The 72,089-nt window shown below is 44.7% G+C and overlaps 1 protein-coding gene across 2 annotated transcripts; it reads right to left on the bottom strand.

Annotated features, from left to right (window-relative positions):
* Positions 1-18,441: 18,441 nt before the first annotated feature.
* On the bottom strand, positions 18,442-58,064 carry CD38 (CD38 molecule). Of its 2 annotated transcripts, XM_075066577.1 has the most exons (8): positions 57,744-58,064; positions 32,297-32,426; positions 31,389-31,524; positions 30,509-30,591; positions 27,124-27,200; positions 25,583-25,675; positions 20,530-20,616; positions 18,442-19,047 (listed from the first exon to the last, which is right to left on the bottom strand). In XM_075066577.1, exons 1-8 carry the CDS (start codon positions 57,977-57,979, stop codon positions 18,972-18,974), a joined length of 918 nt encoding a protein of 305 aa, XP_074922678.1. In that variant the 5' UTR covers positions 57,980-58,064; the 3' UTR covers positions 18,442-18,971. The 2 variants fall into 2 exon arrangements, with proteins under 2 accessions (XP_074922678.1, XP_032629825.1); XM_032773934.2 differs by lacking the exon at positions 25,583-25,675.
* Between the last annotated feature and the right edge of the window lie 14,025 nt (positions 58,065-72,089).

Consider the following 72,089-nt stretch of genomic DNA (forward strand, 5'->3'; position numbering starts at 1 on the left):
AACTCATAGACAGATAGATAGATGAACATATTGAGCTGTGGGTAGGGCTGTTTCTAGGGGTTCCGCTGTTCTAGCCATGCTGACAAATGTCCATTCTTAACTTAGGGTGGCCAGAAGTTCCAATTTTATAGGGACAGTCCCAATATTTGGAGCTTTTTCTTATATAGGCTCCTATTACCCCCCATCCTCCGTCCCTATTTTTCACATTTGCTATCTGGTCACCCTAATTCTTAACTACTTACAGTTACACACCATTCAATGAATGTCTTGTTACCTTAAGCCTATTCTATCTCTGCCTATCTGTGCACAGTATCACTCCTTTTATGGCTGCTTGCCAGGTGAATCTAGCACTAAGCCAGAGTGGCACAACCCAGTGCATGCTCCAGCCTGAGACACACACCCCCCCCCCACCATGTAGCTAAGCTTGGAAGAATTATATTTTTATCAGTAAATGTTGATTTCACTGTGTTCACACACACACAGATGAAAACACATTTCATTGATACTAATCAAAATTTACAGATAGACAAAGTAAGACAAATACTACTTGAAAACTTACTAGAATTTGATGTACGGTTATATACTTTGTATATTTTGGCATGTGATGCTGACAATTTGTGTTTCAATGGTTTATAAAGCTTTTTTTGAACCTCAACATCTACTGTCATTAAATAATTATCTGACACCCCACCTATAATTTGGCACTGTATGATAAATGAGATGAGGTGTGCCCTAAAAAGCTTACCATCTAAAGGGAGAGGTTAATCCCACTGAGTTCTACGGGGCTATTTGCATGAGTAATGATTTGCAGGATTAGGTTCTTAGTCCTCATTCATTTTCAGGCAGTTATTAAGGGCCCACTACTGCAACTCATGCTGAGAAGTGTTTACTTACATAAGTAAATGCAATGGGCCCACTTACATGGGTACTGGCTCAGGATTTATTGCCCCACCAAGATGTGCACATGACTACAGTGACTATCCATACAATGCTTTTGCTCCCTCTATCAATTTTTTCCCTACTGTTAGATAATCCCTCTTCGCTGACTTGTTGCATCATCTAGTTAGGAAGTATTAATATGGTTCTTTTCTCCATAACTGAGCACCTCACAAAGCACTTGTGGATTTTGTCCTCACAACACCCCTGTGAGGAAGGGAAGTAATACCCCCATTTACAATGGGGAAATAAGACACAGGACAGATCAAATGGCTTGGTCCAGGGCACACAGGAAATCTGTGGCTGAACTAGGAATTAAACGTGGGTCTCTTAAATCCCAGATCAAGAGCTGGCTCATATTAGATTATTAACTCTTCAGGGCAGGGACTATTGTAAAAAAAGAAAATACTGATTAGCAATATCTCTGTAAGAACTGTAGTTTCCTTTTCAATGAAATATAGTTTACTGTGTTTTTACTTTTTTAGCTCATGATTTAGAGCTTGCATCTGTTGCTGAGAAAGAGGTGTAGAATTGGCGGACTTGGAAAATTCATTCTAGTTTCAGAGGCAGTGAAGGTTTCAGAGGGATTCCTTTAAAATTCGGAATAGTCTCAGCCTGCAACCTGTGAACATCAATGAACTTCTTAACTATGCCTGTTATATATTAGATGAAAAAATAAAGAAACACCGACAGCCAAGAACCCTCAAGGCTTTGTAGTGAAATATAAAGTGGAATCAGTGCTGCATCCTGTCCAATAGTGTTACATTGTTTAAAATAATTTCCAGTCATCTTGACACACACAAATTTATCCTTATTTTAAGGGAAATTTTGGGACTGATTTTCAAAAACAGCTTCCAATTGTATGAAAAAACTTTCCGCACATTTTTCCACCTGCAATTAATTTTGTGGGCTCAGAAGCTAGTTCATGCACGTCTGTCAGTGCACCCTGTACACCAGGCACGGAGACCACTCTGTGTTTTTATTGGTGCCTGCATTTACCGTGGTGCAACATTGGAGGCCTGAGCTAAGGCTCGTTGAAATGTCAGGCCCTTTTAGCTTTAGTTCCTTTCTAGTTTACATGTTTCAATGTGTTTTTCACTCACTTTCACTACAGGACACATTTTCATTAATAACTTTTCATTCCTTTCATGCCCGGCTTTACTCATTCCTCTCTTTGGCAGCAGTACCGGATACACACCTAATCTCACAACATGTTACTTAATTGCCCTCAAGAAACTAGAATGTGAGTGACTCACCCTTCCTGCTTCCAACATAACCCAACCCTTCCCCTTGCCCTGAGGGAGCCAACGAGTACCTACCACCTGATATCACCTCACCTGCTCCCGGCCAATCAGCGCAGAGGATCAATCTTCAGGCACTACACATTTTACACCATTGCTGTCTGTTCATGTGGACATGACTGAGCTCAGATAACGAACTCTCCTCCCTTTTCCGCCTCTACCTTCTGCTGCTGATGCCCTAGGCAGAGCAGCTTCTTACTTGTTAGTGGCTGCCGCACCTCTCCTGTTCTTGGCACACTTTGCAGTCTGTTTCCATACACTGTTTTGTTTGTTTCCTCCAGGGTATCTCCAAGGGTGGTGTTAATTTGGTTAGCAAATGAAGCTTAGCTCAAACCCTACATGAAAAAAATCCTACTTAAAAAGGAGAGGCAATGTCACAAGTTTCAGCTCACAGTCCCCTTGCAATCATAGCATCAGAGTGGTGTAGTTTTATTCCCCCTTTGGAGCATAGGTAGGCCTTTGCCCTTCACCTCCATGAACAGGCCAGGGAATCCTACTGATCGCAAGGCCATGGCAGGGAGCCAGGGATTCTGTGCAGAGGTCTAGTGTGTCTGCATGGCTCCCCTATGCTATGTCAGCACAGATTCCTTAGGAGCCAGGGGATACCTCAACCCCATCTCCTACCCTAAAGCCCCCTGAAGGGAAAGTAGAATAGGAGAATTCTCAGGTCAGTGCTATGTACACTGACACATCCTTATGGGTTTGAATGGGGATGGTGCTGCAGAATGGCCAAGACCCCCAGCTTGCTCCCTCCAATGCCATGACTCTGCAGACTTGGGCTCTAGATACTTCTGTGTTAAGAAGCACAAAGCCCCCTTCCACTCACCCCCATCCTAGCTCTGCCCTGCTTAGAAAGCCAATACAAGCAGAAAGGAGAAAGAGAATTGGGGCTTAATTTCTTTAATTAACAAGGCTGCATTTGTCACTGGTTTCTTTGGAAGGCTGTTCCTGTCCCAGGTGAGGGATTTATTAGGCTCCTTTAACCGCTGGTACAGTTTGCTTTGGCTTCCTTCCAAGCTTGCTTACTTATTGCCATTGAAAAAGCTACTGCTCAAGCTAGAGCAGTGATAAAGAGCTGGGGAAGAAATGGGGTAGCTTACATGCAAAGACAGTCCATAGGGTTGTTGCCACGTGGCTGGTTTTTAACTGGGTCAGCCTTTGATCATGTCTATCATGGTGCAGTCATGAAACATTTATTTCACTTAAAGTTCCCAGTCCACCATGGAAATCACAAACTGACTTACAGGTAGTAGACACTTCAAAACGACTATGTGAAAGGCTGAAACATGTTCAAAATTGTTTATTTGTACCGCTGCTCTGTGATGTGTTTGCATGTGTCAGGCTGGAAAAAGGTTGCACCAGTGAGCCAGAATGTTTTAAACTAGATATTAAATTAAAACCCAGAAATTCTTTCAATCAAATATTATCTTTTGAAGGTGACATACTCTGTACTTCTATGATATTCAAACAGAGAGAGGGTAATAGGATATTTATATATAAAAACTAAGATCAGTATTTGAGGTATGTGAAGGTAGGGGAGATGCTATCATTCTTTTTTGCTGTGTGATACACTTTTAAATATGAAGATACTTCTTGCCTCTCTGCTGGGTTAGGTAAAACCAATCAAGATGAAGGTTTTTATAGGCTACTTTCTCTTTGGGGTATTCTGGTTGTTTTGTTCTCTGTTGGTTTTTTTCTCCCCTTGATCTGAAGTAAACCACCCCTGTGGAAAGTCACATTTTGGTTGAGAATCGGTGCTGTGCCTACAGGAGAGGCAGCCCAGGGAGAGGAAAGCTAAAGGTGGCTTTAGGCCACCCTTGTGCCTGTTCCATTCTGGCTTGCTATGGGGATGCTGTGCCCCTGGCCAAATTTAGAAGTGCCTTTGGGCTATTCTGCAGGAGCTGAGAATACCCTCAGCTGTGGATGCTATGGGAACTCCCCTTCTGCCCCTTACCCTCTCACAAACCTAAGGACATCCTAGCCAGTGCTTGCACTGGGGGAGTTGTCTCCTGGTCAGCTAAGGGACTTTGTACAGCTGCAGCAGTGTACAATGGCTGTAGTAGGAGGGAGAATCCCACTCTTTGTGTATGGAAAGCATAGCAGTGTTAACACACTGTACTGTGCACTCCAGGAAAGCTTTGAATTCACAAACTTTGCATTCCTTAAACCCTGTACAAATGACACAGAAGCAAGATGATAATGATGATCCCAGTTTACTGACGGGGAAGTAGGAGGTTGACATTAGGATATTGGACTCCATTTTATATCAGATGGAACTCATTCTCTCTTGAATTGATACTGAAACAATTCTCTAGCACAATGTTAAGCGATCACACTGATACAGATGGAGTCTTTTAGATGATGACATATAAAAAGCAAAGTATTGATTAAACTTTGGTCATCAGAGGCCTCATGTTCTGAGCTTTGTAAGAGTAAAGAAGTTATCCTATGATGTCCTGGCTAAAGTCCAACTGGATAATTACAACCAGCTAACTAAATTCTCCTTAGAGTTTTCAGTTGCATTCTTCACTGCCTGTCCTATTTTGTAGTGATGATGTTCTCCAACAACTGACAGTTTTAAGCCCAGATGAGTGCAATTTACCACAGCCCCCCAGTGCTGAGGGAGGCCCCCCTATTTAGAAAGAATGAAAGAAGACAATAAGAGAAAGAAAGGTGTAAAAAGGAAGAAAAAAAAACCCAACCAAGTGTTAGAGGTCTTAAGTATTGTAAGCTAGAGTCACAATGTTGTCAACTTGCAGTTTTCTCTCAAGTCTTGTCCTGTTTGGTGTTTCTCTAAAAGGCCCAACTCCTGGAGTGCTGTGCTTAGTGGAGAATTTCCAAATTCAGCAAAATAACGTAAGATTCTAGCTTATATGATTAAAGAGAAAAGCTGGAAAAGGTGACCAAATGCACCCTGTCGGCTCAAAGAAATAGAAGGCAAATGAAAAGACGTCCAAATCTATTTATTTTTTAAACTGGAATGCTTTGTAAGCCAATCTCATGATTTCTGAACATGTAGAATATGTCCACACTACAGCTGGGAGGGCTGGTTGCAACACATATAAGATGGCTGTTCTAAAATTACAAGGTGAGGGCCACCTTCACCCCAGATAGACAGGGCTTCGAGCCCAAATATAAAAAGAATAAGAGTACTTGTGGCACTTAGAGACTAACAAATGTATTTGAGCAAATTTAAATATGTCCCTGGCTCATGCCCCTCCCCACTCTCCGAAGTCCAGGTCCTGGAGGGACTGTCAAGCTGGCAATTCTGTCACCTCAGACTTCTCCAGAAAAAGTGATTTCTTTCCAGTGAGCAGGGCCAGCTCCAGGCACCAGCCCATCAAGCAGGTGCTTGGGGCAGCCAATGGAGAGGGGTGGCACATCCAGTTCTTCGGTGGCAATTCGGCACCAGGTCCCTCACTCCCTCTCAGAGCAAAGGACCAGCCGCTAAATTGCCACCGAAGACTGGAGCGGTGGTGATAGAGCAGATTGCGATAGTGGCTTTTTTTTGCTGCTTGGGGTGGCAAAAACCCTGGAGCCGGCCCTGCCAATGAGGGCAGGAGGGGCAGATCAAGAGGGCTTGTCTGACCATGGAATTTAACTATGGGGCAGAACCCACCTCCTCCAGTGCTAACAGGCCGCACCATGTTTTTAAGGTAATGACAGTTGTACAAATTAATGGACTGACATAGCAAGCCTTAGTGGATTTGGGCTGGGATAAGGGAAGGCCTGTGAAAAGAGGATGGGGACAGTACGGGGGGCTTCCTTCCAAGGTGGAACAATGGCCTCAGTTCCTGGACAGGGGGTTCTCCTTAAATTGAAACTTCCCCTTCAGCACCGAGTTCAGGTTGGCAGCCTGCAGTGGAGCAATAGCCCTCATGCAGTTGCTGCTAGTACGGAGGTGGCCAAACTGTGGCTTATGAGCCACATGCAGCTCTTTTATCGTTAAACTACGGCTTGCAGAGCCCCCACTTCTACCCCCATTCTCCACCTACCAGAATGGGTGAGGGGAGCTCAGGATCTCTGCCTTGTAGTGGGGTGATGGGATAGGGGCTTCTGCCCAGCAGGGAGGGTGGTTTCAGGGCTTCATCCCTGTGGGATGTACTTGCCAGGGCTCAGGGCTTCAGCAGGAGCAGGGCTGAAGCCCCAAGCCCCGTCAGGTGTGCCCTGGCTCTCGAACTTCTGAAGATTGTCATATGAAATTCAGAGGATCAGTAAATTTGGCCACCCCTGTGCTTGTATATCAAAAAGATCCTTCCTAATTTACATACAGAAGCAGAGTTTATTGTCTGTATCAGGGCTCAAAAAGTTTGCTTCCATTAGACAGGTCTAAACCAGTCTAAATACATCATTTTGAAACAGCAATCAATCTTGTCCAATTGCAAGCTTTCACTGGCTTGTTGCAATCACCTCACATTTCATCTGCCAATTGCAGGAGCACAGGAGATGACAGTTAAATCTCCTGATTGTTAGAAACACCTTGTGACTGCAGCATTTGTTTGATGTATTGTTGCTCAGGTGCTTGGGGTGACGTCCAATTCTGTGATTGGAAAAAGGTGCTTTTATACTTATATAGGGACTGATTCAAAGCCTACATTGATGTCAATGGCCTTTGGATCAGGCGCATAGTGACTATAATATTTAATGAGTCTCTTCAAACAAGTCTAGTTCCAGAGGACATAATCATGGTCTCTAGGATCTGTGAAGGCCATATGAAAAATAAAGGGTATCCTTCTAAAATCCAGGAGACTTTGAGCTTGATCCATCTGCTAGTGTAGTGCCAGTGTTTGAGGTCTGTTGTCTCTGAGAATGCAAGGAGCTCTGTGGAGCAGAGATCATCTGCTTATTTGGTTCAACAGCACCAAGCACACTGATGATGCTCAATAAACAACAAATAATGGGCAGGTTTTGAACGGTGTGTTTTTTCATGCACAAAGCAGGAGTTTTCAGTGCTGAAGCTGGCGATGTGTAAATCCTTTCCCTGGAAAATCAGAGTAAGCAACATATCACTGCACCGTGCTGGGAAAATATTATTAACATATCTTCTCCAAGATTGCTTATCACAAGCAGGGCTTAAATTCAGATGGAGCAGTTCAGAGCAGAGCTCTGGTACATATTTTCAAACTCGTGGGAGCCAAGGCGTGCCCAGAGGGCTGGAGCCTTGAGGTCCCAGGATATATTTGGTGAGAATTTAAGCCCTGATTGCAAGCCAGATGCACCCCCTGTTGCCCATATTTTCAAAAAATGTGCATACAGTAGAACCTTAGAGTTACAAAAACCTTGGGAATGCAGGTTATTCATAACTCTGAAATGTTCAGAACTCTGAACAAAATGTTATGGTAGTTCTTGCAAAAGTTTACAACTGAACTTTGACTTAAACTTTACTATTCAGAAGAAAAAATGCTGATTTTAACTATCTTAATTTAAATGAAACAAGCACAGGAACAGTTTCCTTACCTCATCAGATCTTTTTATAATTTTCCCTTTTTTTAGTAGTTTATGTTTAACACAGTACTGTATTTGTTTTTTTGTGTCTGCTGCTGCCTGACTGTGTACTTCCGGTTCCAAATGAGGTGTGTGATTGACCAGTCAGTTTGTAACTCTGGTGTTCACAACTCTGAGGTTCTACTGTATATTTACTACAGTTGTGTGTGAAATTATTTTTGCATACATAGATTATTGCTGTTACGTAGTTTTGAACATTTGGCCCTGTATGTTATACTGTACTGTCTTTCTTTGGCTCCATCATACAGAGCGGCACCTTCCAGTGAGGTGTACCAAAACACACCTTACTTCAGAGAAACTCCTAGATAGGTAGGGGGAGCATGTCCGCTATCATACTCTTTTTCAAGTTGTGCATAGATTGCTGCTGCAGCAAAGAGGACATGGTTTGCCTGGGTTCAGCTTTAAGATAGTCTGAGTATCAGACATACCATAGTTCATTCTCTACTGAAAATCTTATAATAAGAAATAATGGTGGCAACAGTGTGGTACCTATTGCCAAGTGTTGCATTTTTAGTGGCAACCACTGTTAGTAGAAGTGGGTCTGATTAGGAATTCAAAATTCAAGCATCTAGCACTTTGAGGGAAGTTTAGATTCAAAACCTAAAATTGCAAACCTAGCTCATCTCAAATGACAAAGCAATGGTTTTATTATAGTTATTTACTGTACTGCCAAAGAACCCTAGTCATGGCCCAGAACCCTGTGGGGTTCTGTGGTGCTAAGTACTGTGCAAATAGGTATGTGCTATCATCTGAATTTCCTTTGGGCTATACAAGGATGCACAGCAAACATATAGTGCACTGATGAATTTACAGCCTCGTCAGAACACAGTGACCCAAATTCTCATCCAATTCATGCCACTCACAGTTTGGATTAATGCCATTGCATAGTATGCTTATCTGGTGGAGTTTGTCTTGGTGCCTGCAGATAATAGAATGAAAAGGCCTCATTTCATCCTCACTAACACCTGTGTGAGGCCAATGGCAGGACTAGTCCAAAACATAAAATATTCCTTAGGCTTTACTGCTAATTTTATAGACAGAAACACCCCAAGAATCATTTTTTTCCCCCAGTTGCTAGCAGACACTGGTATTTCTGTTGCTAAGTGTGATGAGGCATTGCGCCCATTACAGGGAAATAAAGTGGCTGTAATAATGTAAGAGTTGTACGTGCTTGCCAAGAAAGGCTGTCACTAAAGCTAATTCTCATGCTAGTAGACTTCATTAAGGCATTTGATTCGGATTTAACTTCTAGACACCCATCAACATGCTGAGTGTCTCATAAATATCTCCAAAAATGCATGAAAAATGCCGAATTGTTACAAAACCCCAAACCAGCCTGACCAGATGAGCTCCTCAATCAGCCAAAAAGCCTGCTGACCTCATTGCAGTGTAGTTGTGGCTGTGGCTGTCATTCCCAGGATATGAGAGAGACAAACTGGGCAGGGCCGCCCAGAGGATTCAGGGGGCCTGGGGCAAAGCAATTTTGGGGGCCCTTTCCATAAAAAAAATTACAATACTGTATTCTCGTGGGGGCCCCTGCGGGGCTCGGGCAAATTGCCCCACTGCCTCCCCACCAGGGGCGACCCTGGCGAAAATAAACCTTCCATATCACGGCACAAACCAGTTTTTGAGAAAACTCTTCAAGATCGCTTGCGTATCTCAGCATCACTAGTTTGCTAAAAGGCACTAAAGCTTCATAAAAAGGGTTAGAGAAATATTTCCGTCAAAACTTTTTTTGCGATCGAAAACTAGGGTTTTTAAAAAGCGGAACAAAACTTGCGGACACTGTTCTGCTTCCTTCAAAATTTGTTGTGTTTTTTTTAATTGAAAGCTGAAATTAGTCGGCCAAACCTGATTGGTTTGGGGTTTCAGAAGCGTGTGCCAAATATTGCTGCTTGCTGTGTTTGATTGTTTAAAGAACACTAAAAATTCTGCTTAAAAAATCCAAACTTCTGAAGCCAACTCAACTTGTGACAACGCCTGAGCCCACCAGTCAGAGATTTTTCCAGGTTTCTGATTCTCTGCTGGCTTTCTTGACTCATATCTGTCTCCATAATTTGGGTTCATTTAGGTTAGAACATAAGAACAGCCCATATGGGTCAACAAAGGTCCTCCAGCCAGTATTCCTGTCTACGGACAATGGCCAATGCAGTGCCCGCAGAGGGAGTGAACCTAAACAGGTATGATCAAGTGATCTCTCCCCTGCCATCCATCTCCCCCTCGACAAACAGAGGCTAGGGACACCATTCGTTAACCCATCCTGGACTAATAGCATTAATGGACTTAAACTTCCATGATTTATCTGTTTTCCTAGAGACGTGATTCCATGGGGTCCCTCACAAACTGGTGGCGGTTACTGGGTTTGTCTTTAGTATAGTTTATGACATGCTCCATGAACTGAGCTTGAGCTCGTTCCAGATCTGGATGAGCTAATGTTGGAAAACTGTACATGCTCAAAATAGCACATGCATGTGAATGAACACAGGGTGCTAAAAATAATTAACCAGGGCTTCTCAAAACTGGGGGTCGGACCCCTGCAGGTAGTCACAAGCGTGTATCTACTGCGGGTTGTTGACTGTCAGCCTCCACCTCACCCCCAATCCACTTTGCCTCCAAGCATTTACAATAGTGTTAAATATATAAAAAAGTGTTTGCAATATTGGGGAGCGGGCGTCACACTCAGGGTTTGCTATGTGAAAGGGTCACCAGACAACAAAAAGTTTGAGAACCACTGACTAACCCCTCTGACGCCTCAGGGAATGCAGGGGAGGGGGAGGGGGGTGTCTCCCTGGCAGGGTCAGGAAGAGGTAGGTTGGTGTGGATATTGCTCTTTCTGTGATCCTCCCCCAGTGGCTTAATTTTAATGAAGCTACTCTCCGTGACTGAATCTCCCTATGGCACTGAAATTGATATAGACTATAACTTTGGCATTTGAGAAGTAAACGGATGGTAGCCCTAATGGAAAAGCTTACAGCTTGGCTCTTCTGCAAGCCTCAAATGCTGATGGCTTTGCGTAGGGAAGGCTGTGCCTCCCAAACAGCCTAAGCCCTGCCCCCTATCGTGACCCCCTACTTTCCTGCCCCCCAACTGCCCACCCCTTGAATCCTGACCCATTCATGTTCCTGGCACCCCGCTCACCCGGAGCCTCAGTGCATCGTATCCAGCGTGTCCCTGAACAGCGTGTGCAGTGTGCTCCCGCGGAAGCTTCCTGAGCTCCGCCCCTTCCAAGCCACGTGGTAAGCTGAGAGCGGTGGCCGCTCAGGAGTCCTGTGGAGCACAGGGCACTGCTACTTCAGGGACGCTGCTTGGATTCTGCTTGAGGCTCCGTGTGAGGGTGGAGGCGGGGTCGGGCTGCGGCGGGAGCCTCGCCCGTTCTCTTGGGGGCCCCTGCGGAGCCCGGGGCAAATTGCCCCACTTGCCCCACCCTCTGGGCGGCCCTGAAACTGGGTGAGGTAATATTTTATTGGACCAACTTCTGTTGGTGAGCCAGGCAAGCTGTGATTCTCTGAGTACCTTTCCCTGACCTGAAATATAGCTCTGTGTGGCACAAAATCTTGTCTTTCTCACCAACAGCAGATATTTCTCACCAATAAAAGATATTACCTCACCCACCTCATCTCTCTACAGACTTCTTGGGCAGTTTTGCCTGATTAAGGTTTGTATGACGAAGCTCTGTGGTTTATAAGGTTGTGCACTTATAAACACCTTCTAATGCTGTATCTAGGATCTCTAAATCCTTATGGATATTGCCATTCCTAGTTTCCAACAATGGTGTATAAATATATATCAAAGGATGGCTGAAAATCCTGGTACAGATTTAATGGGAAAAATACAGTACTACTGCTGCATTTTACTCATCCATTTGCTGTCAGTGTTGCAAACCACAACAGGGCACTCAGGCTTTTCACTGCTGGAAAATAAAGGGCCAGATCCTCAGCTATATTGCTGCACTATAGGACCCGTATGAAGCCACTGGAGGAGTTCTCCTGCATAGGAAAATCCAGGGTGGCTACTATTTTGTCCCTTCTCACCTCAGGACGCCAGCACAGGTGGTGTAACCAGTGAAAAAGGGGTGTGGTGAAGTAGGGTTGCCAACTTTCCTGGAAATGTCCAGGAGTCTCCCAGAATTGGTCTCAATGTCCTGGTTGCTACTGAAAGCAACCCAGAATATTTTAATAGGCCAAAAGTCCAGTCAGTGGCATAGCGAGGCTAAAGCAGGCTCCCTACCTGCCCTGGCTCTGTGCAGCTCCCAGAAGCGGACAGCATGTCCCTGCAACCCCTAGGCACAGTGGCAATCAGGGAAGCTTCAAGCACTGCCCCTGCCCTTAGCACCTGCTCCACAGCTCCCATTGGCTGAGAACCGTGGTCAAGAGGAGCTAAGGGGGTGGTGCCTGCAGGCAGGGGCAGTGCACAGAGCCATCTGACTGCCTAGAAGCTGCAGGGACATGCCGGTCACATCTGGGTGCTGCCTGAGGTAAGCATCGCCTGGCCAGAGCCTGCATCCTGCAGCCCCTCCCACAGCCTAAACCCCAGTCCCAGCCTTAAGCCCCCTCCTGCACCCAAACTCCTTCCCAGAGACTGCATCCCCTCCTGCACCCCAACCCCAGGCTCAGCCTGGAGCCCTTCCCATACTCTGAATCCCTTGGCCCCACCCCTAGCCCAGAGCCTGCACCCCCTACTGCACCCCAACCTCCTTAAGGATCTGAGAGGAGGAAGGGGCAACACATTAATTTTTTGCCTACGGTGGCAGACTGTTCTGAGTGGCCTCTGTCTTAATGCTACCACCTCCATGAAATTTCAGTGCAAATCATTGGCTGGTGAAAATGTTAATGTTATTAAAAGTAAGTCATTTCTCCCATTTCTGACTCACTGGATAAGCATGATAGTGCTAAGATACACCCAGAATAACTTTCCCTAAGCTAATTGAACATAATGTCAGTGAACATATTGGCAATTTTAGGAATGATGAATTTCTGCTATGACTCTGCAATTTTCCAGATGTGGTAATTAGCAATTAAAAAGCACTTACCTTGCAGTCCTGACACATTTTGTGATGCTGGCCATCTGGGGATCAAATTCAACCAGAACCACACAAAAAAAGGCCATTAACTTCTTTAAGTTAAGGTTGTTATACTCTATTTACCACCAGCCCAAACAGTAAAAAGCATGGCAATAAGCAATGAAATCATTCAGCTCCCCATCTAAACTTTGCTGATCCATTCATCAGCTCAACCTCAACTGCTTTCCAGTATCCACAGATCACCTAGCTCCACCCACCACCTGAACTCCCACCGGGCACCCTTGAACTCCAGACTTTGAGGGTGGAGGGGCAAGGGCAAGCAGGAATTTGGTGTGGGCAGGTAGATTAACTGAGGCAAACTCCTCAGGCCAAGTTTTGCCCACTCTTACATCCTTGAAGCCCCAATGAAATCGATGGGGTTGTGTAACTATTGGACCAAAGACCTCCAGAGCTGAAATATGAGTCTCTACAGCAAGAGCTAAAGGACTAAATTCTGTATGTGAGATCTGTAGCAGACTCATATCCTCTGTAGATCAAGCACAGAGAGGGATACATGATACTCACTGAAGAATGGATTACAGGTACTCAGGTGTACCTGAGAAACAAATCTGGCCCCATCTTTAGAGCTAAATCCGATGGTTGAAGTATGTTACACAGGAGGTGCAAGTTGGCCAGAAAACAGGTGGACGATCCTCCTGATGCTGATCCCACTGAAGACAAATGCCCATCAAGTTCAGTGTGAGGCTGTGTCTGTAATCGGATGCCAGCAGGAGAGGGTTGTGAAGGGTGGTAGGCAGAAGGGAATCATACAAAGAACAGAGTACTATTAGGGATAACACTGCTTTCCGCCTTTTCACAAAGTTCCTGGTTCAGTGTTGGAAGAAAATGACACTTTTAGTGATTTTATTACCAGGGATGCCTGACTTTCAGTAGGCACAGGACTGGGCTCTATCATAAATGCTGTAAGTGCTAAAGTAGAGTAACTTGCCGTACACTATAATATGAAGGAGATTACAGTGGCTGCAGAGTTACTCCTGCACTGCTGGAGCCCTCTGTTGATAAATCTACCATCTTTCTCTTGGAGAACAGCTGTGTTCCAGTGGGTGTGTAGTCAGGGGGCCTGGATGCTATTGTCAGCTCTGTCACTGATTTGCAGCATGGCCTTGGGCAAGGCATTTAATCTCCTTGCAGTGGATTTCCTGTCTGTAAAGCAAGATGCTTACTTTAACTGCTTTCCTGAATTGGCAGAGATTTAACAGAAGATGCACAGCTGTGTGGGCGACTGGGACTGAAGGGCATCAATGCACTGAAGCAACAGTTTGTGGAGAGATGCCTCAGAGCAGAGACATTAATCTGCTCCAGTTTTGCTGCATCAGCTGACCAGCACACAGAGGAAGCAGGGTTGATGAACTAAGTATCTCTTCACCAAGGTACTAGCACATCATGGGCTTCCGATGTAACTGCTGCATTGGTACACTGGGGAGGTAAGGCAACAGTGCTGCGGAGCCGTTGAGTCACAAGTTCTCCCCTAACTCATATCACCCACACAGTTCTGTTCCATCAGCTCTACAAAGCACCACCAGCTACCATGCCTCCTTCCCCTCACCCCAGCGCTGCTGAACTCTATAAGAATGTTCAAACAATGTAATAAGAAAGGTCAATCTGTCAGTACATTTCATCTGCATCTCAAACCATATTGTCAAAGAAATTGCTTCTGAGTGCAGCATATTTTCATTGTCTTCCTGGCACAGTTTCCAACAAGAATGGAGCTTGCTGGACTGATCGTCTTACTCCCTCTGCTGAACTTTTTTTGTGAGAGTAAGTGTGAGAGATGATTTTTTTGGAAGCTCAATGGACCTTCTAGGTCTTTGCATGGAGGGCATCCTGTGCCCACTGATCTGGGAGAAGGTTCTGCTTCTGATCCACAGTCCCTGCTGCTGGTAAAGCTATGTGAGGAATCCCATTTATAATCCCCTGTTGTCAGTTGTTCATCGCTATCTGAAAATCTTACAGTTAAAGTTTCTATACCTGGTCTTTGGCCCAGTGGTGAATTATTCTGAGTAACATTCAGTCAGTCATTATAAGTGAATATATATCTATCTATCTCTATCTCTCTGTCTCGCGCTCTCTCTCTCTCTATACACACACACACACACACACGCTTTCCCCATTTTAACTAATTTTACCGTTTTAGTTTCTGCTTGCACACAACTCAAAATAGCTAAGCCCTGACACTCCTACTCTGTGTTCCAACCTGCCCAGTCTGCACCCCATCCCCTTGGCAACATTGAGTGTCATTCTAAATACAAGATGAGACAGTAAGTGAATAGACCAAATCTCTCTGTGCTTCAGTTCCCTAGATGCAAAATGATAATAGCACTTCTGTTTAGCTCAGGACTTTTGTGAGGATAAATGCATTAAAGATGGGGAGGTGCTTAGTTCCTGTGGTACTGGGGGCCATATATGTAGCCTTGATAGATTATATATGCTCCTGGGAGCTCACGATGCATTATACCTCCCTCCTGCATGATCCTCCTAAGGTTTTTTGAACAATGCACCTCTGCACAACTCTCCATATGGGGCTGAGACTTTGTCCCACAATCCAGCCTTGTTAGCTTTTAATATAATCTGTACAAATTACAAGAAGGATTAGTTTCAGTGTATTCAATGCATATTTAATATACTGACTATACTTTGTACATGGTTTGAACTATATAAATATATGCTTTTTTGTTTCAAAGGGGCAGTGGAATTTATGAATTATACTAATAGATGGAACAGAGAAGTCAAGTGTTTAATACGTCCATAATTTTATTTTGTTTTCCTGCCAAGTCTATCTGTAAATAATCCTTCTTAAAGAAATATTGCTGTTAGCACAATGGTATGCCAGACACCTGGGCTCAAAAGTTGTCATTAAAGCACAGTTGTCAGAGTTAATTGTTCACTGTTTCCTTGAAAAGTGTATTTCCTGAGGAGAACAAAACCACCTGTTTGCTTGACATGTTTTATTGTATAATCCATGATAATCACCACAAATCCTCCTCAGATATCATGAATAGTGCTAATTATACAGTCAGATTGTCCATGTGCCATCAAGGCTGGCTCACTGCAATGTACTTCATTCAGAGCAATACAAATGGCTGATCAACTGTCTGCAACAGGTGCAGAATTTGGCAGCAGGAGATTTGTTTGCTGTAGAGAGAGGGGATACGTGATATGGCCTCTCTGCTAAATGCTCAGGTGGGTATAAGTATAGTTTAATATTTTGAGAGGTCATGAGGTGTTGTTTTCTTTTTCCAGATGCTAGACACACAGTCCTGAAGAATGGAATCCTCTATCTATCTACAGGCCAGTAAGCTTCCCCACGCTCTCCCATCACTATGCCTCAACCATGCTATAGAACAGTGGTTCTCAAACATTTGTATTGGTGACCCCTTTCACACAGCAAGCCTTGAGTGCAACTCCCCTTATAAATTAAAAACACATTTTTTAATATATTTAACACAATTATAAATGCTGAAAGCAAAGTTTCTGGGGGTGGAGCTGACAGCTCATGACCCCCCACATAATAACCTCATGACCCCCTGAGGGAGCATGACTCCCCAGTTTAAGAGCCTCTGTTCTAGAAGAACCATCTGTAGGGTTGAGAGGGTAATTCACTCTTCATGGCCCAGTCAGTCCCTGGCTTCTCCACTGATATTCAGTAAAGGTGCCATATGTTGAAACTACTTCTAAGTGTTACAGGTTTATTGGGTTAAAAACTCAACAATGAAATAATGGTCTGAAAAATCTTTCACAATCTATTACTGCCACTTTTTGGGAAGTTTTCCCCAATGGAATAGTATACCCAAGATACACAAATGTTTCAAATATCAAGAATGTGTTGCTATATATAATGTAAATATTATAGTAGAATAGTACAGTGGAGATGTAAGTCTGAGGGCTATATTTCACTTAAAGGGGGCAGCCATTAGGAAGGATGGCATGGTACAGAAATGCACCAGACCCATAGGAATTTTTGGACAGAATATGCCCTAGACTCTTAATATGTAGCAGTGTGTAGGCAAAACTAAAGACCGAGAGAAAAACAATAAAAATCATTTGCTGAAAAAGAAAAGTAATTCTTGGCTCTGCTGACTTCCTTCCTCTTCCTTATTCTCATAATGCAAGTATGTTTTCATAGAGAAACAGTTCTGAAATTATTCCACTTTTCTGACTATTCTAATCCACATGAAAATCTCTTAATAGATGACTCATTTTAAGTATCCAGGCCATGATTAACCAATGTCTGCAATAGAATTAGGAACGTTCACCATCAGTGATTTTATTGTACATTACCATTTTACATTTAACATTTTGTATTATGACAAAATATGTACAAAAGCCAATATTAAACTCTCCAACCCTCTTGTCAGAAATAACTGAATTAAAGTTATTGATATATGTCTGAGTTAATCGCAGTAACCACATATCAGAGTGCAGTTAGAAAGTTAAAAAGAAAGTTGCTCCTTAATGCAAACATTCCCAGTCACAGACCTGGCTAGGAATTACCACTCTGCACCATGAACACCCCCTGTGCCTAAATGAGTGGCAAATTGCTGGCTATACTAGTATTATACCACCTGGGGATTTCCATATTTCAGGAAAGCCCCAGCTCTCTTCCTTTGTGTCATTAGAGTAGCACAAAAGGAAGAGAGTCAAGGCCAGACTCTGGCCCCAAGTCTTCAGTTTCAGCTGAATCTGAGTATCATGACAGCAAAAAAGAAATATAAGAAAACTCCTACGGTTTATGGTACTATGGTATGTGTGCTTGGAAATTAATTGTATGCTACAAAGAAGTCACTGTCAACTTCAGAAGCTAAGCAGAGACTACTTATTTTGGGATCTTCCGTCTGTCTCTCTCTCAGTGGTGTCCCAGCTGTGGCATGGAGGCCACTTTGTAGACTATGAGGGTGCCTGTTTGCTAAGAAGAAAATTATATTTTTGATTCTGAACCGAAAATGTGTTCCCTGAGCTGTGCCCAGTGATTTTTAAATGGAAGAGTTGGAATTGGCCCTGCTGCTGCCTCTTCCCCAGCTGCCTCCCCCTCCTCTCTTGCAGCCTCAGGAGTAGGTCTGGTGTGAGCTGGAAGTGCTCTGAGAGCTGCTTTCTCTTGCCTGCTGCAGCTGCTCAGCAGCTTCCCTGCTGGCCATCTACTGCAATGCTGGGTAGGGAGGTGAGAGTAGTTCTGGCTTTTCTGGTGCAGGCTTCCCTTCCAGGCTCTGGCCGCTCCAGAGAGAACAGGAGAGAAGCTCAGCTGGCTGTGCCAGACCTAAGGGAGTACCTAGCAATGGAAGGCTGCCCCCTCTCACGCAACCAGACAAGGCAGCCTGGGAAAGGGGGGAAAGAGAAGCTGACAACTGTAACTGATTAGGTCTCGTCCTGCCCTGGTACAGAGTAGCTTGTGGGCTCCTGTAACTTGTACCATTTGGCAACAGTCTTCTAAGAAACACATTCCCACTGAGGAGAGCCAAAGCACAGCTATTCCAGCCACTTCCCCCTCTCTCCTCCCACACTCCTCTGTGTGCCGGGAAGGAAGGGAAGAAATGAGTATGGCTCTTTTCAGGGCCAGCTCCAGGGGTTTTGCCGCCCCGAGCAGACAAAAAAAAAAACAACAAACAAAAACGTGATCAGATCTGCCACAATTCAGGAGGAGGTCCTTCACTCCAGCGGGAACGAGAGACCCTCCTCTGAATTGCCGCCAAATACCTGGACGTGCCACCCCTCTTGGGAGTGGCCACCCCAAGCACCTGTTTGCTAAGCTGGCGCCTGGAGCAGGCCCTGGCTCTTCCCTATGTATTCCCTACCCCAGGGAATCCCCAGCCGAGGACTTGCAGATGGCTTCTGTTCCCTTTGCACCACTTGTGCTGTATAAAAGGAGGGGAGCAGGTCTGAGAATCTGACCCAAAACACTTATTGATCTTTCTGAAATAATATTTGTCCCTCAGGCTGAAGAGGTTGGAAGTGTGTGTGGGTACAGCAACCACACCTAAAATATCATCTCCTTTCATTCATCTATGAGTATTGCAGCCACAGCAAGGTTTTCTGGTAACATACAGTGTTTCTATACACATTTATACTGTATAGTACTCTATACAGTATATACATATTCTTGTTCAGTATTACACACAGTTAAGGAATGATTTAAGCAATGTGGAGTATTGTGTGTTTCACTGTACATTATTGGTGCAAAGTCTGCAGTCTGCATGGTCAGGATCACTTGCACACTGAAGCAGCTGAACTGGCCTATGATAAGACAAAAACGAAATCCAAACATTAGTGGCTGTTTTGGATGTATGGTGTCATAACTCTATTGATCACTAAAAGCAGTTATCAAGTGCCACATGGAAGTTAAAGTACAAGTTACATAATTCTGAGTCCATGAGAGCTCCTTTCTTAAGGTGATATAAATTACTGCATAGACACAGCTGGGATGAAGAGTGCTCATGAATCATGCCCAGTAATGCATATTACAAAGAAGAAGAAATGGCTTTGTCTTCCAGAAGGTTAAAATCTGAGTGCCAGATGGTGCATTTGTTCAGTCATCCTCCTTTGCAGGCCAACTTTTCACTTAGTTAAAGATGACTAAAACTAAAATTATAAAACTCCGAATGGTTTATTGAAATGATTGTTTACTCAGGAAATATTCTTCTCAACATATAAATTCTGCTCTACGGAAAGCTGTTCTCAATTAATAAGAATTATTCTTGTTCCTAGTTAACAACTTCACTGCCAGGACAGCAATGTCACTACCAAAACTTATTTCCTCCATTTTGATGACTCTGGATCAGTATTAGAGAGCCTTAGCCTCTCTTCTTCCCCCCACCATTGCCATGAGCCTCTGAAAATGGATACCAGATTACTTCCATATTCTTCATCATGGCAAGTGGAAGCAATGCCCTATAAATGGCATTCCTTGCCAGTAGCCATTTTGATGCATGTCTGACTCTTGCAAGAATTGCCTTTAACGGGTCTTAGGAGAGGATCAGTACAGGTAGAAAAAACTCATATGCATTCCCACCCTAACAGGCACACACTGCAAACATGATGTTGTGTCTGCAAGAGAAGTGATCAGATGGCTCCTGGAAATTCTGCCACCTTCCCTCCATAAAACCATGTAGTTGGTTGCAAGCAGCTGCAATGTTCAGGCAGCAGTAGCTTTGTGTAGTGCCAATGGATCCCCGCCCCAGCATGCAGAGTAAGGGAATGGAGAGGGCAATCATAATAATTAATACTTAGAACTTCTGACTATTGTTTCTCAGGCAAACCCTCACGAAATAGATGGGCTATACAGCAGGCCCAGAAGGTCAACCAGCAATGAAGGAAGCAAATTCCAGAGTCAGAGGCTAGCTACTGAAAATGCAATGCCTCCAGGCATTATGACAAGTGGGAGCAAATATCTTGTTCTCAACTGCCAAGGGAGAGTGTTAGGAGAGGGATTGACTTTAGTAGTGAGGACTGAACCACAGAGGCCTTGAAAGATGAACACCAGCAGCTTGAATTTGCCTAGAAGTGGATAGGAAACTAGGCCAGTCTTTGGAGGAGAGGTGTAAAACAAATACTATTATGACCTCAAACTTATGCCACTGATGTCATTTTCACAATGGCCATTGATATATTAGCATAATAAAACATGATCAATTTCCTTCAAAAAATATTCTGATTAGGAGGGAAACAGCCTTATTTTATACAAGAAGACTCCAACTCAAACCCAGAGCAAATCATTACCTATAATTGTCCTCACAGGAGACACGCAAGTTTCGTTCCTCTAAGATGCTTTTTAACCTTGTTATGGAGCGACCCGTGCAGGACTCACTGAAAAGAAAAACCTCAGGTTGTTACATGTGTCCTGCATGTGTGAAGCTCACAATTGGCAGACATAGGTGGATTTTACACTATGCTGCCTCATGCTGTCTGACCACACAAACTGTTAAATTTACCTAAAGGGCAAAGACACGATTTTAGACCTCACTCCTGCCAGCTAATCCATGCCGGGGGGCCCCAGTGCCTCTGTGAAGTCCAGTGGCTTCCATGAAGCTCTGGGTGGTATTGGGTTCTGACCACATGGATCAGAGCCTGACTGAGTAGAATTCTAGAGTGACCATCACTCTCTCCTGCAAAAAGTTTTTGTATGGGAAGCTAACTGGGTTGTGAGAAATAATTCAGTCTTTTACACATCGGCAGGGCATGGGGTCTGCAGAACTTGCCCATCCACAGCTGCTATTCTAGACCCTGTGCCCTACAGCCTCAGTGGGCCTGATCTAAGGCTCACTGAAGTCAATGGAAAGTCTAGACCCTGTGCCCTACAGCCTCAGTGGGCCTGATCTAAGGCTCACTGAAGTCAATGGAAAGCAATATGATCAGGTCCTGTGTGTGTACAGGGGAGAAGAGGGACTGGTCATATATTCATGGATGTAGGCAGGGTGGCCCAGAAGATTCAGGGGGCCTGGGGCAAAGCGAAGGAGCTGACGCACTTGTGGGCTTGCGGTGCATTTCGGTGGCGGGGGGGCCTTCAGTTGCTCTGCATCTTTGGCAGCACTGAAGGCCCCCCCACCGCTGAAGACCCAAAGCAAATTGCCCCACTTGTCTCCCCTTCCCTCCGGGCAGCCCTGAATGTAGGTCCCTACTCCAGACCCCTCTCCTGCAGTTGGCCATTCCACCTGCAGCTCCCTCTGTGCATCTCTCCCAAAGAGTTTAAGTCGTGTGGAGGGCCCTGTGCTGCTTCTCCTCATCAAGGCAAATTTCTCCCTGTCTGAATAAATTCAGTTGCTAATTGTTAAATTCTATCCAATACCAGGACTGGTGCTAATTTCCAGTGTGATATGTTCAGAGCATACAACACAAGGCCAAACTGAAACAAAAACAAAACAGATGTCTGGGTTGGTCCACAAAATACACAAGTGCAGCTACAAATGAACATTTTTTTCCCATCACAAACCATGGAACCAGCATTTGTCTGCACACCTGTCAATATATGTTTAGCAGGCAGTTTGCACCTGTTTGCACCCGTATGTCTATATTTTGCAGGCATAACTTAGATGTCAGATTCATGAAATTTGGTACATAAGGAATTCAGAATTCATAGATTTTTAAGGCCAGTGAGGACTGTTTTGAACATCTAGCCAGGCATCTTATATAGCACAGGCCATAGAATTTCATTTTGCAATCCGTGCATCTAGTCCATGATCTCAGAGTGAGTTTCCCATTTGTTAAAACTGGAAAACACAGAGAAACCTGGTTTCCTTTTGTGAGTCCTATGTACCATTTGGGAGTTGTCTAGACCAGATGTGGTCAAACTACGGCCTACGGGCCACATTCTGGCCATGGGACCGTCCTGCCCAGCCCCTGAGCTCTCAGCCGGGGAGCCTAGTCCCTGGCCCCTCCCCCACTGTCCTTCCTCCCCTGCAGCCATGCAGGCTGCACTCTGGCCCACTGCTCCCATTGGGCAATGTGGGGAGTGAAGCTGGTTCTGGCCAGGTGTCACAGCTGTGAGCTCCTGCTGCTGGTAAGGGGGTGAGGAGTCAGGGGTTGGAAAGGGAGCAGAAGTTCCTGGGGGGCAGTCGGGGAGGAGCGAGCAGTTGGATGGGGTGGAGGTTCTGGGGGGGCAGTCAGGGGATGGGGAACAGGGAGGGTTGGGAGTGGGAGTCCCAGGGGGCCTATCAGGGGGTGGAGATGTGGATAGGGGTTGGAAGAGCAGTCAGAGGACAGGGAGCGGGAGGGTGTTGGATAAGGGGGTGGGATCCTGGGGGGCAGTTGGGGCGGGGGTGGAAGGAAGTGGTCAGGGGATGAGGAGCAGAGAGTGATTGAATAGGGAGTGGGAGTCCCAGGGGCTGTCAGGGGGCAGGAGTGTGGATAGGGATCATGGCAGTCAGGGGACAGGGAGCAGGGGGCGATTGGATAGGGAGTGGGAGTCCCAGGGGGGCTGTCAAGGGGCGGGGGTATAGATATGGGTCGGGGCAGTCAGGGAACAGGGAACAACGGGGACTGGATAGGGGGCAGGGGTTCTTGGAAGGGGCGGTCAGGGGACAAGGAGCAAGGGGTGTTGGATGGGTTGGGGGTTCTGAGAGGGGCAGATGGAGGAGGCAGGCTTTTTGGGAAGGCACAGCCTCCCCTCCCCAGTCCACCATACAGTTGTGCAACCCCAATGTGGCCCTCAGACCAAAAAGTTTGCCCATCTCTGGTCTAGACCAATGTATTAGTAACTAACATAGCTGTTAGTGCAGCAAAGCACAGTAAGAACTGGGATTAGAGCAGCCAGGAAGGAGAAAGAGAGAAACAAAGTGGTGCTGGATGCCTCACACATTCCCAGTCTGTAGCAGCACGCTCAGTTCTCCTGCTCATTTCAGGTTCCAGTGATGTGGAAGTGAAGAAAGTGTGTGTGTGTGTGGGGAGGGGAGACACAAAAATGCACGTGGCACAGAGCCCCTGCATGGGAAGAGATGCAAACTATAATAAAAAACTAGCAATCCCAGTGGCCCAGTGAGGTAATGGGTCATGGGAGCAAATGCAGGACTGCCCCACGAAACACAGGCCATCTGACAAACAGAATACAATCCTCCTCCTTCATAAGAGTGTCCTGAAGCTGTGGGCTGACACAACATGTGATGTGAATCAAATCAACATTCAGAGTTGACATGTCAGAGATGTTAATTGGAGAGTGAAGGGGAAACTGCTGTGAGTCTAATGGAGGGGCCTCAGCACAGGAGGAAAGTGTGGCTCCAGAGGGGCTGCACAATTTGCCAGAGCATGAGGTAAGAGCTGCCCTGTCTCTGCTGAGGAGGGAAATGTGGGTCATTCTGCTTCTGGGATATTTCTGGAGAAGGGAGCAAGAGCCATGCTAGTGGCACCAGGTAAGTGTGGACAGTGAGCAGTATGATGGTGGGTGGGAGGGGCATTTAAGGAGGCTGTCAAAATGATCATCAAGCAGTGAACTGGGTGACTCCAACCCTATGCTCCACACCCCCTCCTTTACTTCCTGTTTAGTCAGTTGGGAAGTCCCCCGCCTTCTCCCCCTGTTATGACGCTGTTGAGCAAAAGCAACAAGTTTTCAGCCTGCAGTCCTGAGGAGACTTCTTTTTGCTCTACTACTGAGTGGTACCTTTACAAAGGGTAGGTGGGGGAAGAGGCAGCAGCACTGGGAGGGGTGAAGGGTGTGTGTAAGGAGCCTGCATGCCAGCCTCCTGCGCCAGCCATAAACCCCCTCCCACACCCAACTCCCTCCCACAGCTTGCACCCCAAACCTCCTCCTGTACCTGAACCCTTGTCCCAGCCCTGAGTTCAGCCCTGCACCTAAACTCCCTCCCATAGCTTGCACCCTGCCCCTGACCCAGGCTCAGCATGGAGCCCCCTTCCACACTCCAAATCCCTAGGCCCTAGCCCAGAGCCCACATCCCAATCCCATATTCTAGCCTGGTGAAAGTGAGTGAGGGTAGGGGAGAGCGAGCTACGGTGGGATGAGGGATGGAGTGAATGGAGTGGTACCTTGCAGAAGGGGCAGCGGTGGGGCAACAGTGTTTGGGTTTGTGTGATCACACAGTTGGCAACCCTAGGTTTAAGGAATCATTAGCGCTCCTCTATGGAATTTGTTGTCTGTTCTGTGTGACACTTGCCCCTCCTGATTTGATTTTTGAAATCTGGATGTTTGGGGTTCTCTTAAAATAATGTTTATCTTGCTTTGGGGCTGAGCCCTTTGTGACCAGATTAATTCATTTGTTAGAATGCTTCCTGCTTATTCCCAGTCATGTCTGCCAGTTGATGGCCAGACACTCTAGTGGACTTAAGTAATAAGCATAGCTGCTGGTGCAAATCAGGAGTAAGTAAATGGAGTTACTCTGTATTTACACCAGAGCAACTGAGATCAGAGGGCCAAATTTAGACACATTGCAGGCATGCTGCGCCAGTGCATCAGTGCAAAGTGTATACCCAAAGATCCATGTAGACGATCCCCCTTGCCTACAGAGGACCCTCACAGACTGCATCACCTTCCACTCTAAGGGCAAGGTGCATTTCTTTGCCTTCTCTAACATAAACATACAGGTGTGTGTGTGTGTGTGTAATGTAAAATGACAATTCTAAAAACAAAGCACACTGTTGTATGTACTTCTCTCCCTGGGGAGACTGAGGGAGCAGATGTGTGACAGATGTTAGTCATGTCACTTAATGCACTACTGGAAGGGGCTCAGATACTATGGTGATGAGCTCTTTATAAAACCTATATAGAACAGAAATTCTCTTGTGACTTATGGTCACTGTCTGGTATGAATAGTTAAAAATGAAGATTTAAATTGTGGTTCTGTCATTTAAAAATTATTTGGCAAAACATGGCTTCATGGTTACTATGCATTGATTGCCTCTCGTTGACCTGCAAAGCATATTTGCTCAATTTTCATGTAAAAAGATGTTTTCCAACTACACGGATTTGCAAACTCAGACAAGCTGTGTTCTTTATGTCTGAGCACTACACAGATCTGTTGGGCCTCTGTAGGATTGCACAGACATAAAGAGGTACAGAATTTGAAGATAACAGGGTTGTGGAGATAAGTATATCCAATTGCAAAGCTAACAGAAAGGAAACAGTTTTGCAGCAGAGCTGGCAGTAATAATAATAAGATTTTTACCACTTTTTATTAATTATTTCCACTAAAGTAAGCAGCTGATTGCATTCAAGGCGCAAAGCTGATGGGTAAGGCAGTGCTATTTTTAGTCACGTTTCAGAGTTGAACTGCACTTCTAAATTATAGAAACAAAGCGTCATGCACTATTTTGTACTAGCAAACTTTACCTTGCAGGTCCACCGATGTTCTGCATAAGCCAGATCTGCACTGTAGAAACTTTGTCTGGGTCTAAGTTAAAGATCTCAACACTTCCAAAAATGCTGTAAGAATGGGAGCATGAAAAAGCAACACACATCTTAGCTTTAGAACAAGATGAACAAAGTATGTTCTCCAATCACTGCTACATACTCATGAGTTATCATTATTCCCAGTGGAGAGACTGTATAATTTTCCCATGGTATAATTTACCAGTGACTGTGTCATAAACAGATAGTTAAGGGTTAATGTCTCCCTTATCTGTAAAGGGTTAAGAAGCTCATTAAACGTGGCTGACACCTGACCAGAGGACCAATAAGGGGACAAGATACTTTCAAATCTTGGTGGGAAGTCTTTGATTGTGCGCTTTGTTTTCGGGGTTGTTCGCTTTTGGGACTAAGAGGTACCAGACGTCAGTTCAGGCTCTCCAAATCTTTCTGAATCAGTCTCTCATGTTTCAAAATTGTAAGTAACAGCCAGGCAAGGCGGATTAGTTTTATTTTTGTTTTCTCAACTTGTAGATGTCCCTTTTTTGCTGAGAGGATTTTATCTCTGTTTCCTGTAACTTTGAACCTAAGGCTAGAGGGGGTTCCTCTGGGCTGTACAAATTTGATTACCCTGTAAAGTATTTTCCATCCTGATTTTACAGAGATGATTTTTACCTTTCTTCTTTAATTAAAAGCTTTCTTTATAAGAACCTGATTGATTTTTCCTTGTTTTAAGATCCAAGGGGTTTGGATCTGGACTCACTAGGGATTGGTGGGGGAAAGGAGGGGGGATGGTTAATTTCCCCTTGTTTTAAGATCCAAGGGGTTTGGATCTGTGTTCACCAGGGAATTGGTGAAGTCCCTCAAGGCCATCCAGGGAGGGGAGAGTTTTGGGGGGACAGGAAGTGCTCCAGACACTGACTTCTGGATGGTGGCAGTGTACCAGATCTAAGCTAGTAATTAAGCTTAGAAGTGTCCATGCAGGTCCCCACATTTGTACCCTAAAGTTCAGTAGTAGGGAAGGAATCTTGAAGACTGCCACTACTAAAGAAAAAAAAATCTTTCTGCTTGTGCTAACCACAAGTTCCTTCATCCTTCAGAGTTAGCAGAGGCAGCACCTCCTGTCAGTCACTGAAAGTATGTACAATCTCTGGGGGAGCACAACCCAAGAAATCCACTCTGAGGATAGTTATAATGTGTCGGTTATGTGAGTGTAATACAACAGAGGAGTCCATTTTGGGCTTACTGCACAAAGTTCTGTGGATTGTGGCCATTTTCAGAAAAAATCCCAATCAAATGCATCAGAAGATGCATAATGTAATGGAGCAGTTTGTCAGCAAGTGTAAATTAGCATAGCTCCATAGAAGTCAACAGAGCAACACTGATTCAGCAAAGCTGAAGAAGATCTGGCCCTCTAAGGCCCCAGTCTTGCACTGGGATTTACTGTTGCCGACACCTGCACCAGTACACAGTCCCTAAGTGAGTAGTAAGACAGAGCCACAGCCAGTGACAGATTAAGTAGATACCTGTTACTTCTGAATGCTCCAGCTTCTATTGATCCATTGAGCATCACCTGAACCACACCACATGCTGCTTCTGCAAACTAGACAAGCAAACATACATTGTACTTTCTCTTTACATGAAAGAGAGGGTCAGATCCTTAGCTATAGTAAAGCAGCATAGCTCTATTGACTTCAGTAGAGCTGCACCAATATTTACCAGCTTAGGACCTGGGCTCACTATTTTACCAGAAGATTCCAGTGAAAATAAAGAGCCAAATCTTCTCTCACTGGTACAAATTTACCCTAAAGCTACATTGACCAACTGCAACTGGATAACCCCGTGTAGGGAAAGCCTGTGATGGCACAAACCTGACATAATAGCTCCTGTGCCACAGTTTTCCTGGCTGCTGGTGTAGAGGACATTGCTGTGACTTCCCTGAGTCCTGGCTTCTGTGTCAGCCAATGAGTCTACTAGCAGCCAGTGTAAATTAGAGCAGCCTTCAGGCTGCTTAATTTATGCTGGGGAACTAATTGTCACCCTAAGAATCCCTGAATAACAATTGGCAAAGGGTTCACTGTTCTGTAGTAGCAACTTCTATCGGACCTGACAAACTGACTACATGTAACACACTGCTTTCACAGTATTTATCCAAAAAGGATTGTGTAAGGTATCTAATAAAAGTTTAGGGCATAGTGAACCACATAACTCTCGAGAGATGGATGGATGATCTGTAAGCAGTTGTGTATATGTACTGAAAACAGAGTGACCAGACAGCAAGTGTGAAAAATCGAGACAGGGTGGGGGGTAATAGGAGCCTATATAAGAAAAAGACCCAAAAATCGTGACTTGTCCCTATAAAATCGGGACATCTGGTCACCTTAACTAAAAATATATTTTTAGAGTCTGTGTCTCAGGCAGACAAACAGGTTTAAATGTTTATTAGGAAATATTAAAGAAAGGTGATACAAAGAGTTTGATGTGTCAGTCGTTGGTCATCGGGGGAAACACAGAGCATGGGGGGATGCTGGCAATTGGTTATGGTTCAGCATATAATACATACAGCCTGTAGTGTCCCCAATGCGGGGTGTACGGTGGTTGGGGTCAAGATATAGTAGGGGGGCAGTGAGGGTACATCGCTCATATAGTGGGCTACACACAGTCATAGGTATGAGTAAGCGGGCCGGGTAATGGGGACAGGGTGACCCTCACGTGGTGGAATCCAGATTGGTAAGTTCAGGACTCAGGGGATACGGTTTGGTAGGGGGGTAGTAAGGGTTTCCCCCTCCCCCCCGTGGGTGCGTGGAGCCACATCGGCTCACTCCTGGTATTGGCGGTGGCCGGTGATGTGTTCAATGTAAATGTCTCTAGACCACCGGATAGTGTCCGAGACCATCAGGCGTCTCATGAGTCGCGCATAGCGACGGCCCACCCCACAGGCCCTGAGCACACGTTCTTTCCAGGGGTCCCAGGCGCCCAGCGCCCCGACGATCAGAGCGTCGGTGTAGACCTCGTAGCCCTTCGCCCGCAGGGTGTCAGTCAAGGGGGCGTATTTCTCGAGTTTGCGGGCTCGGGCTTCGCGGAACGCCGGGGTCCTGTTCTGCCTAGGTCCCTATGTAGATTAAGCATTATAAGCCAACATAATAGAAGCCTGTTTTGCATATGGAGTTAACACAAGGATCCTGATTCTGGGGACAAAACGAGGAGTTTTGGGAAATATAAGGAGACTTTGGTATCCATCACTGAAAGAGCAAGAAGGACAGTGTCTGTTTTGCATTTGTGAAAGGTGGCTCACAACCATGTTGGTTGGTAATGTTGAGAGATTGCCTTCAGTGAGAAACTACTTTAGACAAGGATTTTAGCCTGTTAAAGGTTAAATATAGTCTCTAAGAAGCGTGTTATACTTCTTGTTTTACATGTAACCATTTCTGTTTTCAATATCCTTACTCAGCATCTCTTAAATCTTCAGATTTGATAATAAATTTAATTGACCTTTGATTTAGCCAGAAGAACTCTAACGGAATAGAGTTAAATAAGCATTCTGTAAGGCCCTGATTCAGGAAGGTAGTGAACACATGCTTAAAGTTATGCATGTGCGAGTCTCATTGAAGTCAATGGGGCTACTCATGTGCTTCAAGTTAGGCACCTACCTGTATGCCTTGCCGAATCAGGGCTTCACAGAGTTCTCATTATGTTAAAAAGGCATAAGGAGGCACGCATTCTCTCAGCCATGCTCTGCAGCAGTTTCCAGCATGCTTTTAGCATTCAGAGGTTTAAAAAGTCATTGGTTTTAGCAATTGTGATCTTGTGTATTTGTCTGAGGGAATGATTCCTATAATTATATATATTATGGTTAATTAATGTTTGTTAAGCACTAATTGTGCTTGGTGCTGTTTGACACCGATATCAAGATGACCACTTATGGAGGGACCCATTCAAGTAAGAATAAGAATGCCTATTGTGACATTAAATGTTGTGTGAAACATGAGACCTTAGTGAAAGTCTTGGGGAAAGCTGTATTTCCAAAAAACACATGGCACAACTTTCAGTTCTTAATAATCTAATCGGTGTCTGAATTTGACCCATTCAACGTCTTTGGTGAAAGCCGAGAGGAAAATGGCATTTTGAGTAATTTGTCGCATGACTCCTAACAATTTGGGAGGAATTCACATCAGACCACTGAGATGATCAGACAGTGTTCCAAGGTTTAACTGTTAGCCACTTTATCCTTTGCTGTATTTCCTTCATTGTTATAAACACGAATATTTTGATTAAAATTATTGTTCCAGGATGCAACTGATCATGATAAAAATATGGAAAGAAGACTACTGGCCATTGAAAAGTGTTTTAAGGGGGAGATTAAGTCGAAGGTGTTTGGAAGACTGAGGCATTTACAGTCCCCTTATGCAAATGATTCCAGCAACATTGTTCCTGGTCAGGCTGAGCAGGGAGAATGTGCACTTATTGACGTGACAAAAAGCGTGTGTGTGGCGGGGGGCCTTAGCGGATGCTCACTGAGCATGCTTAGAATGCTCAGGGAGCCATAGTTAATAGTTAAGGCCCCAAGCCTGCAACTGGATCTGTGCAGGCAGACTTCTATGTCTGCACAGAGTCCCACTGAAGTCAATGCATCTTGCAGGGACTCAGGGTTTCACATGTGTGGATTTGGTTGTAGGATCAAAGCCTTTGTTTTCCAGCCAATGGAACAGACATACCAGACAAATTTGGATGTTCAACATTTTAGCCCCAGATTTCCATGGTCTGAGTGAAACCCTGTTCCACTTAAGTCTATGGGAATTTTGCCATTGACTTGCTTGGGGGCCAAGATTTTACCCTCTTCAACATCCCCAACCCTCAAAGGATAAATTAATTCTAACTGTGATCCTGGAGAAGCTGCTATATAATCCTTACCATCTTGGATGCCATTTTCCAGTACACAGAACTAGGGTTGCTCTCGCATTCACTCCATTTTGGACAAGATTCATAGTTAATTCCTAAAATAAAAATATGATGCAGAATAACTAAGATACTTTAATACTGCCTACAGCGCTGAATAAGAATGGCTAAAATAACCATTGCACCCCATCACAGTAACAGGCTCAGGTGAAAAGTGTTTTAAGGGGGAGATTAAGTCGAAGGTGTTTGGAAGACTGAGGCATTTACAGTCCCCTTATGCAAATGATTCCAGCAACATTGTTCCTGGTCAGGCTGAGCAGGGAGAATGTGCACTTATTGATGTGACAAAAAGCGTGTGTGTGTGTGGGGGGGGCCTTAGCGGATGCTCACTGAGCATGCTCAGAAGTGACTCTTCCCACATAATTTTTATTTTGTTTTTTATAAATTTCCCTCAAATTTGGAAACAGATTCTGACATCCCTACTCATTCTTAGGCCCTTAGCATGAACAAGCAACCCCCTTATATCAACATGTGGTCCCAATGACTTCTGTGCAAGTGCAGGAGTCTGCCTGAATGGAGAATATTGCAGGACTTAGTCTGAAAGTGGTCACACTGGAATCACGATAGATTGCTAATTACTGTCAATAAGTGGGGCAATATGTCACTAGGCTGAGCAATTTCTGTGCTACTGGGAGCTAAAAAGTGTTGATAAAATTAAGCTGAGAATGAGTGTTTTTCACTTTTCCATAACTCAGGCAGGGTCGAAAGGATCAACAGTTGTTGTTTTGAGCTGAAACTAAGAATGGAAAGTATCCTTTCCAAAAGAGATTTTCTTATATTAGAAATTTGTGACTTAAAGAAAACCTGGAGTTAATTTTTTTTTAGGAATCCTTACCTGGACTAGAAGGGTTTCCACACCATGAGACTCCATCAGCCATATAGCCCAGCAAGGTGTCCTCCAAAGTGAGGAAATGGTGATTGGTTTTTGTATAACGATGAACAAGGTCACTTGTCTTGCTCCAGAATAATGACTGTGAGGGAAAGGATAGCGTGTAAGAAATGGCATTAATATGAGAGCTGGTCAGGAAAAGTTTTTTTCCAGAAAAAGTTTTTATGATGATAAATGTTTTTCATTTATATTTGGAGGGGGGGAAGAGAGGGTTGTCAAAAGACCAAAAACTGACTATTAAAAATGTATAAAAATTCCAGTGGGGTTTTTGATGAAAATTTCTATTTTTTGGGGGGGGGGGAACTATTTGGTTGGGGGAGGAAACAATTTTCTATTGAAAAAACATTTTACAGGAAACTTTTTAACCAGCTCTAATTGCTGTCACTCTGCATGCATTTGAACGGCACATGAGCAATAAAAAGCCGTGTGCCTCTAACTGCATGACTGCTCTTACAGAGAGGTTCTCTTCTAATAGCAATAAAGGCCACAATGATTTTCCCATCATGGCCCAAAATTTTGCCCCTAGAAGGAATGTTCTGTACAATGATCTTCATCACTGGCCTGTAATGAACAGGATACTCTTGTTCTAAAAGAAGTAGCTTTGGGAGTAATGTTATCTCAAGCCTGAAGTCAGAGTACCTGTAGGTATTTGAGGGTCACTCCTGATTGCTATCATTACTATTATTTGTGTTACCATAGTGCCTAGCAGCCTTAGTATTGGACCAGGACCCTGTTGTTCTGTGTTTGTAAAGCGCCTCTGCCTCTAGCACAAAACCAAAGGATCTCCGTTGTACTAGGCATATACAGACAAGCAGTCCCTACCCAGACAGCTCATCACACACAAATATTGTTACCTTGTTACAGGGGATAGGATGACTTGCCAAATCCAGTAATGGCTGATAATCTTCTGTTGTAATATTACATGGGTTCTTGTAAATAAACGCCTTTTGCATTGTTTCCCATATGTTTTGGCAATCTTTGTCTCTGTCAAAAGATTAAAATGTTTTAAAAAACAAGTAATCCTCCAAAAATCACAGTTCTATTTCTGTGAGACACTGCTGTGTTGTTACAAGGAGAGAAAATAAATAATGGGGGAGGGGCTTACAAAAGGATCCCCTCCCCTCTGCTGTGTTTAGACAATGTGGGCGAGACTTTCCAAACTGCTTCTCTCTTTTAGGCCCCAGAATAAAGAGCCAGATTTTCAAAAACAAAAAAAACCCTTGGCATGTTGAGTATTTGCTGGATGCTGAGTAATTCTGAAAATCAGACCCTTCTCCCTGTTTTAGGGATTTTATGCTGTGGCCCATCACCGTAGTCACTGAGCACCTTCCATGTTTGGGTGCCTAGAAGGGAGCAGAGCTCTATTTTTTTTTTGAAAGACAAGTGAGTGCTGAGAGTTTCTCTTGTATTGCTAAATGGTAATTCATTGCACTGTGCCAGGCTGAGGTCACTTTTCAATATGTAGGCTTGGAATGAAATTTCTGAGACTTTTGCTGAGCTCCAGTGAAATGGTACTCTGCCCATTTCTAAATCTTCACTATGTGAGTCTTGCTGATGCTCTTGAGACTAATCAGCACCATCTGTTCTGTTGTATTTGAGGTACTGAATTAAGATAATGAATTAAGCTAACACTTGTGTACAAACATCAACTCACAATTGTCTGTCTAGTATATTTTTTCCATGTTGTCCCTGGTGGATGGAATATCCTCCCTTCTCTGCTCTGCCAAGGTACCAGCTCCATGTCATTTAAATTCCTTCTTGAAAAGTCATCTCTTTCCTGTTCATAATAAGTTAGTCAGTAATTGTCACAATGCTGTAGCTGTATGTTCTTCTTTTTATGAAAATTAAACACCTGAAATGAGTCACCCTGAGATGAGGATGTCCAAACTGAGCATCTGCATAACTGTAATGCTGTGATCTTTTTCCTTCCCTGACTCATTCCCTTCCCCATTATTTCTCACCACCACTCAGCGTGTCCCATGCAAAAGCTCTTTTAAGAAGGACTGTTTTGTGTGTGTGTGTGTGTGTGTGTGTGTGTTCCCCCCCCCCCCTTTCTGTGAAGTGCCTAGTACTCCTCTGGGCAGTATGAAATAATAGTGAAGAGGTGACATTTATTTTAAGGAACTTGCACCACAGACAGCTCTACGGCATTGTTACCAGCGGATATCGTGGGAACTATGCAGTTTGGTATTTGGTCATGGTGTGACTGTCAAAAATAGTCCCAAGTGACCTAAGGAATGTAACGCCATGATAATGCTTTACACTTCTCATCCAAGGATTTCAAATCACTTTACACACACTATTGAATTAAGCTATCCAACAGCTCTGTGATGTAGGGAAGAATTATCACTATTTCCCAAGTCAATCTAGGCTTTTATATGGTGCCCATCTGAGTAGTAGACAGGCAAACTGAGAGACGCAGTGTTGATTTTCCTCAAGAACACGCAGTATCTCATTTCTATTCTCTTTACATTAGATAGCACTGCCTCCATACCACTGGAACAATCAGTGTATAGTCAAAAGAACGAGGAGTACTTATGGCACCTTAGAGAATAACAAATGTATCTGAGCATAAGCTTTCGTGGACTAAAGCCCACTTCATCAGATGCATGCAGTGGAAAATACAGTAGGAAGATATACACACATCTAAAATCATTGAAGAGGTAGGATTTAGATTTCCACATCTGTGGAATGTTCCTCCTGCTTTTACTATGAAGCAGCCACTATATTGGATGGCAAATAAAAATGAGACACCAAAATGGGTATTTTAGAAACAAGGTCATGTCAATAGTTCAAAAAAAGGAAGAACCCGGACCCTCAACATGCAAATAAATCCAGCCAGCAATATGTTTCATTTCCACTGTCCCCATATATGCAGAACATTTATGTTCTAGGATAACTCAGTCTATAAAACTGAGCAAAAAATTTTTCATTGGTTTGCTTTGAGAAGGACTATCTTACTTTGAATCAACTCTCTTGTGGAACACAGATTCTACCTCAAATACTAAAAGAAACCCTGTACGTTACATAGGGTTGTATTTATAGTTGGCACATAAAAATGAAGTAGTTAAAAATTCAAAACTTTCAAAGATAATCTAGATAAGCACCAACTCCTAGAATATCTAGAATTCATAAGAGTCCTGCTGTTGACCTTGAAGTTCTGAACTACACAGGAGTTCTGAAGCCTCCTTTTACATTACACAGAAGGTAACTGCTATCTAGTGTGTAGTGCTCATTGACTACAATTAGAGAAGACAGAACTAGAAACTTGAGACATGATATAGATGAAATGGTGATAACACGCACAAAAAGAAAACTGTAAAATCTGCTAAAGACTTAAAACTTGGGTCCTGATTCTGCAGGCCTGTCTCTCTCTTTTAAAGGTTGTAGAATCGTACAGAGTACAACGTCAAAAAAGAGCTAGCTAGAAATTGGTAACTGTCCAGTTAAATGGAATAGGTACTGTAAATATATTTTCAGATTGTCCTCATGTCTGTGCACTTTGGGGGAAAGCATTAGCTTATATTTGGTCATGACTTTGCATATTTCTAGTCATCCACCTTTTTAAAGGAAGATTTTATTAATATACCATGGCTAAATTAGAGCCAAGAACATTTCCAGTAGGAGCTATGTGAGTGGCCAGATGTTAATATGCACTTTAGTAAAATGGAAGGCCTCTGGAACATTGTATATTGCAGATCTGTATGAGAGTCTGATTGAACTGGCTAACAGGGAAAGGGTATCTGTTCATCTGAAGTATCAGAGGGGTAGCCGTGTTAGTCTGGATCTGTAAAAGCAGCAAAAAGTCCTGTGGCATCTTATAGACTAACAGACGAATTGGAGCATAAGCTTTCGTGGGTCAATATATGCATCCGATGAAGTGGATATTCACCCACGGAAGCTCATGCTCCAATATGTCTGTTAGTCTATAAGGTCCACAGGACTCTTTGCTGTCCATTTGAAGAAAAGCAAGGGCAATTTTAGGAGGTGGTGTTCTGGAGGCTTATGATTAATATAGTTCTTGGTATTTTTTTCACTTTGCAATTTTTTTCCCCTCTTAAACTGAACATACAGAACCAAATTCATCCCTAATGTAATTAAATTGATTGATTGATTTAAAAGTAGTTAACCAAGGATGAATTTGGCCTCTTAGGGTTTCATTTACTTCATGAAAAGTACACCATTTTAAACTCCGCTTTGGAAAATGCATTTTTAGGGCATCATGCTGTCAGGTGCAGAGTGCCCCATGTGAGGCAGAGAGCATCGTGTGCTCCTGCTGACTGCAGTTTTGCTGATTACACTATGAAAATGTGGCAATGGAACAGAGTTTAAATTCATGACAAACAGTGAAAGTGCTCCTGTGCCTAGTATGTCTGGTTTCATTATGAGGATTTCACTCCCCTCTGATGGGGTGGCTGCAATGACTCAACATAGCATAAGGACCTTCTTAACTGGGGGGCCTGTGACTTTGGACTGCTCTCCTCCATGCTCAGCAGAGACTTCCAGCAAGGCTAACAGCTTCTTTCCATTGTCATACTCCCTGATAGCAAAAGGCCAAATTTTATTTTAATTATGATCCCTGGGAGAGGGCTACAAAGTAACAGCCATAAACAATCCCCTCTGTCAATGGGTGGTTTACCAAAATGTCAAAGGTAGAATATGGACCTTTTGTAGTTACATGAGGATCTGGCCCTGAATGTTTAGTGATTTAAGCTGGTGAAAGACCATTGTAGAGGATCTGGTCCTTGGTTAGTAGAGTTTCTGTTGCATTTGATATCACTTGTGGGGGAAGGAGGAAGAATAATGCTTGATGCTTTTGGGGCACTTATTTATGTTCTTTGTTTGTTTGGTCCTTTGTGCATGCACTTACCCGACTTGCCTTCTTAACCACTGTCATTGATCACCAAAATTAGAAATGCAATTGTGCATCTCGGTTTGGAAATCTGGCCCATAAAGAGCCATCATTAGGCTTCAGAATAAATCATGATTTTGATGAATGGGAGCAGTTCACACCTCTCTAAGAACTTTGGTTTGCTGTCAGAGTTATTTGCACAGCCAGAAGAGCTAGAACCATATTTTTTTAAGGAGAGATTGTACTCTAAAAGGTCTTAATCCATCATGAGCTAGATTTGTACATCAAATGGACCCCGTCTGGTCCAGGGGCTCAGTTTGTCAACCTTCTATTAATTATTGTTTGTTATGGTAATCCCTAAGGGCTATCCAGCCATACAAAGAGAGTAGTAGATGGTTCATGCCCTGAAGGGCTTACACTCTAAATAGACAGGACAGACACATGGCGGAAGACTAGAGGTGACCCATAAGCAGAGGGAACAATGTGATGGGAGCACATACCATGTTAGCACCACAGTAATTTTTTGTGAAGAGGGGTATTTAGGTGAGGATCAGCTGAAAGGAAGAGAGTCTGAGGGACAAGGCAGAGGAGAAGAGGGTAAGGGGGCAGGTGAGATGAAGGTAAGGTGGCAGGGGAGTGTCAGAGCAAACAGCCAATCAGCCCAAGGGAGAGAAAGTCCAGTCAAAACTCTAGAAAATTCTCTGAATGCCCAGAGACCTCTGCTTTCTGCTGGAGTCTCTGGCTGGCTCCTCTCTGCCCCCAAGACCACAGGGGAGAGGGAAGGAAGGCACCACCTCGATCCCAGTGCCCCTAGAGTGTTTGAGGGGTTCCCCTACACAGTTCCAAACATCATCCAGGAGGATGCTGGGGGAGAGGTGGCCCCGGCTGGACCCCAATTTACCCCTGCTCCCCAGTGCAGCAGTCCTTGCTTTGACTGCTTCTGGTCTTACTGGCTGAAGTCTCACCCTGCTGTAGATGCTTGTACTCAGGGCCGGCTCTAGCCATTTTGCCGCCCCAAGCACGGCGGCACGCCACAGGGAGCTCTCTGCCGCTCGCCAGTCCCGCGGCTCTGGTGGACCTCCTGCAGGCGTGCCTGCGGATGCTCCACCGGAGCTGCGGGACCAGCGGACCCTCTGCAGGCACGCCTGCGGGAGGTCCACCGGAGCCACCTGCTGCCCTCCTGGCAACCAGCAGAGCGCCCCCCGCGGCATGTCACCCCAAGCACGCGCTTGGCGCGCTGGGGCCTGGGTCCGGCCCTGCTTGTACTGCTGTGGTTGTGGGTTAATAGTGGACTTTTATACCAGATGTGTTATTTTTAAACTTTTGGCCTGATGAGTTGGTGTGTCTTGGTGTGGGGTGCTCAAACTACAAAATGCATTTGTAAGTACTATTAGTCTTGCATCTTACACTGGAACACTAGTCTGCACAGTAACTGCTGCTTTTTTCCTATACATTTTTTAAACTTTTTATTTTCTTTCACCATTCCTTCCCTCATCAGGACCTGCTCTGTCTCATCATTACTCTGGATCAATCCCCAAACCCAGCCACAGTAGGTGTATTTTAGGGCTGGTCTACACTACGGGATAAAATCGATTTTAGATACGCACTTTCAGCTACGTTATTCACGTAGCTGAAGTCGAATATCTAAAATCGATTTACTCACCCGTCTTCACCGCGTGGGATCGATGTCCGCGGCTCGCCATGTCGATTCCGGAACTCCGTTGGGGTTGGTGGAGTTCCGGAATCGATATAAGCGCGCTCAGGGATCGATATGTCCCGTCTAGATTAGATGCGATATATCGATCCCAGAGCAATCGATTTTAACGCGCCGATACGGCGCGTAGTCTAGACGTGGCCTTAGTCTTTCTAGTCTCTATTTCAAAGGTTTACAGACATTAGAGCTGAATTTAAGGTGAACACTGCCACCTTGTGGAAGAAGTGAGGGATCAGAAGGAGGTCAAGTACAGAAGGGACAATTAAGTTGTAATACAAGTGTTTGAAAAGTTCTATGGAAATCAAAAGAAGAAAAGTTCTCTGTGTTTATCGTCATTGACACTATATCAGAAAAATGGGTAAGTGAACACAACAGTTTATTTATTGATTATTCATTCTATATGTGTATGAATGGAGCACCTAAAAGCCTCTGTCAGGAGTGGGATGTCCGTCATTGTGCTAGGCCCCCTACAAATGGATATAAAGAGTGGCTAGCCAATACTTTTCATCACTGAATATACAAGGAGGCTTATATCCCTTAGGGCACATCTACACTAGCAAATTTACAGCGCCGCTCAGAGAGCGCTGAAGGGAAACTGCTGTTGTGTGTTCACACTGTCAGCTGCCTGTGCAATAGCGTGTTCACACTTGCAGCAGTATTTGGAGCGGTGCACTCTAGGCAGCTATCCCACAGAGCACCTCTTTCTCTTCTACTGCTAAGACTTGTGGGAAGGCAGAGGGGGTTGCGGGGCATCCTGGGTCCTGTCCCAATGATCCATGAGGCATTGCTTTGCATCCCAGAAATCCCTGCACTTCCGTCCGCACTTGGTGCCATCTTTCAAACATTTGTGTACTGTGCACTCTGCCTCTTCAGGCTGCAGGAATAGATCCCGAACTGTTGACCAGTATGCTGCTCGCTCTGACTAACATGAGTGGCAGTGGGAGTTATTCCTTAAACTACAAAGGAAAGAGGAGTGCAACATTGATCTTGCCATGCATAGTAGCTATGACATGAGGATTGCTTGTGGCATTCATGGAGGTGCTGACCACAGTGGAACGCTGCTTTTGGGCTCGGGAAACAAGCACTGAGTGCTAGGATCACATCGTCCTGCATGTCTGGGATGACGAGCAGTGGCTGCAGAACTTTCGGATGAGGAAAGCCAGATTCATGGGACTGTGTGATGAGCTCGCCCCAGCCCTGCAGCACAAGGACATGAGAATGAGAGCTGCCCTGTCGTTGGAGAAGCGCGTGGTGATTGCACTGTGGAATCTGGTTACTCTAGATTGCTAATGATCTGTCACTAACCAGTTCGGAGTAGGAAAGTCGACCATTGGACTCGTGTTGATGGAAGTGTGCAAGACCATGACTCTGGGCAATGTGCATGACATTGTGGATGGCTTTGCACAAATGGGAGGGGTGAGAGATGGCATGTATATTCCAATTCTGGAACCAGACCGCCTAGCCACTGAGTACATTAATCAGAGACTATTTCTCCATGGTTCTCCAGGTGCTTGTGGATCATCGTGGACATTTCACAGACACTAACACAGGCTAGTCCGGAAAGGTGCATAACACACGCATCTTTCGGAACACTGGCCTGTTCAAGAAGCTGCAAGCAGGGACTTTCTTCCTGGACCAGAAGATCACCATAGGGGAAGTCAAAATGCCCATTGTGATCCTGGGAGACCCCGCTTACCCCTTAATGCCATGGCTTACGAATCAATACATGGGGCAACTTGATAGCAGCAAGTAGCAGTTCAACAACTGGCTGAGGAAGTGAAAAATGACTGAGTATGTTTTTGGCCATTTAAAGGCCCACTGGCACTGCCTATATGGGAAGCTGGACCTGGCCGATGACCATACTCCTATGCTTAGAGCCGCATGCAGTACACTCCATAATATTTGTGAAAGGAAGGATGAAAGCTTCACTCAGGACTGGACCGCAGAGGCACAGTACCTGGAGGCTGAGTTTGAACAGCCAGAGACCAGGGCTATTAGAGGAGCATAGCATAGGGCCTTAAGGATCAAGGATGCCTTGAGGCAGCAATTTTAAGCTGAAAGCCACTAATATTTGTTGCTATGCTCAGGATTGCTTGTAATGCTAGGAGGTGATTGGTGCACATGATGAAATAAGGGGGTTTAACATAATTGCATGTTGCTTTGCAGAGCTCTTTTTTTGCTTTCAAACCAACACAATTCTTTTATTAAAAGATAACCGGAGAAGAGTCAAACAAAAAAATACCTCTCCCTGCTAATGTATGGGGGAAGCGAAGGTCCCAGGAGGAGGGGTCCTGGGATGGCTAAAGATTTGGGTATGTCTAGGGCAGAGTTGAAAGTAAGCCGGTACAGCGTACCAGCAAGAGCCAGTACGCCGTGCCAGCCTGCACCGCTTTCGCTGCAGGGATTTAAAGGGCTCTGGGCTCCCTGCCACAGCTGGCAGCCCAGAGCCCTTTAACCCCCCCACCCCCACCTGCAGCTCCAGTGGTCAGGCGGGGGCTGGATTTAAAGGGCTCTGGCTGCCGCAGCTGTGGTCAGCCCAGAGCCCTTTAAACCTCCCACTGCAGCTGAGATTTAAAGTGCTCAGAGCTCCCCGCCGCTGCAGGCAGCCTAGAGCCCTTTGAATCCCGGTTGCGGCTCCGGTGGCCAGCCTGGGGCCAGGATTTAAAGGGCTTGGAGCTCCCCTCAGCGGCAGGAGCTCTTGGCCCTTTAAATACCTGCCCCAGCCCCGCAAAGCTCAGGGTTCCCCGTGGCAGCCAGAGCCCTAGACCCTTTAATTTGCCCCTGAACTCTGGGGGCCTCCCAGCTACCTCTGCAGCTGGGAGGCCCTGGTTGATTTAAAGGCCCTGGGTCTCCCAGCCACAGCTGGTCCTTTAAATCTTGTGAGGCCACGTCCCTTCCAGATGAGGCCACGCCCCCCTCAGGACTCCGGCAGTACCAGTAAATCCTGTAAATTACTTTCACCCCTGATCCAGGGATTATATCCAATGTTCTCCTCTGGAGTACAGTGCAGCTGGTGCTGTACTTCAGCAGGGCCTAACTGCAGAGGGATGGGTGTTGAGTGCTGTGGGTACTGGAAGTCCACAGTGCTGGAGTGTGAGGAAGGAGGAGGAGAATGGCTCAGGTAGAGACTGGAGTCAGGAAGTTGATAATGGTGTCTTGGCGGTGTCTGTGGGGCACATAGGAAAGAGTTTGCAACAGCGGATGCAGGAGAGGGCGGGTGTGGAGCTGCTCAGTTTGAAGAGCTAGTATCACCTGGACTGTGTCGGCTTGGAGCTCCATTACATTTAAGAGTCACTCCGTGGGTTCATTGTGGCATGCCGTATTCTCCTTTCGGTCCCTCTTCTCGCTGTCCCGCCACTCCTCCAATTCCTGTTCCTCGGCAGCAGAGTGCATCATAACATCACACAGAAAGTCCTCCTTAGTTCTTCTTGGCAGCTTTCTAATTCGGTCGCAATAGTTCAGCCACTGATAACAAAGAGGGAGGCTGGGCTCCCAAGCTCATCTCTGTGAAGTTTAAACACAACATTTTACAGAAGCAGTATTGTTTGCAACAGTGATTTAAAACACAGCCAGTACTATCTCACCTGTCACTAACTAGCTGACCCCAGGTAAGCACACATGAGCCACAAGACCCCCAAAATGCTGAGTAATCGCAGGGGCAGGTAAATCGCTCTTCCTGGACCAGACCCTGCTATACACGGGCATGCTCTTGGGGAGACCCAGCATTGTAGCGGGGGCCTGATAATCATTCCTGTCCAACACTTTCCATAGGATGTGTTCTTTATGGAAGATATCTTACTGTTGAGGATGAGCCGGGAATTGAGGGAGTCTTCTCCAAGACTGCAGCTTCCACCTGGCCCCTATGCAGCTCACCCACCCCCACCCACCCACACAGTGACAGAGTGGTGCGGGTAAGTTACTGTTAATGGGGCACGAAACAAAGCAGCTCTGACAAAGAACCTGCGGCAGCGGATTGCCCAGTAAATTGAGGGAGTCAATCAACAGCCTGTTCCACCACTCAGACTAGGCATGCGGTTGGAGACAAGCCTGCTTTCTGAAACCCTCCTGTCCCCAACAACTCACTTCAGTGATTCCCAAAATCAGATCCACTTACCAGGGGCCTCTTCTGTTTGCACTTCACCAGTCTCCAAAAGCTGTGACTGGCTAGGATCCTCCGGGGTAGAAAAGAGTTCCTGGCTGCATGCATCTCTGACCTTCAAGTCATCCTCTGCCTCTGGGTACCTTTCCCACTCCAAAACCTCATCCAAGATTTCCTCCTCCTGGCTCAGTCCATTCTCAACTGGCACATGAGCCACTGAAGTATCCACAGGGGCCTTCGTGATGGAGGTGGGGTCGCCGCCGAGTATCGCATCCAGCTCTTTGTAGAACTGGCAGCTCGTGGGTGCAGCACCAGAGCAGCAGTTTGCCTACCGTGCCTTGTGGTAGGTATTCTGCAGCTCCTTCACTTTGACCCTACATTGCAATGTGTCCCACTCATGGACCCTTTCTGTCATACATAGTGAAATCTGTCCATAGGTTGCATAATTCCTATGGCTGGAGTGCAGCTGGGACTGCACAGCCTTCTCTCCCCAAATGCCAATGAGTCCAGCAGCTCGACATTGCTCCAACCAGGGGATCACCTGGTGCATGGAGCAGGCATGGCCACCTGGGAAGATGCACTGAGACCTTGCATGCATCACCAAGCAAACAGGAAGGGGACTTTCAAAATTCCAAAGGAATTTATGGGGTGGGGATGATGGTTGGTCACCTGAGGGCAGGGCAGTAGAGTTCAAACCGATGACCAGAGAGGTGAGAACAGGCCTTGTGGGACACCTTCTGGAGGCCAATCACAGTGCTACAATCAACCAGGGTGTCTACATTGCCACCACAGTGCTGTAACACTGGCGTAGAAAGCTCTACGCCTCTCGTTGGAGTGGTTTTTTTTTTTTTAAGCACTACAAATGCGCCATTTCTATGCACTAAGTGGCTTAGCAGTGTGTACACCTCAGGATTACAGCACAGAAAGCTGCTTTACTGCACAGAAACTTGCCACTGTAGAAAGGGCCTTAATCTTAGCAGGTGACTAGTGCGCGGGGGGGGAATAAAGAAAGAACCTGACACCTTAAATGACTGCTTCTTGGAGCAGCTAGTCCTGGAAGCCACAACTATACATATAGAATGATGGAGTCTAAATTAGCTGTTACCACTTGTGACAAAGTTCCTCCTCTACCTTGGTGGGTCCTGCACTTATTGGTGGATTTTTGCTAGTCTCAGAGATCTTCCTGTGTTGGATCAGGAGTTGGGAGGTTTTAGGGGGAACCCGGGCCCGCTCTCTACCCTGGGTTCCAGCCCAGGGTCCTGTGGACTGCATCTGTCTAGAGTACCTCCTGGTACAGCTACAATTCCCTGGGCTACTTCCCCATGGCCTCCTCCCAACACCTTCTATATCCTCACCGCAAGACCTTCCTTCTTGTACTCCTCAGTCATCCAGCAGCATACCCTCTCAGCTCTTTGTGCCTCTTGCTCCCAGCTCCTCACATGCACACCACAAACTGAAGTGAACTCCTTTTTAAACACAGGTGCCCTGATAAGCCTGCCTTGATTGGCTGCAGGTGTTCTAATCAGCCTGTCTGCCTTAATTAGTTCTAGCAGGTTCCTAATTACTCTAGTGCAGCCCCGGCTCTGGTCACTCAGGGAACAGAAAACTACTCATCCAGTGACCAGTATGTTTGCCCTCTACCAGACTCCTGTACCCCACTGGTCTGGCTCTGTCACATGCTCAAGAAAAAGATCTTGGAGTCATTGTGGATAGTTCTCTGAAAACATCCACTCAATGTGCAGTGGCAGTCAAAAAGGCAAACAAAATGTTGGGAATGATAAACTGTGGCCACTGGGAGCAGCGAGCAGCTGTACAAATGTAAACAAATGGTCTGGCAACCTGCCGGCGGATTACCCTGATGTTCTCCACTGCAAGGTGGTCTGGTGCCAAAATTGAGATATGTGTGTCATCTATTGCCCTCCACAGTTAGGGAAACCTATTTCTGCAAAGCCATCCACTATTTCACGCACATTTCCCAGAGTCACGGTTCTTCGTAGCAGGATTTGATTAATTGCCTTGCACACTTGCATTAATGCAGCTTCAGTTGTCAACTTCCTGACTCCAAATTGATTCGCAACTGCCTGGTAGCAGTCTGGAGTCACCAGCTTCCACACAGCAATTGCCACATGCTTCTTTACCAATAGGGCAGCTCTCATTCTGGTGTCCTTGTGCCTCAGTGCTGGGGCAAGCTTCACACACAGTTCCAGGAAGGTGGCTTTCCACATTTGAAAGTTCTGTAGCCACTGCTCATCATCCCACACCTGCATGATGATATGATCCCATCAGTCAGTGCTTGTTTCCCAAGCACAAGTGACCATCTATCCTATGCAGCTGTTCTGTGGCTGCCAAAAGTAATTTAAAGTTGCTCCTATCCATATCATGCAGCATGTCAGGGAACTGGGACTCTTCTTCAGTTAGGAACTTCGCGATTAACTGCACTGCCATCTGTGATGTTTTCATGACAGTTGTAAGAGCACAGGAGAGCAGTGCGGGATCCATCTCTTCTCACAAAGATGCCAGGGTGCACAGCAAAGAAGGTCATTGAAAAATGCCACAAAAGAAAGCCAGAAGCCCATGGAATGCTGGGACATAAAGCAATGCATTACGGGACATTGAGCCCAGTCCCAAGATGTGTCGTGATCTGCTCCGCCTTCCCGCAACAGAAGGTATCGAGCTGGACTGTGGGACAGGTACCCCCAATGCATTTCTCACATTGTCGACGATAGTGCCACAACTGCGGACGTGCTCTGCCAACAGAGGGAGTGAGTGTGAACATGACATTCTGATTTTTATTATGCTGATTTTTGAGTGTCAACATCACTTTTGTCGACAAAAGTTGGTAATGGAGACAAGGCCTCAGTCTACAGTCATGATTCTCCTTAGCAGACAAAAACCAGCCAAACTTAAACTAGTAAGGGAGGAGTGGAAAACACAAAACAAAAACCCCCCACTGCTATGAAGTGCAGCAGAATGACTGGGAGAGAAACAACAGTGGTAAATATCTGTGTAACGCTGCAGTAGAAAGTTTTATGTTGGGCAGCATTTGTTCAAACAAATGGCAGCTGAGACATCCAATGCATTTGTGGCAGATTCTCACACACGAGTGATCATGTCTCTGGTACCTGGGTTGATTTTGGGCTGTAGGACTGATTTATACAAATATATGGTTGAATCCTTGAGCTGTGCAATACATGTAGGGCAAATGAAACTCTAAAAAAGAATACTTTGAATTTCTGTAATGTCATCAGAGAATCTCAAGGCATTTTACCAATTATTAATTAACTTCCACCATACCACCTTGAAATGAGTGAGTAGATATTATTATACCCCATTACACAGCTAAGGAATGGGTGCCAAAAAGTGAGGGCTAGATTTGGCCCTATCCAAACTACAGTGAAGTCTTTCCATTGACTCTTTGGGGATCTGGATCCAGGCCCATATTTGCAAATAGGAAAGGGGGATAAATTCATCAAATCTGCTCATGGTTTATAGTTTGCCCACCTCTAATGATAAGGAATACAGTCCAATCAAACAGAATATGCGACCCAACAACTGTCCACAGGAGTAAGAATTGGTGGTATAGACCAATGAACCATCTTGTTCCAAATTCTGTCTGACTGCAGCCAATTTCAGTGTATCCAAATGATCATCAGTCGTCATTGTGACACTTAAATTACTGCATTGCATACTTCTACAGCAATAACCGAAAGGAACGTAGATTTTCTTACTTTTGCATTGTAAAATTCTCTTAGCTCACTTATTTATTAACAGAGCCAAATCCTGCAGTCATTGCTCCAAACTCCTGAAGACTGCATTGTAAGATTTGGCCCATGATTCTCTTCTTTTAAATGTAACATATAATATATATATATTTTAGATTCTTTTTTAATGATGTCCCCTAAAGACTCCAATTGACTTCAGTGGAATTTGGATAAGGTCTTACATGCAAACAAACTTATTTTTTTATGGATTTGTTTGGTCTTTGAAATTATTCAAAATACTTTGTCACTATATTTCCCATTTGCTTGGAACTGGGTTGGAAACACTATAAAGCTGGTGATCAGAGGAAATATAAACAAACCTATGCAAAACTAAATTAAAAATAGTATTTCATCTACTCTTAAAGCAGAGAAGTTCTGAACTGTGGAATATCCATCAAAGCCACTTTCACATCACAAACATTTAAGATTCCATTGGTAATGCAGGACAACAGCCTTGAAAAAGTATTTATTAACCAAGCTAGTGGCACAGCAGAAACGAGAATGTTTGTTTCTATTCTGTTCCAAATCAAGTTTGCAATAATTAAAATATAGCACTTGCATACCTCTTAAAAAGGGATGAATGCTAGGTTCGACCTCTGCTCAGATAACTATAATGATGTGCATGACAAAAATCTAGATGGATAGATATGTCTGTCAGCACAGTATGCAGCGTAGTTGTAGCCATGTCAGTACCAGGATATTAGAAAGACAAGGTGGGTAAAGTAAAATCTTTTCTTGAACCAACTTTTGTTGGTGAGAGACAAGCTTCTTCAAGACCTGAAAAGGAACTCTGTGTGGCTTGGAAGTTTGTATCTCTCACCAAAAAAGTCAGTGCCGTGACAGGTTCAGTCACAGAGACTCCCTTGGGACTGTCACCTGATGTGCTGAAACTACCTCTGAACCTGTTTTCTTTGCCAGTGTTGGGGACTCCAGAACCCTATCTTGTTGAGCCAGACATGCTAGCCTGCTGCAACACAGACCCAGGGTCTGAACTACGCCCCCAAAGCTGCAGACTTAACTGAAAACAGCTCAGCAAGTACTCCTGTTTCCAGCACCCAGCCACCCTGCTCCCAATGGGATCCAAACTCCAAATAAATCCATTTTACTCTGTATAAAGCTTATACAGGGTAAACTCATAAATTGTCTACCCTCTATAACACTGATAGAGAGAGATGCACAGCTGTTTGCTCCCCCAGGTATCACTTACTCTGGGTTTACTTAATAAAATCACTTTTGTTTATTATAAAAAGTAGGATTTAAGCGGGTTCAAGTAATAACAGACAGAACAACGTAAGTTACCAAGCAAAATAAAACAAAACACCCAAGTCTAAGCCTAATACATTAAGAAGCTAATTACAGGTAAATCTCACCCTCAGAGATATTCCAATAAGCTTCTTTCAGACTAGATTCCTTCCTAGGCTGGGCCAAATCCTTTCCCCTGGTATAGTCCTTGTTATTTCCAGCTCAGGTGGTAACTTGAGGATTTCTCATGACTGCCCCCCACTTTGTTCTGTTCCGCCACCTTTTATAGTTTTGGCACAAGGCAGAAATCCTTTTTCTCTGGGTCCTCACCCCTCCTTCTAAATGGAAAAGTACCAGATTTAAGATGGATTCCAGTATCATGCAACATGGTCACACGTCCTGCGAGACCCCTAGTCTCCATTCTTCCAGGACTGGCTTGCACTACCTGGGAAGGTTTGCAAGTAAACAGAGCCATTCATATGTGATTGATTCTGAAGCACCCTTAGTAGCTTCCACTTAAGATGTTTACAATAGTAATACAAGTTTATACCTTATTCTCCTAACATAGAAATAATATATGCAAACAAATAGGATGAACACACTCAGTAGATCATAAGCTTTGTAATGATCCCTTACAAGAGACCTTTTGCATAAAGCATATTTCAGTTACATCATATTCACACTTATAAACATTTTTGCAAAGCATATGGAGTGCAACATCAGAGATGCAGTAAAAAATATTGCCTCCCTCCCCTGCTTGTCTCGCTAATATCAACAGAGTAGGAATTCCTTGAGCGGGGCAGATTCAAGGCCAGAGTGCATCAACACACTCAAATAATATCTCCGTAGAGACCTTAAGTAGAGTCTCAGTACTCAGATACTTAAAGAGCTGGATCCTCTGCTGGTATAAATTGGAGTTGCTCCATGGACCTATTAAAAATACTGTATATTGAAATTATCTTCACAGAGACTTATTTTGTGCTACAAGTATTACTATCTTTGTCCATAGCAACTGTTCTAGATAAAAGGTTGCCAAGTGTTATAGATTGTAACCTCTGTTTTGCAATTGTTCAGCACTTTTCTGAAATGTTCTTCTGTTACACAGAAGTTTTCTAGGCTTGTTGAGGAGGGGAAAATTTAAAAAGGGCAACATTAGGTAGCATAGATGAAAGGAAAAAGTCATGAAGTATAGAAGTTAAAGTTGTAACAACGATGAGTAACTCAGCCACATTGTGCATAGGTGGTGTTTGCTAATCTTGGTTTTTTTCATATTTAGCTTACTACATTAGTGCATGTCTGATCAGTCCTGCTTCTTTTGAATTCAGTGACAAAACTCCTACTGACTTGAATAGGGAAGCCCATCTTAATAAGGGAGATAATGTTGCCTGGTAGACAGGGACTAGATTGGGACTTTAGAAACCTGGGTTCAATTCCTGACTCTACCGCTGGTTGTCTGTGGACAAGTCACATCTTGCCTTGTGCCTCTGTTTCTCCATCTGTAAAACAGGGATGATAATACTGATCTCTGTAAAGCACCTTGAAATCTGTGGATGAAAAGCACTAGATAAATGATGTGTATTATTATTGTTAAAAAAGGAAGGAGCTCCTGCCCTGAACTGAATGTACACTGCAAATTAATCAGGACTGGCACTGTGGCCAAGTTAACATTAATAGATATATAACATTGTGTGCATTTTGGATTTATTTCAGGAGTAACTGATGATGGTATTGTGGCACTTTGGGGGTTTTGCTTTGCTGAAAGACAACAGAGGGATATGCAATACTTAAGAAAACCGCTGAAGAGATGATTAATCATAGAAAGAGTCAGCATACATTCTGGCAATACTCCAGGTCTGGTGAAGGTCATAAATGATCTGGAAAAAGGGGTAAACAGTGAGGTGGCAAAATTTCCAGATGATACGAAACTACTCAAGATAGTTAAGTCCCAAGCAGACTGCGAAGAGCTACAAAAGGATCTCACAAAACTGGGTGACAAAATGGCAGATGAAATTCAATGTTGATAAATGTAAAGTAGTGCACGTTAGAATACATAATCCCAACTATACATATAAAATGATGGAGTTTAAATTAGCTGTTACCACTCAAAGAGATTGTGGAGTCATTATGGATAGTTCTCTGAAAACATCTGCTCAATGTGCAGCGTCAGTCAAAAAAGCAAAGAGAATGTTGGGAATCATTAGGAAAGGGATAGATAATAAAATAGAAAATATCCTATTGCCTCTATATAAATCCATAGTACACCCACATCTTGAATACTGCATGCAGATATGGTTGCTACATCTCAAAAAAGATGTATTGGAATTGGAAACGGTTCAGAAAAGGGCAACAAAAAATATTAGGGGTATGGAACACCTTCTGTATGAGGAGAAATTAATAAGACTGGGACTTTTCAGCTTGGAAAAGAGACAACTAAGGGGGATATGGTAGAGGTCTGTAAAATCATGACTGGTGTGGAGAAAGTAAATAAGGAAGTGTTGTTTACTCTTTCTCGTAACACAGGAACTAGGGGTCAGCAAATGAAAATAGTAGGCAGCAGGTTTGAAACAAACAAAAGGAAGTATATTTTTTACGAAATGCACAGGAAGGCCAAAATGTAACAGAGTTCAGAAAAGAACTAAATAAGTGCATGGAGGATGGTGTCCCTAGCCTCTGTTTGCCAGAAACTGGGGATGGGTGTCAGGGGATGGATTACTTGATGTGAGTACCAGTTCTGTCATTCTCTCTGGGGCACCAGGTGTTGGCCACTGTCAGAAAACAGGATACTGGGCTAGATGGACCTTTTGGTCTGACCCAGTATGGCTGTTCTTATGTTCTTAAACAAAGCAGATGTAGAAGGATAAAGGGATGTTGGTGAAGAATTTTTGACTCCAAAATTTCTGATCTTTGTAGCAAATTTAGACAGAGAACAATGTATTTTCATACAGTGTGAGGACTTCAATCTTGAAATCATTCAGGAGTAGGAAGTTGTGGCTTAGCCAGGAACTGAAAGTCAAGATAAGCAGAAGGATTGGTGCGGGTGGAAACAAATATGTAGAGCAGAGGTCGGCAACCTTTCAGAAGTGCTGTGCCGACCCCGGCATTTATTCACTCTAATTTAAGGTTTCACGTGCCAGTAATACATTTTAACATTTTTAGAAGGTTTCTTTCTATAAGTCTATAATATATAACTAAAATATTGTTTTATGTAAAGTAAATAAGGTTTTAAAAATGTTTAAGAAGCTTCATTTAAAATTAAATTAAAATGCAGAGCCCCCTGGACTGGTGGCCAGGACCCGGGCAGTGTGAGTGCCACTGAAAATCAGCTCACATGCCACCTTCAGCACGCATGCCATAGGTTGCCTACCCCTGATGTAGAGCTTGATGGTGTTGCAGAGAATTATGTCCATGATTGAAGGTGTTAATAAGAATGCTGGAGAAGCTCCTCGAGATCTTTTGGGTGCTCCATAATAGAGAGAAAGCTGTAAAACCTTCATTAGACATGAAAGAACGATGTTTGTTGAGGTATGATTCTACAGTGTGTCCATGAGGCACTGGCTTTGTGATCAGGGTGCTCAAACAGAATAATGATCAATGTACACTTGTATCAAAAATTACACTAATGTCAAGTAGGATCAGGAAAGAGAAATCCAAGATCAGAGCTAAGAACATATAGCTAATATTCTTAGCCATCCTCTGCATGAACATTACAGATGTAGGCAAGTTAATATATCCCTCCTTCCCCCTTCCCTCCAATAATGTCAGTATTTCAAATGGAAATTTCCTGTTCACCTTGTTTTAAAATGTTAATTGTTTAAGGGTTTTTTTTTTCTTGTTTTAGTAGAAAATGCACTTTTCTATGTAAAGAATAAATAAGTTTGTCTTCCTTAAATAGCTATTATCAGGTCCAAATTCAAACAATACTTTGGGTCAGCAACCTTTCAGAAGTGGTGTGCCGAGTCTTCATTTATTCACTCTGATTTAAGGTTTTGCATGCTAGTAATACATTTTAACGTTTTAGAGGTCTCTCTCTCGAATATCTAAACTATTGTTGTATGTAAAGTAAACAAGTTTTTTAAAATGTTTAAGAAGTTTCATTTAAAATTAAATTAAAATGCAGATCATATCAGTTTAGTGCAATGGTTCTTAATCTTGGGTGCACGCACCCCCCAGGGTAGGGCTGGTGCAAGGATATTTTGCCACGTAGGCGAAACTTCCATCTTGCCCATCAGTTCATTGAGCGGCAAATCCCCAATGAGCCTTTGTAGACCCCACGGGCCAGCCGTGCCCAGGGGCTGCTCCCTGCCCAGGTGGCCCCTGCCCCGAGTCCACTCACTGGCTTTGCCCGGCTTGGGCCGCTGCAGCAGCTCAGCAGAGAGGAGCCACCTTCTGGAGGCATCAGAGAGCCAGAGCGTCCTGCCTGTGCCAGCAGCGAGCCCCAGCCATGGAGGAGCTGGCATGGTGCAGCGGGGCAGCAGCCCTGCAAGGTGGCGGTGGCACTGCTAGTGGGGAGCAGCTGCGCCCTCCCACCCCTCCTGTCCAGCCTGCGGCCCGGCTCTCCCCACCACCAGGGCACCTGTAGGCTGCAGTGGATGTATGTGGGCACCAGCCCCCATGCATCCCCTGGCTCCCTCCTCGCCTAAGGTTACCATATTTCAACAATCAAAAAAGAGGGGAGAAACCTGCCCTAGCCCCATCCACTCCCTCCCACTTCCCACCCCGATTTCTCCGGTCAGAACCCCCAACCCACCCCCTGCTCCTTGTCCCCTGACTGCCCCCTCTTGGAACCCCTGTCCCTAACTGCCCCTAGAACCTCACCCCCTACCTAAGCCTCCCTGCTCCTTGTCCCCTGACTGCCCCTTCCTGAGACCCTCCCACCCTAACTGCCCCCCTAGGACCCTACCCCCTACCTGTCCCCTGACTGTCCCAACCCTTATGAACACCCTTGCTCCCAGACAGTCCCCTGGGGACTCCCACCCTGCATCCCACCACTCCCCACCCCCTGACAGGACCCCCAGAACTCCCAACCCTCCCCCTGCTCCCTGACTGCCCCCCAGGACTCCCCTTACCAGGCTTATGCTGGTGAGATGCTGGCTCCACGTGGAGGTAGTGGAGGGGGGGAGATGTGGGAGGGGCAGGGGCAGCAGCGGCAGCTCACACTTCCAGGAGCCGCAGAACCTGAGTGCAGTGAGGGGGGAGCCATGGATTGCACCTGCCTGGGCTGCGACCCGGTGCTCTTCCCGGGATGGGGAGGGAGGGACTCCTGCAGTGGATGTATGCTGGCGGTGGGCCTCATGCACCCCCCTGCTCCCGCCTCACTGTGCTCAGGCTTTGCAGCTCCCAGGAGTGTGAGCTGCTGCTGCCACCCCTGCCGCAGCAGGCTCAGGGCCCAGTGCCCCGGCAGCTCACACTCCCAGGAGCCACAGAATGAGTGTGGTGAGGGGGGAACCAGGGGGTGTGCCTGCCACCAGTCTGGGTCCCGGTTGCCAGCCCCACTTCACTCAGCTGGCCGTGACCCCGGCTGGCAGCATGCATGCCAGGCAAAATCGGCTTGCGTGCCAAAGGTGGCACGCATACCATAGGTTGCCAACCCCTGCTTTAGGTTTTGTTTTAAAAAATCTTTTTGAAAACCTAGAACCAGTCAGCATGACTTAACATGTTTTCATTGTTTTGTTTTGTTTTTTTAAATTTAAACAAACAATTCCTCCCGAAGTGTTACAGCCTTGGTGTAGTGCAGGGGTGGGCAACCTATGGCCCATTTTAATCCAGCCCTCGAGCTCCTGATGGAGAGCAGGGGTCTGGGGCTTGCCCCACTCCAGCTGGGGAGCCAGGTCGAGGCCGCTCCACGCAGCTCCCGAAACCAGGGCATGGCCCTCCTCTGGCTCCTATGCATAGGGGCAGCCAGAGGGACTCCGCTCTGCACACTGTCCCTGCCCCAAGCACCACTTCCACAGCTCCCATTGGCTGGGAACTGCAGCCAATGGGAGCTGCAGGGGTGGTGCCTGCAGATGGTACAGTGCACATGCCTCTGAGTAGGAGCCAGAGAAGGGACATGCCACTGCTTCCGGAAGCCACTTGAAGTAAGTGCCACCTGGATCCTGCACCCCTGACCCTCTCCCCATGCCCCAGCCCTGATCCCCCTCCCACCCTCCAACCCCCTTGATCCCAGTCCAGAGCACCCTCCTATATGCCAAACTCCTCATCTCCAGCCCCACCCCAGAGCCTCACACCCCACACACATCTCATTCCCCTTCCCCCAACCAGAGCTCCCTCCTGCACCATGAACTCCCCATTTCTGGCCCCACCCTGGAGCCCACACCCCCAAAAAGAGCCCTCACTCCCTCCCACATCCCAACCCCAATTTTGTGAGCTTTCATGGCACGCCATACAACTTCTATTCCCAGATATGGCCCTTGGGTCAAAAAGTCTGCTCGCACCTGGTCTAGTACTTGAGAACCTGTAAGTAACTAGAAACTTGCTATTGCGCAGGCAGCTGAAGTTTCACTTTTGTTTGTTTATAGCGTGTTCACACTTGTGGCATTTGTAGTGGTATTCGGAGCAGTGCACTCTGGGCAGCTATCCCACAGAGCACATTTCTCTTTTGCCACTAAGAGTTGTGGGAAGGTGGAGTGGGTGGTGGGGCATCCTGGGTCCTGTCCCAGTGCCCCATGATGCATTGCTTTGCATCCCAGTGCTTTCATCCACATTTGGCCCCATCTTTCAACCATTTGTGTATTGCATGCCCTGCCCTGCAGGAATGGATCCCGAACTGTTGACCAGTATGCTGCTCGCTGTGACTAACACATCATGAGTGGCAGTGGAGTTATTCCTGTAGCCTGATTTAGGGTGTACTGATAATATTAATTTGGATAATATGGGAATTACATTTATTAATTTAATTATTAATATTAATTAGTATGGGTCTTAGGCTTGCCAGTCTGTTTGATCAGAGGATAAAAGTTCTTGTCCGAAATCAGGCTCCACAGAATTTACAAAGGACCCTCGAGGGGTATGACTGGAAGCTCACAATGAGACAGATATAGCCTTAAAGACAGTTTATTAAAATCAATAATAGTAAGTAAATGGTAAAATACCCAGAGTTACAAAGTTACAATTGCATTACTGCTATTCAAAAGATACATATGCTAATATAGTATTATATGCAACAAAGCTTTGGTTAGTATACTCACACCCTTCCTTGATAACCTGGTGATAAGAGACACAGGACCAGCCTTGCAGTTCAGATTTCTCAATTCTTGAGTGAGTGATGCAGTGCTTAGAAGAAATCTAATGCTAAGAGCTATCAAAACTAAATTAGGATTTACTTGTCTAACTTAGAGTACTCTCTCAAGGTGGGCTACCTCTTTTATAGGGCAAAGTGCCAGAAATCCTTCATCCTAGGCCCAAATTTCATTCCTCACCCACAAAATTATAGGGTATGCTTACGCCATAGGCTAGTATGTATGCGCATATTGTGACAGGTATGTATGCACATCAGTCTCTTGTGGTGTACTTGTTAAGTCTGTGGATACAACACTGAAAAACTCTTGGAGGATCTTCTCCAAGACTGCGGCTTCCACCCTGGCTCTGGCCCCTATGCAACTCGCCTGTGTGCAGCAATGGTCCCCCTACCTCTCCGTGATGGCGCAGTGGCACAGGAAAGTTACCATTAGTGGGGCAACAAACAAAGCAGCTCTGCCGAAGAACATACTGGGCAATCTGCTGCCGCATCTCCACTAGAGTTTCCTGGAGATCTGAGGGAGATTCCTGTGAAGTGAGGGAGTCAATCAACAGCCTGTTCCACTGCTCAGATTAGGCATGTGGTGGGAGACAAGCCTGCTTTCTGCAACCCTCCTGCCTGCAACAAATCACTTCAGCAATTCCCAGAATCAGATCCACTTACTAGGGGCCTCCTCTCCTGTTTGCACTTCACCAACATCCAACAGCTGTGACTGGCTAGTCTCCTCCTGGCTGCATGCATCTCTGACCTCCGAGTCATTCTATGTCTCTGGGTCCCCCTCCACATCCTAGACCAAGATTTCCTCCTCCTGGTTCAGTCCACTTTTGACTGGCATGCGAGCCACTGAAGTATCCAGAGTGGTCTTCGCAGTGGAGGTGGGGTCACCGCCGAGTATTGCGTCCAGCCTTTTGTAGAACTGGCAGCTCATGGGTGCAGCAGTTTGCCTCCCGCACCTTGTGGTAGGCATTCTGCAGCTCCTTCACTTTGACCCTACACTGCAATATGTCCCAGTCATGGACCTTTTCTGTCATACATCGTGAAATCTGTCCATAGGTGGCATAATTCCTATGGCTGGAGTCCAGCAGCTCGACATTGCTCCAAGCAGGGGGTTGCAGGCATAGCCACCTGGGAAGATGCGCTGAGACCAGTGCATGCATTACCAAGCAAATAGGAAGAGGACTTTCAAAATTCCAAAGGAATTTATGGGGTGGGCCTGATAGTTGGTCACCTGAGGGTAGGGCAATAGAGTTCAAATCGATGACCAGAGAGGTGAGAACAGGCATTGTGGGGCACCTCCCGGAGGCCAATCACAGTGCTACAATTGACCAGGGTGTCTACACTGGCACCAAGGTGCTGTAGCCTCGGCACAGAAAGCTCTACACCTCTCGTTGGGGTGGGTTTTTTACAGCGCTGCAACTGTGCAGTTTCTGCACACTAAGTGGCTTGGAAGTGTGTACACTTCGGGAGTTATAGTGCAGAAAGACGCTTTACTGCACAGAAACTTGCCAGTGTAGACACGGCCTCACAGCGTTAATACACAACAGTGCTCTCTGAGTGGCGCTGTAACTCTGCCAGTGCAGACATGCCCTGACTGTACACTTTTAGTGCCCTTATTAACAAGTAAGTAAATAATATACCTATTGAAAAGACTGTTCAGCTTTAAAAGTTATTTCGGTGTAATAATTGAATGCATTTTTAGTAATATTGGCAAGGAAATTTTTCTTTTCTTTTTACTAGGATGTCCTGATCCTACAAACACTTTTGTGTACTGGCTTAATTTTACACATTTTGAATAGCTCCATTGACTTCAGTGATACCACTCACATGCTTAAAATTATGCTTATGCTTAAATTATCACAAGATTGGGGTCAAGGCTTTTTATCATGACAGTTTCCCTTCAAATACTGCAGATTTTAGATTATGTATACAATAGTCTCAGCACTGGACAGCAGAAGGCAAGATTTGTTGATTACTGCAATCTAGCAGGAAACCAGTTAATATTTTGCTAAGTTTAAATTGTCAGTGCCATTATGGAGTGTGGGCAGACACATAAGTTAAACATGACAGCAGATCAGCAGGAAAATGTTGACTCTGTGGGTGTGGGGGTGGAATTGTACTGTGTAGAGTGGCTGTCCTGTCTCAGCTGAGCTCCCTTGCACAATCCAGTGCCCAATCCATGTTGAATTCCAGGGAATGGGGGTGGTATTTTGCAAGGCCTGGGAAAAGATAGGATGATGCTTCCCTTGCCAGACTCCCTCTCCAACAAGGAATCCCTGGATTTTTCAACCTCTGTCTGCAAGGAGGAAGAGAAGTTGAGACCTCCTCACTTTCAAGACTCTGCACAGCTCTGTGCTGGCCTACACTCTCTGCTTTCCTATCCTCCTTTCATGTTCCCCCCTTCTGCTGCAAGAGCTCTTCCCAGCTGCTTCTCTAAATGCCACTTCTATATGTTCAGTGCAAGCCTTTACACTTGAAATGCCCTCTCTCCCCAACACGCTTTAAGTAAGCTTTCCCTTCATTCAAATCCTGAGCTCCTTAGGGGAGGAATTTTCATCCTCTGTATAATGTACAGCACCAAGCACACTGATGGAGTTCAGTAAATACATGTGTATGGAATATTTTGCAGCGTATCCCCAGCACTAATCATATGACCAGTTGCAATCAATCTTTTTACACAAGCCCCATGTGCTTAAGGGGACTTAGGCAAATCCTCTGACCAACATTACCACAATAGCTGTTTTGCATATTTTAAAGGAATTTCTCAATGTTCTTCTCATTCCCAGAAGGAAAAAAGCAACTGAGTAAAATCTTTCTTAAAAATGACTTCCCAGCCTCCTGCATTCTTTCCCATTCGCTCACATATTTGGTTATATGGGTTAAATGTTACATGCTGATAGTTCTTCACAGATTGCAGTTATACTTCACTGCTGTCACATCCACACATTAAAACTTACCAGACTCTGGCCCAGAGTTTAGTTCTATGAGATTTTTGAAGGAGTTGCACATTTATATGTGCAGGCAGAATTTGGCCCCAAATTACTGTTGTTTCACACTCTCATTTTTTGCTGTGCTGTTTTGCCCACCCTCAATCCTCTCCCAAAAATATTCAACAGGGTGTGGCCAATTTTAAATCTGACATTTATATGTTTTGCTCCAAAATACTTGTACTAAGTTCTAATTCCTCTGTTTTCCTTGTTCGTCTGATAACACGGGATATCGTTTCAATTGAAACAGCAAGGAGTCCTTGTGGCACCTTAGAAACTAACAAATTTATTTGGCCATAAGCTTTCGTGGGCTAGAACCCATTTCATCAGATGCATCAGTTGAGTTAGTAGTTAGCTCTTTGCTTGTCTTTGCCATTACACCATATTATGCATGACCGTAATTATTACTCACCTCAGCTCAGGGTTCACTGTTGTGATGTAATTATAACACCTCCCAAGGATGACTTCTTGCAGATTTTTAGTGGTCCCTCTGCCTTTCCACTGTAGCAGCTGCATGCTAGTCTCTTTCGTTCCGTTTGCCAGCAGCACAGCGGCCAGCACAGCAACAATTGTCACTATCAGGACCATGATGATCACTAAAAGGATAGTACGCTGCCGTGTCTTGGAGGACCTGTTTTGCAAGGACATCGTAGATGAAGTTTGTGAACAGCAGCAGCAACTGCTCTCCAAGTCAAGACAGAAAAGTAGCTTTTTAATGTGCCCTATGGCACTTCCCTCCTCTCCCTCTGCCTTCACACGCTGACTGACGTGGAAGCTAACAGTGACCTACTGCTTGCCGGGCTGAAATACCACACAGCAAACGGAACAGCAGTATTCATTCAGGCTGGAGCACAAAACTTACACAAACCAGTGGGATGGTTTATGCACATTTGCAATCTTATTAGCAGCATCTGTGACATTAAAGGATGTAGCAAAGATAGCATAGTGTCACTGGAGTTTCCTTGCCTAAATAAATTAATGGGTCACTTAGTGTGAAAGACCCACCTCTGATAGTAGCCTGTCCCTGATGTTTCAGAGGAAGGCCATCTCCCACCCATCCCCTCTCTACAACCCCCTGCTCCCCACCATACATGCAATATTGTGGGCAGACTGGGCAAAAAAGAAGTGGAGATTATTTTGTGACTTGAAGCGGGAGGATTTGCCAGTCTTGTAACTTTTATTCAAGCTACTACAAAGTGACTGCAGATAATTTTGTTGCTCTTCAGTGTTTAATCCTCTCTGAATCTTTTTAAGCTATTTTGCCTCACTGAATTCCACAAGTTAATTGTAGAGTGCCAAATCCTGAAGTCCTTACTTGGGTAAAGCTCACAGGGAATAGAAGTTTGTCTACAGACAGAGCAAGAAACAATTGTGTAAAAATGGTCCACGCTGTCTGTATTTAATTTTGGAAAATCATTTTCCTCAATTTTAATTTGTGTCCCCTTACTCTTGCGAATGTGAGCATGAGCACTTGATTGACCCGTACTTTGCCATTGATTATTTTATATCCTGCAGACAATTTTTAACCAAAGGCAAAATGTTTTCCATAGTGAGAAAAATATATCTGAAAAGCACTTTTTCTTTCTCTTCCCCCCGGCCCCTTCTCTGCATATAACCTTGGACTGACTGTATACCACTTCTAAGCAGAACCCTGTTAATTGTGAAGTGCTACGGCTATACTATAAAACCTGATAGGGTGCAAACTATTCTCTAAGATTGAAACTGGTTTCTTATTCAAAGGAAAAAAAATTTTCAAAATCATCAATGCAAGATTTTTTTTTTAATTACACTAAAATGTGATTGCATTTTATTGCCATTTATATTAGTAATTAACTATTGATTAACTCAATTATTTATGTATGCAGTTTAGTTGCAGCCATGTCGGTCCTGGGATATTAGAGAGACAAGGTGGCTGAGGTAATATCTTTTGTTGGATCAACTTCTGTTAGGGTATGTCTACTTACATTTTATAGCACTCTGATTTCCAGAGGCAGGTATAAATATGCAGGCCAGAATCAGTCTGGAGATAAGGAGGTTAGTTCAATCAGGGAGGATGAGGCCCTCTTCTAGCAGTTGAGGTGTGAACACCAAGAGAGGAGAAACTGCTTTTGTAGTTCGCTAGCCATTCACAGTCTTTGTTTAATCCTGAGCTGATGGTGTCAAATTTGCAAATGAACTGAAGCTCAGCAGTTTGTCTTTGAAGTCTGGACATGAAGTTTTTTTTTTTGTTTTTTTTTTTGCTGTAAGATGGCTACCTTTAAATCTGCTATTGTGTGTCCAGGGAGATTGAAGTGTTCTCCTACAGGTTTTTTTATATTGCCATTCCTAACATCTGACTTGTGTCCATTTATCCTTTTACGTAGGGACTGCCTGCATATTTATATCTGCCTCTGGGAATTTCCATTACATGCATCTGATGAAGTGGGTATTCACCCACGAAAGCTTATGCTTCAATACATCTGTTAGTCTATAAGGTGCTACATGACTCTTTGTTGCTGTTGTAATATTTAATGGTTTGTATTAGAAGGCTATGGCTACATGAGAGAACTTAGCAGTGCAGCTCCACTGCTATAAGCTCTCTGTGTAGCAACTCTAAGCTAATGTGAGAGAGCTCTCCCACTGGCTTAATTACTTTAGCTCCTGCTAGTGGTAGTAGCTATGTTGGCGAGAGAAGCTCTCCCACCAACATACGCTATCCACATTAGGTTTTAGTCATAGAAGCTTATCATAGAAGCTTCTATTACTGTTTTGAAACTTAGATTGGAACTCATTTGTTTATATATGTCCACCTGTGTTAACCTTGTCAATAACTCCATTGTTTCCTTTTCCTATATAATAAATCTTTAGATAGTGTTTTTTTTTTATATGATTTGGCTACAAGCATTATCTTTAATGTAAGACCTAAGGTGCAACTGACCTGGGGTAAGTGACTGGTTCTTGGGACTAGGAGTAACCTGAGTATTGCTGTGATCTTTGGTGAAAGGGACCATCTATCACAAAGGCAAGATTACCTGGGTGGCAAGACAGATTGGAGTACCCCAGAGGACTGTCTGTGACTCCATGTTAAAGATGTTATAGTACCCCAGGAGTTTACATTTAATAATTGGCTAGTGAAATTGAATGATAGAACTCCCAGCCAATTTGGGGTTTGTGCTCTGTTTCCTAACAGTCTGGCTTGAGGTTGATATCCATGCTCTTGAGCCACTGGAGGACAGCTTGATAGGGTACACATTTATCTTGAACCTCTATTATGAGTTTTTTTTAAATAGTCTCCATGCAGCTTGCAGGCATTTTACTCTTGTGACTATTCCTTTCAATTTCCACTTAACTAGCTTCTTCATTTTGCGTAGTTCCCCTTTTTGAAGTAAAATGCTACTGTGATGGTTTCTTAGACATTTCCCCCTACAAAGATGGTAAATTTAATTACATCATGGTCACTATTACCAAGTGGTTCAGCTATATACACCTCTTGTGATAATATATGCCATTTCGAACTAAATCAAGAATTGCCTCTCCCCTTGTGGGTTCCAGGACAATCTGCTCCAAGAAGCAGTCCTTTATGGTGTCTAGAAATTGTATCTCTACATCCATTCCTGAGGTGACATGTACCCAGTCAAAATGAGGATAGTTGAAATCCCCCATTGTTATTGGACTTTCTGCTTTTGTAGCCTGTCTAATCTCCCTGAGCATGTCACAATCACTGTCAACATCCTGGTCAGGTGGTCGGTAGTACATTCCTGCTGCTACACTCTTATTGTTCAAGCATGGAATTTCTATCTATAGAGATTCTATGGCACAGTTTGATTTATTTTAAGATTTTTACTTTGACTCTGCTTTCTTTCATGGATAGTGTCACTCCCCAGCCAGTACGACCTACTCTACCATTACTATATATTTTGTAACCTGGTATTACCATGTCCCATTGATTTTTCTTCTTTCCTCTAAGTTTCCGTAATGCCTTGTATATCAATATCCTCATTTGATGGTAGGCACTCTGGTTCATCCATCTTAGTTTTTAGACATCTAGCATGATTTGTACATGTTGCCAATATTCAGTTGTTGTTTGCCTTCATGTGTTATATTTGAATGGAACTTTTTGACGTTTGACTGTTCCTCATTAACTCCTACCTGTACTTTACCAACTTCTTTCCTAGTCTCTTGGCTAGGATGTAGAGTTTCCCCTTTAATGAATTCATCCCTAAGGGATGTGTTCACCTGAACCATGTGCTCTTCCACACCTATCAGCTTTTCCCCAGCCCTTAGTTTAAAAACACGTCCATAACCTTTTTAATTTTACATGCCAGCAGTCTGGTTCCATATCGGTTTAGGTGGAGCCCATCCTTCCTGTATAGGCTTCTCCTTTCCTAAAAGGTTCCCCAATTCCTAATAAACCTAAAAACCTCCTTCCTGTACCATTGCCTCATCCATGCATTGAGACCCTGTAATTCTGACTGTCTTTCTGGTCCTGCACATGGAACTGGGACCATTTCGGAAAATGCTACCATGGAGCTCCTGGACTTTCATTTCTTACCTAGCAGCCTAAATTTGGCATCTCTCATACCATTTCCTATGTCATTGGTACCTATGTGTATCACAATCCCTGGCTCCTTTAGCAGTGCACATACGTCTGTCTAGATGTCTCATGAGATCTGCCAACTTTGCACCCATCTGGCAATTTACCATGTGGGTTCTCTTGGTCATTACAAACCCAACTATCTAGCTTTCTAATAATCAGATCCCCCATTACTATTATCTGTCACTTCTTAATAACTGGAGTCCCCCTTCCCACAAGGGGTATCTTCAGGGCAAGAGGATACCATGACATCATCTGGAAGGAAGGTCCCAATTATGGGACTGTTTCCCTCTGCTCCAGCTTGATGTTCTCCTTCTGCAAGATCGTCATTCTCCTTAACAGCACAGAGACTGTCAAACTGAAGGTGGGACCATTCTGTTGTGGCCCTGAAAGTCTCCTCCATGTACCTTTGTCTTCCTTAGCTCCTCCAGTTCAGCCACTCTGGCCTCAAGAGCCTGCATTGTGTCTCTGAGATCCACAAGTTGCTTGCACCATATGGACACATTCTCTGCCTGTCCACAAATCAGGTAATCATACATGCTACATTCAGTGCAACAAACTGGATAGCTCCACTCTGCTGCTAGACTCTGCCTGCATTATTTTTACCCTTGCAGGGTTTTTTGTTGCTGTTTTTGGGGTATTTTTGTGAGGGAGTTGGGATTTCTTTCTCTCTCTCTCTCTCTCTCTCTCCCCCCTTCCTTTGTTTCTTTTGTAGGGACTTTTCTGATGCCCTTCCAGTAGTTAGGTTATAGTCTCTCAGCCACCTTTTCCCCCTGCCACTGAACCCTCAGTGCAGCCAAACTCTCCTAACTTTGGTAGCTCACTCAGTTGAGTGCTCTTCCACTCGGTCATGGGACTCCCTGTGCTCGAGAACTGGACCTGGAGGGAATGACCAAACTCCCCTGTCTGCTGCTGCTGGTCACTTAGGAGCTGGATTTTTAAACACCTGTTCTCTCAGAGTTAGTCTGGCCTCCTTGTCGAGGGTTATGGATCAAGGGATAGCAGGCTAGAGCCTGGATAGTGTAAAGTCAGCGCAGCCAACCACTTGGCTCAGCACACCGCCCCCAAAACAGACCACACTACAATCTTCAGTCAAGCTGGCAAACAGAAAGAAAGCCAGCACACAACAAACAAAGTAAAGGGACAAGGTGGTGGGGTAGAACACTATGCCATACAATAAAGTGTACCCAAAACCTCATCTCCCTCACCAAAAGAAGTTGGCCCAATAAAAGATATTAACTCACCCACCGTGTCTCTCTAGTGTCCTGGGACTGCACAGCTACCACAAACAGAGCCTCACCCCAAGGATCATGTAGTCTCTCCTGACTCCTCCTCCACCTGGAGAAGTCCCTCAGAAAACTCCCTTGTTTAATTCTGCAGTACTTAGCATTGTGCTTTTCAAAAACAATTGATAAGACTCCTGCGGCCAAGAGTTTACAGTCTAATCTTAAATGTGACGCATGAGTAAGGATAATAAAAGGGAGTTGTGGCAGGGAGTGATGGAGTCACTTAAGTCAAAGGGATTCTCTGTTTAAGAGTGTGGTGATTCTGCTTTTGATTTAATTCACACATACTCACCACTTCTTGAAGTGAGTGCTCTGGCAGAAGGGAATTTTAGGAGGGACCTGAACAAGGAGAGGATAGTGGTTTGTAATTAGCAAGCAGGGAGAAGTATTTCATGGGCAGGAAAAGCATCGAAGGAAGCACAGAAGTGGGAGTGGGACAAAAAAAATGAAGAGGGGTTAATTGTGGTTTTTCTTGTAAGGCTCGTGGATACTAGAATAACTTGTGGATACCTTGGTATTCCCCACCCCTTTTCTAAACAAAACCAAAAAAAAAAAAAAGGAAAACTATTGGGCAAGGTCAAACAACTGAAACACGAGAATAGAGTGGTGCATTTTCATATTATCTATTTCCTGATAACAAAACTGCTGGGAGGGGCCACCCAGAAACTCAGCTGATACGAACAGAAACAAGCAACTGTAGCAGCTACAGCCATAAGGAAGCAGGGAGCTGAGACCCAACCAGAGTTACTCCTCCCCTCCAGCATCCCGGACTCAGAACTCTGCCAGGGAGAACCCCACTCTAGGGACACCAAGGCCATATGGTAGATGCCCCGCACCGTGTGAGCTCAAGAAAGAGAGAAACCACAGGGAGGCCAGGCCTCATCCAGAAACTCAGTCAGGAGGAGCAGCTGCAGCAGGGACAGGGGTCTATCTATCATCAGTGCCCAACTGCTTTCCTTCTCCTGTTCCTTTCAACTCACTCCTGCCCCTTCCCTCATGGTCTCTCCATGTCAGCCTCACTTCACCAGCCTTCCATGCACCATTTCTTCCTTCCTCTTTTTCCTTCCTCTTGTCCCTACTTTCTCTCTATTTAGCTACTCCCCTCCCAATAAAACTTCACCCCAAACTGTTAAAGTAAAATAAAAATAAATCAATGAAACAATTTATGGCTTGAAAATTGCATTTACCAACCACCGCATAGTTCACTTGTTTGGTTGCTATATCCCTTTGCCCCATCCCTTTGTTTCTCTTATCTATATAGGCCATGTCTACACTGCAGTTAGTGCATGCATACATGGCTCCTTGTGTCGGCAGCACATGCACTCACCAGGAGTTCTGCTGTCAATGCAGAGTGCAGTGCACTATAGAGAGAGATCGCACCGTGCAACTAGCCATCATCCAGTGTACATCCAGGGCTGAATTGAGTTGCATGGGGTTTCCAGTTTGACACTGTCTCCATCACATGTTATCTGTATCCCATAAATTTCACACCTTTTTCTTCAAAATCCCACAAACCTGTGTGGCCCTCCTCATTGTCCACCATCTCTGACAGAAGCATGGAGCCTGCACAGCTCTGCACTAGTGTCATGAACCTTGTAAGCACAGAGCACACAATCCTGGAATATTCGCAGAGCCACAAGAAGAACTGAATCAGTGGGGAACATGATGATTCCTTGGAGAAGAGATCGCTGTGGGACATAGTGAGAACCAAATCAAGGTTGTTGGTGGCATTCATGGAGCAGCTGCAGATGGGAGCACCTCTTCTGGGCCTGAGAAACAAGCACTGACTGGCAGGATCACATTGTAATGCAGGTTTGGGACTATGAGCAGTAGCTGCGAACTTTTGGATGCAGAAGGCCACACTCCTGGATCTGTGTGCTAAGTTTGCCCTAGCCCTTGAGTGCAGGGACACCAAAATAAGAGCTGCATTGAAAGTGGAGAAGTGAATGGAGATAACACTGTGGTAACTTGCAACACTAGATTGCTACTAGTCAGCCAGGATTCAATTTTGAGTCAGAAAATCCACTGTGGAGATCATTGTAATGCAAGTTTGCAGGGTTATTAACCACCTCCTGCTATGCAGGATTGTGACCCTCAGCAATGTGCAGGGCATAATGGATGGATTTGTAGCAGCACGGTTCCTGAACTGTAACGGAGTGATAGATGGCACACACATCCCTGTTTTGGCGCCAGAGTACATCAGCAGAAAAGGCCACAAGCATTGGTAGATCACTAGGGACGCTTCACCGACACCAATGTGGGCTGGTCGGGGAAGGTGCATGACATTCACATCTTTAAAACAGTTTGAAAGCTTGTCTCTTTCACCAGCAGAAGTTGGTCTAATATCACCCACCTTGTCTCTATAATTTTTATAGGCTTTTTCAATGGTCATTTTATATGGGTATCGGTTCTGAATATCTGATCAGACACATATATACCCAGACACTGATGTATGTGTGTGGGCAGAAGCTGAACACAGAGCACATGTGTGCAAACCTGCCTGTGTGTATGCCTTAATGGGGTTTCAGAAGGGTTTGTGGATCTTGTGTGTGCCTTTGAAATTCTTTTATGCAATGTTCATAGACTCATAGACTCTAGGACTGGAAGGGACCTCGAGAGGTCATCGAGTCCAGTCTCCTGCCCTCATGGCAGGGCCAAATACTGTCTAGATCATCCCTGATAGACATTTATCTAACCTACTCTTAAATATCTCCAGAGATGGAGATTCCACAACCTCCCTAGGCAATTTATTATAGTGTTTAACTACCCTGACAGTTAGGAACTTTTTCCTAATGTCCAACCTAAATCTCCCTTGCTGCAGTTTAAGCCCATTGCTTCTTGTTCTATCATTAGAGGCTAAGGTGAACAAGTTTTCTCCCTCCTCCTGATGACACCCTTTTAGATACCTGAAAACTGCTATCATGTCCCCTCTCAGTCTTCTCTTTTCCAAACTAAATAAACCCAATTCTTTCAGCCTTCCTTCATAGGTCATGTTCTCAAGACCTTTAATCATTCTTGTTGCTCTTCTCTGGACCCTCTCCAATTTCTCCACATCTTTCTTGAAATGTGGTGCCCAGAACTGGACACAATACTCCAGTTGAGGCCTAACCAGCGCAGAGTAGAGCGGAAGAATGACTTCTCGTGTCTTGTTTACAACACACCTGTTAATGCATCCCAGAATCACGTTTGCTTTTTTTGCAACAGTATCACACTGTTGACTCATATTTAGCTTGTGGTCCACTATGACCCCTAGATCTCTTTCTGCCATACTCCTTCCTAGACAGTCTCTTCCCATTCTGTATGTGTGAAACTGATTGTTCCTTCCTAAGTGGAGCACTTTGCATTTGTCTTTATTGAACTTCATCCGGTTTACCTCAGACCATTTCTCCAATTTGTCCAGATCATTTTGAATTTTGACCCTGTCCTCCAAAGCAGTTGCAATCCCTTCCAGTTTGGTATTGTCTGCAAACTTAATAAGCATACTTTCTATGCCAACATCTAAGTCATTGATGAAGATATTGAACAGAGCCAGTCCCACCAAGAGCGTTGTATCACTCTCTTGTTCTTTGTTATATGCAGGTAAGGTTCTTGCACTTCTCAAATGCATTGCAGCACTGCAATGTCCATATTTTATTTTATCAACAGGTATTGCTATGACAAATGTGCTGATAATTTTCCTGATTTCTTATTTGTGGCTGTAACAAAGACTGGAGGCCAGGTGGCTAGTCAACCCTGATTTCTAGAGATACTTGGATTGGATCATAGGTTTGCTTGTAAAGAGCAACAAGGAAGCTGCAGAGAGTGAGAACTGAGAAAGGTTTTTGCAAGGAATACCTGGGGTGTTTGGGAGCCAGACTGAAAGGCTGAGCTCCAGCCAAGTTAAACCTGAGAGAGGTCATTGAAACAGAGGAGGGATGACAGGCGGGAAAGAAGAGTGAGGCCTGGCTCAGCGCAGTTTAAAAACGAGTTAAATACTTGGGAGAGACTGTACTGAGTTTTCTACATAACAGACTTTGTGGCCAACCTGAGTGGAACTGGTGAAGGGTGAATGAAAGGGACCAGGGAGAAGAATAGCCCAAGTCCCAGAAGGAGGGCTGTGGGGTTCCCTTAGTCAAGACGGGTTTGGCCTATTGGGCCACTGGGAACAATGTGCGAGACTAAATAAACTGGACCCCACCCAAAAGGGATAATTTTTGTTTGAAATACTGTGGACTGTGCAGTTCTTAAGGGGCCCTGAAGAGAAGGAAATGGGGCAAGAGTGCTGCAGAGTGATCTCTGCCCATGCGGAGGTGCTCAAGAGTGGGCTGGCCCTGGTATAGGGCTTAAGATATTTCTGTGTTTATATACCTATTAATCTTGAAAATCCAGGCCAGAATCCTCAGTTCCAGTGAGAAACAAGTGCCACCACTGAGGCTGGTGAAGGTTACAGTGCAACAGTCTCATTTTAGTTTCAATTACTGAATTTGTCTTTGATAATTCTCATCTCTCTGGTCTCACTGTCATGACCTGCTTAGAGTGGGCACTATCACTTGGGTCTGAACTGCTTTGTCTGTGTCTAACTTCAGTTGAAAACTCCTTGGGACAGGGCCCAGGACTTTGGTTGTCAGCAGAGTTTGAATCTAGGACCTTCAGTGCTAAGGGCGTGAACTGCTTGAACCAAAAGAGTAACTCTATTAGCTGAAAGCTATAACAAATTTTTATCCCTATGTGTGAATTGTGAATAGAAGGGGACAAAGACACACTGTGTTCTACTTTGGGTTACACAAGCGCAATGCTGACTGAATAAATAATAAACCCAATACTCTTCCACCCACTCTTATTTTGATAATCCTATATATTAACCTCTTCATGTTTTTTCTTTTTAAATGCTCATTTAAATAAAAATGAAATCTAAAAGAGAAATTTTCTACTTCCCACTAACAGGATGCCAAATATTGCAATGCTGAAGCAAAATGCTATGTTGTGTTAATAAAAGCACATACAGTAAGGTTATGCTATTATCTCTATTTACTTGAAACAAAAGATTCCTTGTGAAGCACAACATGTAAATGTTTGTAGATTAACAAGGCAGTTGGGTTTGATGGCCTTGTTCGCTAATCTGGCATTGCAGTGTTTCATCACTTTATGCCTTTGTCATGTAATTTGTTTTGTTTTTTTAATTCTTAGGTAAAATGCTTAAATTTGTTTTCTATTTGCTTGGTTGTACATAGAAGCTGGTTGGGTAATTGTAAATCTGGCTTAGCTTTTTTAGCATGGTTTGAATACTAAATAAGTGACACTTGTTGTTATTGGCAACAAACGACAAAAACAGTATTTGTTAAATCACATGCCAGGAATAGAAATCAACTTTGCTTCCTTTGCAGCTGAGGTTCTTGAAACTGTGCCTTTATCGTAGAACCTTGATTTCAGCTTTTACTGTGTTCTTTGGAGAGTAACTAGTTTTTGTGTCTGATTTATATCTAGTTAATTATTTATGAGATAACAGTGGTTGCTATAGGAGTTAAGGTTTTGTGAATGTTTCCATTATAACCTTCTGTTTTTGAGTCACCCTCAATTTTTTATAACTGTGAGGCCAGGTCTACACTGCGACTTTAAATTGGTTTAATGGCCGCTATACCGATTTAACGCTGTATCCGTTCACACGACGTCATCATTAATATCGAGTTAAAAGGCTCCTTAAATCGATTTCGGAACTCCTCCCAAACAAGAGGAGTAGCGCTAAATTCGATAGTGATAACTCGGATTAGGGTTCGTGTGGACGGAAATCGACGTTATTGGCCTCCGGGCGGCATCCCAGAGTGCAGCACTGACCGCTCTGGACAGCAATCTGAACTCGGATGCAGCGGGCAGGTAAACAGGAAAAGCCCCGCGAACTTTTGAATTACATTTCCTGCTTGCCCAGCGTGGAGCTCTGATCAGCACGGCTGGCGATGCAGTTTGAAATCGAAAAAGAGCTCCAGCATAGACCGTACGGGAGATACTAGGTCTGATCGCTGTATGGGGAGACAAATCTGTTGTATCCAGCTCCGTTACAGAACACGAAATGCCAAAGCGTTTGAATAAAAAACTCCAGGATACACAGCGCTGTGTGACAAGCGTAACGGGAAGCCAGAGACTCAAATGGACGCTCATGAAGGGAGGGAGGGGGTACTGAGGACTCCAGCTATCCCACAGTCCACAGCAGTCTCTGAAAATTATTTGCATTCTTGGCTGAGCTCCCAATGTCTGTAGGTTCAAACACAGTGTCTGGCGTGGTTCAGGGAACAGCTCCTCAGTTTATTTCCCCCCACCACCACGTGAAAAAAAAAAGGGAAAGATTGCTGTGCTATGGCGTTTGCTCAATGCACTCCACGAAAAAGGCGCCAAAGGGTTGTCTGCTGCCTTCACAAAGGGAGGGGTGAGGCTGTACCCAGCACCACCCGGGGCAGTGTTTTCTGCCCCATCAGGCACTGTGCTCTCAACACGGAAGTGGGAACTATGGGATAGCTGAGGAACAGCTACCCACAGTGCACCGCTCCTGAAATCGATGGTAGCTTTGGACCATGGACGCAAACAATCGATTTCGGGATCCCACTGTGGACGCGCTAAACCGATTTTATTAGATCTGTTTTGTAATATCGGTTTAAGCTAATTCGAAATAATCGTGCAGTGTAGACGTACCCTGACATTTCAGGTTTTGGCAGGGGCGGGGAGTCTATGCTTTCAGGTAACTTATTGTGGAAAGTTTGTGCAAAATCAGTTCATCAGCAGTTTTGGAGTAGGAGGATGGTGGGGTAAGGGGAGGCAGTGGGAAGAAGAAGAAATAGAGTTCCCTGTTCCGAAAATATCTCGAACAGCGCTACAGCTGAAAGAGTGAGGAGTATTAAGCTATAGCTTCATATAGAAAGAGTACCCACTGAAGAGATGCCTTGGAATATTGTGGTAAAAAGGGTAAGTCTTTGATTTGACAGAGTTATGAACCTATTAAAATAACTATGGTGCCAACACTTGTTATTTTATCGTGACTTCCACAATATCTGGTGTTTTGCTTATATCTCCAGCTCCTGGAATCATATTACACACAAATCTCAGCTTCCATTGGAAAAAACGTATGTTTTCTTAAGTTATTCCTGATTTACATTGCAATAAGTGAGATTAGCATAAGACATCATGTTTGAATATAGGGTACGTTCCAGCAACATGGTAAAATACAAGGTTCCCAGCCGTACACATCAACATTACTCTGGGATGATAATTCTTTGTACTCCGGTGTTTAGCTCCTCTTCAAGTGTGCATGTTCTAACAGGCAATGTCACGCAGAGTGCTCCAAGCCCCAGTCTTGAGACAGAATTGTTAGAATGTATGTTAGAATGTGCCACAGTGATGAGGCAAAAACTGGTGTAGCTTAAGTCTGAGGCCATGTCTATGCTATAGTACCATAGCAGCATAGCATAGCTATGGCACTATAGTTATGCCACTGTAAACCCATAGTGTAGACAGTATACGGACTATGGTAATGGAATGAGGTTATTCCATCACTGTAGAACTCCACCTCCCTGAGTGATAGTGTCTACACTTAAAGCTTAGATCAGCATAGCTATGGATCTCAGCGGAGTGGATTTTTCACACCCCTGAGCCCAATAGCTTGCTAGACTAAGGCCTGGTCTAACCCTAAACCTTAGGTCAGCATAGCTATGTTCAGGAGACAGTAATCACCAGATGTCACAAATATAATTTAAATTGTAAAAAGGCAGCAAAAACTCATTTGTACTTCCCACAGTACTACAATATTTGCTTCTGAGATATTTACACAATTTGTTTCCCCATTCATCCGGGTTCCTTTTGAGAAGCCTGACTTTAGATAAGAAAGATGTACATGCTAGTTCGTGCGCTGCCAGAGTTTTAGACAGAGGAAGTGGTTATAGAAAGCCTACCTTTTTTCAGTAAAACATTGACTATTTTGATTGCAGTGTGCTACCCTTTTCTATGCATTCTGCTACATTGTGGGGAAAGCGTGAAAGGAGCAAAGGCAAATAATGTTACCATTTTCCTTTTATGGTGGCAGTGACCTTTTCATTGTCCTGTTCATTGTTAGATGGGGGTGTGGGTGGAGAAAAGAGAACCTAACCTAACTTCTTTCTTTAGCAGTGTCACATGAGAGAGCAAATGGTTGAGAAAAAATAATTTGGGTAAAGTCTATTAAATTAAATAGAGCAGTTTTTCTATTGCGTAAATAAATATCAGCCATGCATGTTCAGAGGGCCTGGCTCTGATTTCAATCTTGTTAATTTTACACATGTATAATTCCATTAGCTTCAGTGGAGCTACTCCTGGTTTACATTGATGTCCTGAAAGCAGAATCTACTCCTGAGTGTTTACATTGACAATGGTTTTGAATGTGTAATTATCTGGGGGAGAAAACACTTTCAAAGAAAAAACGTTATTGTGCACTCACAAGAGAGCGGTGTATTTTCACATTGCACAGAGTACTATTAGTACTCTAGTTAGTCTGCCAGGAAAACTAAAATGATCTTCTGAGGGTAAAACCCCTGAAAAATCAGGCATTTTTAAGGCATAGAAAAATGTTTTATTAGATAGGGCTGCCAACCCTCCTGGTTTTGCTGGGAGGGTTGGCAGCAAATCCCAACCCTTCACCCGAACCCCTGAGCTGTGCTACAGTTTGTTTGTTGCCCCGCCCTGCCTAAGGCCAGGGCCCATGGACTTCATTTGCTCGACCCTTGAGTACAGGACCGGCGTGGAACCCGTCCCGCTGCATAGAAGGGGGCACCCTGGCTCCCCGCCGCACCTGAGGGGGACGAGCCCCGAACCGACCGGCTTACAGGAGGGAGGGAGGGGGAGATGGTGTGAGTGGGGCGGGGCCTCAGGGAAGGGGGCGGGGCACGGGTGTTTGGGTTTGTGT

The sequence above is a fragment of the Chelonoidis abingdonii genome, chromosome 5 (genome assembly GCF_003597395.2).
Source record: "Chelonoidis abingdonii isolate Lonesome George chromosome 5, CheloAbing_2.0, whole genome shotgun sequence".
Taxonomy (NCBI): domain Eukaryota; kingdom Metazoa; phylum Chordata; order Testudines; family Testudinidae; genus Chelonoidis; species Chelonoidis abingdonii.

Excerpts from the sequence above, each read along its gene's own strand:
- CD38 (XM_075066577.1), bottom strand. The coding sequence starts at position 57,979 with ATGTCCTTGCAAAACAGGTCCTCCAAGACACGGCAGCGTACTATCCTT. Across the intron at positions 32,427-57,743 it reads ACAGTGAACCCTGAGCTGAG|AGACAAAGATTGCCAAAACA; the intron begins GTGAGTAATAAT and ends ATCTTTTGACAG. Across the intron at positions 25,676-27,123 it reads GGAGCATTCAGAAGTAACAG|CATTTTTGGAAGTGTTGAGA; the intron begins GTATCTACTTAA and ends CCATTCTTACAG.